Source organism: Psammomys obesus, unplaced genomic scaffold (genome assembly GCF_907164565.1).
Source record: "Psammomys obesus unplaced genomic scaffold, mPsaObe1.curated_primary_1811, whole genome shotgun sequence".
Lineage (NCBI taxonomy): Eukaryota > Metazoa > Chordata > Mammalia > Rodentia > Muridae > Psammomys > Psammomys obesus.
The window spans coordinates 25295399-25357933 of record NW_026593286.1 but is presented as its reverse complement, the minus strand read 5'-3'; the positions used below and the strand labels follow the sequence as shown (position 1 = coordinate 25357933).

The window sequence follows — 62535 nt, the reverse complement described above, 5'->3', positions numbered from 1 at the left end:
CTTCCTTCCTTCCTTCCTTCCTTCCTTCCTTCCTTCCTTCCTTCCTTCCTTCCTTCCTTCCTTTCTTCCTTCCTTCCTTCCTTCCTTCCTTCCTTCCTTCCACTCTCCCTCCTTTCCTTCTTTCTTTCCTTCCTTCCTTCCTTCCTTTCTTCCTTCCTTCCTTTCTTCCTTCCATCCTTCCTTCCTTTATTGTCTCTCTCCCATAGGTAGATATAATGTGTGTGTGTGTGTGTGTGTGTGTGTGTGTGTGTGTGTGTGTGTGTGTTCCTGCTCTATCCCTCTCTGCCTTATTCCTTTGAGGCAGGCTCTCTCCTTGAACCTGAGACAGTCAGGCAGCTAGTGAGTTCGAATGATCTCTTTGTTCTTGCTCTTCTCTTCTTTCAGTGCAGAAATTGCAGACACACATGGGCCATGCCTGGCTTTGTATATAGGTGCTAGGAATTTGAACTCAGGTTCTTATAACTTCACAGCAAGGGCTCTTCCTAACTAAGATATCTTCTGGTACCTTGATTTCCTTTTCTCCTCCTCCTTCTCCTCCTCCTCCTCCTCCTCCTTCTAGTGAGATAATATCTGCCTTAAATAAAAGACTAAATAACAAGGTTGCCTCTGAGACTGTAAAGAGAATACACAATAGCAGCTCTCCTGCATAGTTCCTCTTCCTGCCTTTCTCGTGTTCCTCCTTCTAATCAGGGTCTTTTGTATCACAAGCTGCTCTGCAACTCTGGAACTTGTTATGTAGTTGACAGTAATGGAAGTTCTGAACCCAGTGTTCTGTCTCCCAAGAGTATGGATGCTGCCATGCCCAGTTTATACAGTTCAGAGACAGAGCTCAGTGAACATGTTGGACAAGAACTCTCCCATCTGAGCTACTCCCAGTCCCTGAGCTGTTCTTCCTTCTTGCCCTCACCTCTCCTTAGTATTTTCCTTTGATAGGAGGTGATTTTGTGTGGAAGGCATTGATTCATAGGAATCTACATTTCTCTAGAGAGAAGAAATCTACTGCCCCATGTCAACTGCTCGCATTTCCTTCTGTGCATGTTCTCTCTTTCTTCTTCTGATTGGCATGCTCAGTTATGGCCTTCCTGTATGAAATTCTTCCTAATGGGCTCCCCAGAGTCTGCTGAAGAGTGAATTAGAAAGAGAACTTTGTGATTGGTTAATGTTGATGTGGGTGAAGATGCCTGACTATGGGTGTATGGGACCCAATCCTGGCTTCTAGAAATAGCTGAAAAATACCCTTCTTATTAAACAAAAGCATCTGGGGAAGAATGAATGGAAAAGAGAGGTTTAGGAACATTTATAGCCCTGGGAAGACAATTTGCATGGGCATCATCTTTTTATTATTACATTCTCTCTAGCAAAAAAGATTTTCCTCTTTTTCTACCGTTCTGAAGAGAACTGATTTTGAATTTTAAGCATACAGTCCCTATGGCAAGGCCTTGTGAGAAATGATAACCGTGTAGCTTTAAATCATAACTCTATTTGGGAGCCCAAAGCAGAAACAGTTTTTTTTTTTCAAGTAGAATTACGAACCGCCCATACACATTAGTGCATGTATTACACGCGTGGCTTTTCATCTCCAGAGGTGCTGTCATTCATAGACAATGTAATGAATAATCTTCATTATACATGTGGCAGGATTTAGAATTGCCATGGAAACACACCTTTGGGTTTGTCATGAGAATGTATTCAGAAAGGCTTAACTGGGCAGGGGGAACCTACTCTGATGTGGGCAGCACTGTTTTATGATCTGGGGCCCTGAGCTCAACAGTAAAGAGAAAAGCTGAGAAGCAGTGTTCATCTCTTTCTGCCTCTTGATTATGGACACAGTGGTGACCAGTAGCTTCACGCTCCTGCTGCCACAAATTTCTCCTGTGGTGGAACATTCCTTCAACCCGTGGGCCAAACAATTTCTACTTTAAGGTGGTTGCGTCAAATATTTTGTTACAATAACAAGAAAAGTAACTAATATGATAATGAGAGGGAAAAACCCAGTTTCTTTTTTTTCTTTCTCTCTTTCTCTCTCTCTCTTTCTTCCTCTCTCTCTCTCTCTCTCTTTTTCACAATGAAAGGGTTGCCCTTGATGTTAATCTTTTTTTTTTTAAGGTTTTATTGCTCTTCGTAATTTCACACCCTGCACCCCAATCCCACTCATCTCTTTCTCTCTGTATTCCACCCTTGCAACCTCCCCACAACAGAGAAAAAATAAAAATCTCATTGTGGATGCCGTAGTGTTTCACAGTGTGTCTTTTTGTGTGCACTTCTTGCTTTCAAATGTTCACTGCAATGACTTGTTGGTCTGGTACCAGGGAGGCCTCTGGCTTCAGCTACTCTTATCATTACGGGAGCCTCCCTGGGACTCCTCTCAGATAGCCTGTTCTTGCCCTGTGTCATGGAGATCCTATAGTTTTGTGTCATCACGGATTACAGTAGTTCACCAATAGGGTAAATGTTGGGATGGGCCAAGTTAAAGCCCTGCGTCTGGGTCTGAGAGGACTGGTCCCAGTACCAGCTCTCCCATCCTCATGCCCTTTGGGCCAGCTCTCTACCCTGTCACCCAGGTGATGTGCAGGGTCTGCTTTCCCCAGTGTTGCAGCTGGTGAAGGACGTGGCTGGTTCTCCCACACTTAAGACCCTGCCTGCCATAAGTGGATAGGGATGAGGGAGGGAAGGGGGATTGTCTACCATCACCCAGCAGACAAGAGGCAGGGTTGGTTCTCTCATACTCACAGCCTCAGGGCAGCTTACCCACAACCTTCCCATACAGGGCCAGGTCTACTGCGCTGCCCAGGCAAGGTACAGAGGGCCTGCTTTCCCAAGCGCTGCAGCAGGTGAGGGGCAGGGCCAGCTCTCCTGTTCTGATGACCTTGGGCCAACTCTCCTGCTTGCCATAGTTGGTAAGGGACAAGGGGGGGTGTCATCTCTCACTTGCTTATGTTACTCCTGGGTGGACAAGTGGATGGCCAGTTTACTCTTCCTCTGCCACCAGGGTTAGCTCTACTGTGCTATCCTACTGTGGTACAGGGCTTACTCTCTTGAGTAGGGTAGCTGTCCTGTTCCCATGATCTCAGAGCCAAGTCTCCTGCCTTCTGCAGGTGAAGGGAGGGGGGAATGTCTCTCCCTTGTCCCTGCCACTGCATGGGAGATGAGGGGTAGGGCCAGGTCTCCCACAATCATATCCTCAGTCTGGTTCACCTACAACTCCCACAATGTGCAGGACCTGCTCTCCTGAGTACTGCAGTTGGTGAGGTAAGCTCTCTTGTTTTCACACTCCCCAGAGCCAGCTCTTCCATGATGCCCAGGTGAGGGGTGGGGTCAGTTCTGCAGAGCCTTCAGATATCAACTGCCAGCGTCTGAATCCAGTGGGTTCAGTAACCTTGTATGGAGTTGTGGAGTCCATGGAAAGGAAGACTCTAACCACTTGTTGAAATTTGAGCAGGTGACCCCGAATGGCTTGAGCCATCTTTATTTATACAGAATTTCAGAGCATTCAGGCATAGGCAGCATTAGATTTCCCTTTAATAGTTATCCAAAAATCTCAACAAGTACTTTTAAGTTTCCCCTTCTGGCAGTAATTAACCTTGACCCAATTCTAAGTAGTAGAGTATTACAATCTAAATTATTATGTCATAGCTAAGCATACCCAAATATAGCAAGGCAAATGATTTAACTACTGTATTGCAAGCCAAATGATTATCTCTAGCCAGTTTGATTTCTGTGCAGGCTGGCAGCAGAAATGCAGTTTCAAAGAAAAAAATAACTAGAATCCAAGAATAAACATTTAACAGCAATATAACCTTTGCATCTTATCACAGTCTAATTCATTATGCTCATCATATGTTTTAAGTTGTCTTATCTGCCATTTTTATGTCTAATTTTATAGTATGGTCCTACTCTATACAGCTTTTTCATAGAGCAGAAACTAACAGTTAACATTTTTTTCATGAACCCATACTATTTTTCCCTTCTATATAAGTCCCTGTCCAAAGCAAAGATGAATCTATCCAACTTACATTTCTTTTAAGAGCATAGCAAATTTTATGTACTAGCTTGTCCTAAAAATGAACTAACTTGTCCTGAGAATGGTCTCTTTACTGTTGACATTTAGGGCCTTCCTCTATCTCTTTAGGCCCTATCTTCTCTTAGTTGGTTTTGAACTTTTCCCTCACTCCAATGTATTGGCATACTTAGGTCTTCAGAAGAAGTACTTGACATTTCTAAGCCCTTTCTCTCCTCTCAAATATTTTTTAATCATTTTTTTAAGACTATATACTAAGGAATCTTTTTAAAGGTCTTGGCCAATAATGTCTTCACTAAACCTTTAAATAAGCAGGAACCATGGCCTCGTCTTTTGAAAACTGATGCAGTTGTTCCGGATATCATTCCCACTTGTCCTTGTCAGGTGGGAGAGAAGCTCTAAGGGCTTGCCTCAAGGAGGTCACTCACGGAACAGTCATGTACCTTTCCCAGGAAATGCAACATGGCTCAAACCAATCAACATGTCCCCAGGCAGCAGCCCAGACCAGGGATACCTACCTGCCCTTTGGTGGTAACAGACCCCTGCTGATACAGGTCTATGAACACGGGTGTGGCCCCCTGTAGCAGCAGATGCCTAGACTCCGTGCTCTTAGGTGCCATCACTGGCTACTTATATCAGACTGTTCCTTACTACCCTCAAGTCTCCAGTTCTGCCTCTCTTCACCATGCCCACATCCTTCTGTCTCTCTTTGATTTTTCCACCACTTACTTGCTCCTTTTAGTGGCACCTGGGGTCTCTGGGTGTCTGGGGTCATCCTAGTAGTGGTTTCAGGGGTGCTATGCCCCACTTGCTTATTATGAAGCCAGTCAGGGGGCATCTCAGACATGGTCTTCACTTCCCCAATGCCAGGGCTGTGCTGTGCCCTACCGGTGGTCATCTCAGGCTAGCTTGCTTTTTTTCAGGGAATGTTAGGCTACTAATCATTCAGATGTTCATAGGTCAGGGCACTGAGCACACACACAGCCTCTCTCCTCTCTGCCACCTACTGACAGTCATGTGATACAGCAGCCACACTTGCAATGCCTCTAGGGGCAGGGATGTTCAGATTGGTGAACTAAAGACATCTATTCAACAAATATACGTGGTGAATATGTTGAGTGACCACTGTCATATTGCTGTGAGTTGTTTTGAAGCTACCATAGCTTTCATAGTTTTCTTTTTCGGTGGCTTAAGGGGAAAATGTCATCTTAGTGTTTTAAAGGTTGTGACTTCCCAGTTTCCTGGGTTTTGTTTCTTTGATTTCATTTAAACCCTTTTCTGATTTGGTATGAAAGGCTTGACTCTATTATTTGCTCGTAGGCAAGAAAATAGATTGTTCTGTTATCTCTTGCTTGTTGAATTTCTGTCTTAGATATCTTAGATCTCACAGCCCCAGTAAAATGCCTCATTTTATCCATGCTGTAGACTAACTTAAAACTGGTTTTATCTCTAAATAAAGTTTAAGTAAGTGTTTGTTCTTTTAATTATCTGTATTTCTTAGATATTTTTTCTTTTTACTTTTTGGCTCACATAGGTTTTGAACAAATTCTACAAGGAGTAATTTTCAGAATGGTTTCCTTAAATCTATATAATAGCATACTGAGCAGAATTCAAAGGGAAAATAATCTATTACAATAAATGACATACACATTATATTTTTCTGATGTTGGTCATTTTCTTTAACTGAATCTGTTATACTTTGAGGTTTAGAAATATTACAGTACTTAGATCTTTTAGGCAGGTGAATACACTACAAATTATAGTACAAAAATAGATTTCCCTATGCCTTAGACATGGTACTTAACAAATATTTAAACCAATAATTTTGTGAAAATAAGCAGTTGTCTCCCTGCATTAGATCTAGAAACCACATACCTTGCTTGCCGGATATAGTGTGAAGAAACTGGAGTTCAGTTGTGGATTTCTTTTCTACTAGCTAGCATACATAGCACCAGAGGTCTCTATGTAGGATGCTGGAAGATTGGGCACCAATAGTCTTATCCAGCTGTAAACTCTGAAAACTGAAATGGCAACTTGCTAAGGAAGATGTACCCAACGGTGAAACAGTGACATGACTGCTACAGGGGTAACCAACTCTTCTTGCCTTGGCTTCGAGGCCTGTTAAACAGGAAGAAATAATATTCGCAGCACTATAAACCCAGCCATTAACGATATGAGTTTCATATCTGTGACCCACACAGACAGTTCTGTTTAAAATCCACTGATCACAAAAAAGGCATGAATGTGGAGCAGGATCTGAGGGGAGGAAATAGGAATGATGGTGGCGAGAAGGAAACAGAAGGCATATATATATGCAATTGTCAAAGAACAAATTGAATCAATCAAAAAGAACTAGAATCCAAATATCAAAGTCATCACAAACGAGATCAAAATGATTTGTAGACTTAAACGTAAAAATAGAAGTGTAAAGCCTGTAAGAGAGAACACTTGTGAAGCTTGGTTTGGGCATGAATCTTCAACAGCTGTAGTACCCTCCCCATGCCGAGTAACACTGGAGTTTACACTGCTCAGATCTTCAGATTTGTCCTTACAGAGTGGCTGTCTTTTGCACTATTTAGAGTTCCTGGAAATCCTTCAAAGATGATTTGCAGATGCATGTCCTCTCTTTGCACCACTGCAAGTATACCACACTGCTTAAATTGTTGTTTCAAATACAGGTTTAAAGTATAATTTGATACCACAGGCGTGAAACCTCTGGCTTCATTATTCTTTTCCAATATCTCTTTGGTTATTTGAAATATTCTTGGTTCCATATAAATATTAAGAGTTTTTTCATAATTTCTGGGAGACATATGGGTGAAGTTAGGCTCTACAGATGGCACAAGGTTGTAAACTACGTCCTTTCCCAGAATTCTGGGAGGGGGACAGGTCAATATACTCTTCCTTTGAAGAGGTGAGCCTATGTGTTTAACTTTTCCTGGCTTCTCCGGGGCTCATCTGTGTGCATAAAGACCTCTATGGAAAGTTCCTAATATCTCAGCTACAAAGCTCAGCCAAAGGATCTAAATAATAAACAGGATTTTTTTTTTCATGCAAAGACTGGATGTTTTTTGTTAAGTCTTATTAAATGCTTGCCAGTTTAAAGAAATAAAATTCCTCTTATAACAACTTGTCATGACACAGCCATCCTCAACTATAAAAGGTCAGAGCATGTGACATCACCTACGTTACATAACAGACTTTGAGAAGTTCAAGAAAAAAAAATACGGTTTTAATTTTTATCTTCATTTTGCATTTAATGAAATTGGTAATGATTTGCTTACATCTTAGAATCTGGGAAGAAACCAAATAATTCATTTTGGGAATGACTCACCTTAAAGTAATTAATATCCAGGACATTCAGATCTAAGCCTGGAATAATTAAAGTATTAATGAGAGGCTCATTCACCACAAATAGCTTTCTGGCCAAAGTGGAAGAACGCCTGTGATGGATGAAGACAGAAAAGGAATGACTCAATGGCTCTGAATAACATATGGAAAAAACACAGCATTGAAATTGATAGAAAAGGGTAAAAGGTTATTAAAGCTTTAAAGACATTTTATAGTCTATTCCTACTGAGGTTTCATATTTTATATGGGTTATTGAACATAAAATTATAAAATAATATCAACCAAACATTATCTTATTAATGACAATAAAAATCAAGAGGACATGAAGTTGGGAAGGAGATGGCGTTGGGGAACTAAGAAGAGTTAAAGAGAGGTAGTGGTCGAAGGGTGTGATCAGTATATACTGTAAACATATATAAAACATTCAAAAAAATGAAAGTATTTGTAAAAGATATACCTGGTTCATCTGTGCAAAGCATTTATACAGCAGGATGTAATGAGGAGTTTTGTTGAGGGAGGAAAATATATTCTTGACTCTAAAATTACATCACTTGGTCTGAGGGCACTTTGTCTTCTATATATTTATTAAAATTTCCTTGAAAATATTAAAGAGACAGTATTGGCATTAGTTAATATTGAAAATATATGATAAATACCATAATTAATCTATTACAACTATTTAGGCAAACGGTACATTTAGAGATTTTATTGATAAATCTGTTTTAATTTTCTGTGAAATAAGTTTGCCAAAAGTTTAATGGCGCATTACTAAACAAAGATGAGAAAAAAAATTTTGTGTGCTTATTTAATTTATTATTTTCATTGTTACATACTATTCCATTATAAAAATTTTTCACAGTTTATTTAGTAATTATACTTGTTTTTTTTTCTTTTTTCTTTTTCTTTTAATCACAGGTCATTCACTTTTATCCTAGCCTTAGTTCCCTCTCTCTTTCCCTCCCAATCCCACCCTCCCTCCCTCATCTCCTCCCTGCCCCCTTCCAAGTCCACTGATGAGAAAAATTTTATGTGCATCAAAAACTGATTTTATTCCAACCCTCTATTAGTTTCCAGTACATATATTACTAATCTTTTATCAGCGGCTGACTAGAAGCAGGTGAGAGGTAGATTACTGATATATTTTCCAAGTTTTATAGAAAAATGGCCATACTTTATAATGTGTCATTAGGCAATGTGGTTTGAAAGAATGAAAATGCCACCCCCCAACACCCTTCCCCCAGAATCACATATTTGGATGTTTGGTTTCCCCGTTGTTTTAGGAAGAATTAGAAATGTGGCGGTGTTGGAGGGTGTGTAGGTTTTGAGGTTCCAAAATTCCACAGATGTAGCCCAGGCCAGCTCAGTGGCCAACTGGGTTTTCTAGTAATGGGAACGGGACTGTCTCTGGCTTGAACTCAGTAGCTGGCTCCTTGATCGCCTCCCCCTGAGGGGGAAGCAGCCTTACCAAGCCGCAGAGGAAGACAATGCAGCCAGCCTTGAGGAGACCTGATAGGCTAGGGTCAGATGGAAGGGGAGGAGGACTCCTCCTATCAGTGGACTGGGAGAGGGGCATGGGAGAAGAGGGAGGGAGGGTGGGGTTGGGAGAACAAAAGGGAGGCGGCTACAGCTGGGATACAAAGTGAATAAACTGTGATTAATAAAAAAATAATTAAAAAAACTCCACACCAGTCAAAGTGTCTCTGTCTTCCTAATGCCTGTGGGTCAGGATGCAAAACTCTCCGCTACTGCTCCAGAGCCATGCCTGTCTGCTTCCTGCCCCGATGATAATGGTAACCCTCCAGAAGCTGTAAGCAAGCCCCCAGTTAAATGTTTTAGTTTCACAAGAGTTGCTTTGGTCCTGGTGTCTCTTCACAGCAATAGTAACCAAGACAGATACATCACTATTTCTAAGTTTTTTTTTTTTTTTTTTTTTTTTTTTAATTTAAGAGAGGAAACACAAACAATGTATACTCTTACTGTAGAAATAATCCCAGGCATGACACACATCTTTACAAGGCTATCACTTAAGTGCCTGAGGCAGGAGGATTGGCATCCTGTAAGGCAGCCTGCCTTACAGCTTGAACTCTGTTTCATCAAGAAATGTTGTCTGAAGATTTTTAAATCCCTCTTCCTCAAAAATGCATTCCAAGTGCCTTTTGCAGTCAGCAAGTAAGAGGATTTGAAAGTGAGTCGCAAGATGAATCACTGGAGTCTTTCTAGTGTGACTTGGTTTTTTGCAAGTGTCTTATTAGTTTTTGCTTTTGTTTTTAAGCCAGCAATTTCTGTATTTTTTGTGGATGTATGCATGTGTAGGTGCATATACATGTGAACATAAATGTTTGTGGACATGCACACACAAGTATGCTTAGGACATTAACTTCTCTTAGCTTCAAATGCTTTATCTGAAAAATGAGTATAATATGGGCCACTTTTCAAAGTTGCTGAAGATATTAAGACAAGGCATGTATTGTTCACTGTCTTAAAGCTTGATTATAAGTAGAAAGCCATAACAAGTGTCACAGTGATAGTTTTTACATTACAATAGCTTAACACATACAGTTTGATGAATGTGGTCATATTCACACATAATGGTACAATCAGGACAATGAGATAATTACCACATTCTTCACCTCCAAACATTTACTTATGTTCTTTTGGTATATGTTTTGGCAGAAAATTTCTCAGTTATATGTCTTATAAGCAGATAACATTAAATCTTCTCTGTTTTGAAATTTAGCATAGATTTTTACATTGCTAACCACAGGCACAATACTGTAGTGGCTCTCTAGCCTCTTTATCATGATTAACAAACATTTGCATGCACCGAATAGTAACTCCAATATTCCTTCTCCCCCTGGACCCTCACAGCCACCCTTTCCTTCCCTGCTTTTATGAATTACAGTATTTTGGATACCTCTTGTCAGTGTAATGATGCAGTTTGTCCTGTTATAAGCTTATTTCACTTGGCATAGAGTTGTCCTCATTCATCCATGTTGGAAAATGGCAAGGCACTTGTTGAGCACATTTTCCTTTAAAATGAGTGAGGAAAGGAGACACCCAAGACCAGCAAACACATGTGCTGTTTGAGCTATTATATGTCAAAGGTGAGTCTTGTAGGATGAAATGAATCAATGAAACTGAGCCGCAACTCACACTTCAGATACAAGGTTTGTTGTTCTAAATAAGGGTTTTATGCATGTACGCAGCCAGATTTGAGGAAAAGGAGCCCACTTTCCTGATTGCATAGAAAGGCTACCTACCAAGGAAAGCTGTGGAGTGGTGTGTGATGACTGCCATTTCTGTAGATGACTCAAATTCCTGAGTGAGTGTCTCCAAAGCAGTGGTGTCACAACCCAAGTGTTGCCATTCATGGCTTCCCTGTTCTCAGGTAAATGTACTCTGGAAGGGGTTCCCTCCGTGGAGAGAATAGTCTAAGGGAGAATAGTGATGAACACAGACGAGAATAGAGAAGAGGACATAGGTGCTTCTATTCTTCTCTTCCTACAGCACACCAAAAAGCCTTCTCATCTGTTCTTTAGGTGAATGGTGTTAATGTGTGCCCAAATTGGTTGATGAAACCAAGAGAGGATTGTGAGTAGGTAACCAGAATCCACTCTGTAATATACATACATACATATATATATATATATATATATATATATATATATATATATATATATACTTTCCTAATTAGAAACACTTTCTGAAACAGGAATTTGAGTATTTGCCACACATTCTTCAGTATAACTTTTTTCTTATTTGAATCTTTTTAATTTTTTAAAAAATATTTTGAACAATTTATTCATTTTTTATCCCTCTTGTAGCCCCATCCCACATCTCCTCCAAGTTCCACCCTCTCTCTCTTCCCCTCTAAGCCTTTCCTCCATTCCAGTGAAAGGTAGTCTCTGTTAAGATTGGTGAATCTGCTGCAGCTTGAAGAAACATTTATATTGCATCAACTCTGAATCAGCATTGATAATTAAAATAAAAATAATATAGCTATCAAATAGACTGAAAAGGCAATGATAGTGTTTGGTTTTTGTACAGAAAAATTTTCTCTCCAAGATTATTTTTCTGTCTTTTATAGACATGTCATTTTATGAAAGACAATTTGACACATTAGAAGTGCTTTGACTGACACTTATTTTTCTCTGCTCAGATTGGGAGACAAAATGAACAACACATACCACATAATATTTCAACGACATGTCTTTATACACACTGGGAAGATTGCATTAAAGTGCAAGCACTTCTTCCACTGTTTCCAAACCATGCATTATAGATCACTTGAAAAAAGTTACCCTCTAAGGTACAATCTCCATGTTTATACACCAGTCCCAAAGCTTTGAGGGAAGGAGAGGTAAGTCAAGATCTTTGAGGTGTTTCTAACATTCTATGCTTAACTTCATTAGGTCAGTAAGAACCTTGAGTCTGTCTTTTGGTGTTCTTGCTCCTTTTCTTCTCTTGTATTACATGCTCTAAGGACTCCAGATAAGAGGGTCTCAAATCTCAGCTCAAGGACAGCTGTTATCACTGCACACTTGGTAGAAATGAGATTCCAAGGAGTCATTCCAGCCCCTGAGTTAGGAACTCTGGGGAACCTATGTTTTATTCAGCCACCGAAGAAGGCACTCTGATATAAGCTGAAGTACAATAGTGCTGCGCTGGACACAATTCCAGAGCAGTTATGAAGCAATGCATCAAGGGAGTGCCTGGGACTGGGAGGGCTGATCAGTGCGTAGGAGGACATGCTGTTCTTCCAAAGGACCTGGGCTCAGTTCCCAGCATCCACAACAGGTAGCTCACAGCCATCTGCAACTCCATTTTCATGGTGCCCTCTTCTGGCCTCTGCAGGCACTGAATAGGCCTTCCCACACACCTATAAAATAAATAAAAACTACATATTTCTTCTAGATTGGCCACACAGAGACAAAAAAAAAAAAAAAGCTTCTTTTGTATTACAGAAATTCTCTCTTTTATTAAGATTTTAGCAGCAATATGGAAACATTATTTCTAAGTGTTTCCATATTACTAGGTCAACTTTGTTAATTTCACAACTAACAGAAAATTTATGACACATTGGTTCATTAAGACCGTATTTACTCATCCATAGCCAAACTGTGCAAGGCTAATGATTACATTTGTTTTCCTGTCCCTCCAATGTATTAATTATTCTACCTCTCTCAATTTATGTTGGAAGATTTTGCTGTTGTTTTTTGCTTGTTCTTTTAATTTTAATCAATGATGCCCCGTTGCAATATGGAAGAGAAGTGTCTTCTTGAAGTTGTTCTAGGTCTATTGAGAGATTTCAGATCATGGAAAAAATGAGCCTCTGTACAGTGACTTTACAGCAGTAATAGTCTCCTAAGTCAACTTCTTTTTCCATTTCTGGTTTATCATGGTCATTTGCTTTGCATCTATATTAATTTCTTTTGTTAAAATTAGTCAATTTTGCTTCCTTAATTATTCTTCAGTTGCAAATGTAGCACACATAAATTAATGGCTGTAAATTAATTAATTAATTATGATTAGCATAAAAGTTAATGATATGACATGTTTCTCTCATTTCTAGTATTTTAATATCCTAAACACACTTCACAGTCATTTCATTACTTATAAGAGACAATTGTATATGCTCTCGATAGCCACATTGTTATCCCGGATTTGAAGCAGAGCTCTAATGCCCCTCTAAAATAAGTGCTCAGACATTAAAACTTAGAGAACTCACTGTCTTCTGTAGATATTTTTAGAACATGCTCAGGAATCACAAAGAAATTCTTCCTCCCTTTTCATTAAGTTCATAAACAATATGATGACTTTCCCAGTGTCATAATTTCAAGTCCGACAAGTTAGAAACACTTTAAGGCTAAGATCAACAATTAACAGACCACCCTCCCTTTGTTATGTAATGGATTAACATTGCCTCTAATGTAATTATTTGTACTAATGTAAAGAATGATTTGAAAAGTAGGACTTATATTTATATAAAACATATAGGATTCATATTTCAGCAGGATATAAAAAAAACTGAAGTGACTCATAGTAAGGTTTGAGAGTCAGACAGCTAGGATACATTTTTTTTTTTTTGTATAGACAGTAAGACTCTCTGTACCTTCATTTCATCTATAAAATAGAAATACCATAGCTATTACTTATTTCATAAGGTTGTTATGATAGTGAAATAACATAGGCTATGTCCAGAGCTCTCCACTGACACCCACAAACTGTCAAAAATCCATCAATGGCAGATATTTCATACATCTCTCTGTGTTTGCAAAATAATAAAAGATCTTGCCTTTCATACTTCCCAGAAGGGCCTAGCTTTGTCAGGCTGTGTGTGCATATGCTTACATGCACGTGTGGAACATGTGTTTGTGTTGTGTGTGCCTGCATGTACGCATGTGTATATGCACATGAATGCATGTGTGTGTATATTAATTTGCACATATGTGTGCCTGTGTGTGTATGTGTGTAGGGGTATACAAGAGTGTGAACGAACGTGCAAGAAGCAAAATCAATGGCAATATGACAATAGGAGAGTCTCTGGAGTTGGTGAGGAGAGTTGCATAGCTAGCATGAGAAGGACATTGGACGCTTGAGTTTGTATTGCTGGGCTGTAGCTTCTCCTTCCAGAGATAACAGTGTAGAACTTGAGCTGTGTGAGAATTGGTTATCATGCTACTTTCATTCTTTAGGATGTGTGGCCATTTTCATTCACTAGAGCAATATTTTTTTTTTTTTTAACTGATAGACGACATAGTCTCTGTTTGCTATTATTAAAGACAGAGTTAAATGAGCAGGCCAAATTTCTATCTGAGTTTTACTTACAACATTATGAAAATGATCCTCCCAAAATTAGAGATTTAAAATAAATTCTGCATATCTGCAGCTTAATAAAAGGACCGATGCATGTACATGGTCTAAAAATCAAAGGTCAATGATTGTGCATTATTTATAAATGCTCAAGATCTCAGGACGAGCACAGGGTTTTCAGAACCATTTTTACCTGATTCGATGCATTTTTTTTCCCTACAAAGATACTTCTAGCATAAGTGGTATAAATTTTCAGACCAGTTAGTCAGTCTTCCCTTATGACCCACGCATTGGAAATAGAAACAGAAGTAGGATATTTACGATGTTGGACCTTGTTAGTTTTGTTCTCTTACTATCTGAACTCTTTTGATTATATAGGTACATGTGTGATCAGTTGGTGTAGGGGTAGCGGTTTGGAAACTTTTATTCTTATTTATTTATTACAATTTATTCACTTTGTATCCCAGCTGTAGCCCCCTCCATCTTCTCCCAGTCCCATCCACCCTCCTTCCTATCCTGTTATGTCCCCTTCCCTAGTCCACTGACAGGGAGGACCTCCTCCCCTTCTATCTGACCCTAGCCTATCGGGTCTCATCAAAACACAGCTTATTATTTCAAAAATCAAGACAAATGGGAAGTTGATAAGAATTTTATAATGTTACAGCAGTGGATAGCCGAACCATTGCTTTTGTCCAATTTCATAACATTGAAATACAGCACAATGTGAGCAATATGTCCAGAAGTCAGAAACCTATATCATCAGTATGAAACTGCGTTTTTAAAATTCACTAATAGTTCTAAGAGATGTGCTGATCTCAAAAACGTTCTCTACCAAATCAGCCTGTGGTTTCTTAAGATCCGCAAAGTTACCAGGGTATGTGAGTGAAGCCTGGTTTCCTATTGACTAGCAGTAGCAGACATTAACTACAAAGATGTCAGGTTCTAACCACACAGGTGTCCGGAAATTGTCATATAAACTGACAAAAAGTGAAAGGGAACAAAAGAGACAGAGGGACCTTCAGCTTCCAATATGGATGAGGTTTTTGTATTTGAGGCTATAATTTATACTCTATACCTTAAATTCTAAAATAACCACTGAAGTGGATATTAATTCCATTTTAAATAAAGGCAACTGGGTTCAGAGTATTAGTATGATTGTTCGAAGATCATCCATTTAATAAATTCAGTTCCTGTAAAAGACATTATAAATGGAAGCAACCAGAGTGTACTCTTTTGTGCCTTTTTTTTTCATTCAGCATAATTTTATTCTCGTAATGTCATAGGAAACAAAAGTGATTCCATTTTTATAAAAATCAACGCCAACATTTTAACCTAAACTTGTTACATTTCCAACCTTACACTGTTTTCTTTTACTACAGAGACAGGAAAGTAATGTAAGGCCGATCTTAGCCCCTATAAGAAACACATAATGCAGTCACTCCTGGTGTGATCTGATAGACTAAGAGCAGAAGGAAGGAGAGGAGGACCTCCCCTATCAGTGGACTTGGGGAGGGGCATGCGTGAAGAAGGGGGAGGAAGGGTGGGATCGGGAGGGGAAGAGGGAGGGCTTTATGGGGGGATACAAAGTGAATAAACTGTAATTAATAAAAATAAATAAATTAAAAAAGAAAGAAACAGAAAAAAAAGGGTGCCATAGCATAGCCATGCAAAGAAAATTGCAACCATCTGGTGCAGCTTCTCCAGAAGATATAAGAAAACAGAACAAAAAGAAAAGTCTAAAAGACCCATGTTTCAGCAAGTATACTGACAAAAGAAACTCATATATGATAATGGGAATGTAAATTGATAGAGTATTTTGGAAAGCTATTTTCCCATTATACAGTTCACTGGAATGTTTCCAGAGTCTACAATCCAGCTGTTCCACTGGTAGGTCTATGAGTGTGTGCTGTAGAAACTGCTTACAGACGACTATCAGTGCATACAAAAGAACGCCAGAGACTGTAGTGGGCTGATGAAGGACTCAGTGGGGAGACACTTGCCACCAAACCTAGTGACACGGCTTCAAGTCCCAGGTGGGACTTTTTCTCTGACTTTCATTTGAGTATACCGTGCCACGCATGTATACCGACACATGCAATAAATAAACAAACATGATAAAACTTTTAAACGTATTACATATTATTTGTAATCATTTCAAGCTTAAATTGACCCTCAACTGCCATGGCCCAGATCTGAATTAACTTGTTAAACTCTATAAAGAATATGCATAATGATCACAACAGTGCTGGCTTAGTGAGATCCAAACCAACTTACATGTTTCATTCTTATGTCTGTTGTTACCAAAATGGTATATTATGCTGCTGAGAGAAGTGTTAACATATGGTAAGCTGGAAGAAAAAGCTATAATATCAGTAATCATAAAACCCAGAGAAACATAGGACTAGAGAGAGGGAGAAAGAAACAGTGACTAAAAGATAATTCGGAAACCTCGTCCTAGGTATTTCTAAATTCATGTGCTCTGATTAGCTGTATGTGTGTGTGTGTGTGTGTGTGTGTGTGTGTATGCACATGTACACACATAAACCCTACATGACTGCATACACGCAGGCATGTACACATATACATGCATGCAGTTGTACACACACGCAGATAAACACATGCGTGAAAGAAAGCACATGCAAACACACGTGTGTATAAGCATACACATGTACACAAACATGCATGCACACACACACATATATAAATGCACACATTTCTACCTATAGCATCGCATATTTCATTTAATATGAAAGAAGGGCTGGTAATCAAATCATGAAGGTGTCAGAGTTTTCATCTGGAAACAGTAATAATTTTTTTTTCTCAAAAGAACCCCCATCAACATGAGACAAAATATTTTTGAAGGAACATATGACAAATATCAATAACAGGGGGAAAAACTAAAATCTTCCTGTTTGTTTGAGGTTGGTGGAATAATCGTTTGGAAAGATGAAATATTAGTTACAGATACAGATATAAAAATTCAAATAAAAATTGGCAATTAACTCAAATTGTATATTAGAAACTGATTCATTTTAAACAAATTTAATTGATTTCTTTTAAAATGTATTTTAAACACACCACATTTATTATTATTATTATTATTATTTAGTGTTATTGATATTTTTCATCATTTCTTTTTTTTTAATTTTATTTTTCTTTTTAGTTACATTTTATTAACTCTGTGTCCCAGCTGTATCCCGCTCCCTCATTCCCTCCCCAACCCCACACTCCCTCCCTGGTCTCCTCCCTGCCCCTTTCCAAGTCCCCTGATAGGGGAGGACCTCCTCCCCTTTCATCTGACCCTGTTTTATCAGGTATCTTCAGGGCTGGCTGCAAAGTCCTCCTCTGTGGCCTAACAGACTGCTCCTCCCTTGGGGGGGGGGTCAAACAGCCTGCCCTTGAGATCCTGTTAGAAATAGTCCGTGTTCCCCTTACTTTGGAAAACTACTTGGTTACTGAGCTACCACAGGCCACATCCGAGCAGAAGTTCTAGGTTATATCCATAGATGGTCCTTGGTTGAGTGTCAGTCTCAGAAAAGACCCTGTGCCCAGATATATTTGGTCCTTGTGGAGCTCCTATCCTTTCCATATCATACTAACTTCCCTTCTTTCATATGATTCCCTGCACTCTGCCGAGGGTTTGGTTATGAGTCTTAGTGTCTGCTTTGAAACACTGCTAGGTAGAGTCTTTCAGATGCCTTTTGTGGTAGACTCCTGTCATACGTTCAATGCACATCCCATTTGTCTTTCTAAATGAGGATTAATCACCTTCGCCTGTGTCCACTTTCTTGATTATCTTCTTTAGGTGTGTAGATTTCATTATGTTTATCATATCGTATAGGTCTATATAAGCGAGTATATACCAAGTTTGTCTTTCTCCTTCGGGGATACTTCACTCAGAATGATCTTTTCTAGATCCCACCACTTGCCTGCAAATTTCATGATTTCCTCCTTTTTGATTGCTGAGTAGTATTCCATTGTGTAAAAATACCACACTTTCTGTATCCATTCCTCCGTTGATGGATATCTGGGTTGTTTCCAACTTCTGGCTATTACAAATAAAGCTGCTACGAACATGGTTGAACAAATGTCCTTGTTGTGTACTTGAGCAAATTTTGGGTATATACCTAGGAGTGGTATAGCTGGGTCTTGAGGTAGCACTACTCCTAGTTGTCTGAGAAAGCGCCAGATTGACTTCCAGAGTAAACACCACATTTAAAGTGTAAATTGTATGTTTACATATGAAATAACGCTGCATTAAAATGATTTGACATATGATTCTGAAAGTTGATTTCACTGACATTAGTGCAAGCGGAATGAGATGTGTCCACTCAGCATCATTGATGGCCACTTTGACACACTTGAGTGAGTATTAAGGTTTGTTTTAGGATAAAGGGGTTCATAATACAAAAAATTTCCCTGTTTTTTTCTAGTCAATTTCCAAGGAGAAAACTAAGTTGAAGATGAGAAAATCTATTATTGGATAAGTGAATAAAGTAAAAATGAAAAAGAAAGCCCCAATTAAAACTTTAAGCAAAGAAATGGCTTTCAATATCAAGAAACTTTCTATATCCAAGCTAACACTGGACAATATGAGTAGTTTATCAAATTTGAATGTAAATTATGGATGTTCCATCAGGCTAAATGTGAAAGAGTATAAATCAGTTTTACCAATGATGAAAAAGGAAATCTATTATAATAATGCTTTTTTAGGAAATTAAAATGAAACAGCTTTTAAAATGTCTTTTAGGAGATAAGAGAATGGCTCAATGGATAAATGAATCACTTGCTGTGTAAGCCTGACAATTGGAGTTTGAGTCTCCAGAACCTGTTCTTGGGCAGAGAAGGCAGTCTCTTACGGTCCAGTACTCTGAATGCATAGAATAGGGTTCTCTGGAGCCAGCTAGCTGCTGGAGAAGTGAATTCCTGGCTGTCCTGGGTTGCAAAGTTTGATTCTCTCAAAAAAACAAGAAACAAAAATAAATATATAAATATAATGTATTGAAACATCACATTGTATACATAATTTTGCCAATTATAACATGTAAATTAAAAAAATCAAATGTCAAAATATTGTTTAAGAGACCAAGGAGATAGCTTTCAGTTAAAGGTTCCTGTAGTTAAGCTTGACTACCCAAGTTTGAGTCCCAGGACCCACAGGATGGATGAAGAGAACAAACTCCTTCAAGTTGTCCTCTAACACTCCCTGCTCCCTTCCATCACTGAAGAAGAAGAGTTATTGTTTTTATGACACATATAAAATTATTTAAAAACTAGGAACATTCTTCTTAAAATGTTATATTGGACTAGCATAGCCCATTACCCTCAATTATCTAAAAGACATTCATAAAACTCATAGTAGTCTTTTAGACTCATGGTTTTCAAAACTAATTTCATCAGTTGAAAATTACTTTCCAAGTCAACAGGAACTACTTTCCAAGACACAATAATTATCTGATTGCTTCTGTTTTTAACTGCGCAAGTGTTTATAGTGTCCCAAAACACCCACGACAAATACAGCCATGTTTCCTCACATTATAACTTCATATTGATTGACTACATACATCGTATGTTAAGAATCCACAGTACAGTTTCATAGTCAGAATAGTATGTGAGAGCAAATAAAAACAAGCCAACATTACAAAAGAGCTTACAAATGTACCTTCCTTTACAAAACAGCAAATGAACAGACCAAAGTGTTCTGTTTATCCCAGTTTATTTTTAATGAATCAAAATCCAAATCTTTAGAAATAACATTCTTAAGAACTAGACTTTATCAGTGAAATCAATTCAGTGTATAGATTCAGACACTGAAGACTGTAAATATGTTTCTGAAACAAATTTATATGAAAGCAATAAATTAAAGGCAGTTTAACCAGGAAGAAAATAAAACCAAGTGATTAAAAACTCCAAAGCGCGTGCACACACACACATGCACAAGGTACAGCCATTTGAAGGTGATATGATTGTCCATGTACAGTAGCTAATATGACCTACTAAGAGTAGATCAGAGCTGATAAAATAATTTAGTTACATCACAAGAATAGAGATCAGCAGCAAACAGCAGTAACCTTTTTGTGCTCCATCGGTCTTCTGTTATACTAGGTACTGTGGTAGAGTACCTGTCCACAGTTGGAGCAAATATTTATGCTGCTGGGCAACACTGAACTTTTGAGCAGCACCTTCAAGCATTTTTCCTTAAAAAATATGTCATCTTATGTAAACCTGTGAGTAATCTGATCTTTGCTTATACTGGGACTGGTTATGAAATTCTTTACTTTCAACTTAAAACAACAACAAAACAAAACAAAAAAAAAACACCCCAAAGTTGTGAGGAGGAGAGATACAGAAGGAGAGGGAGGAGGAAACAAATAACACCAGGGATGTTTGATGGTGTCTTGCTGCTTTAAATTTAAATTTTTATTTATTCATTTTACATTCTGGTAGTAGCCTTCCTCCCTCCCCCCCAGTCCTGCCCTCCCTCCCCATTTCTTCTATCCCTCCTCTCCTACTTCTCAGAGAAGGAAAGCCTCCTAGCGTATCAAGTTGTATCAGGACTGAGTGCATCCTGTTCCCCTGGGGCCTGGCAAGCCCATTGGCCAGGGAAAAGTGATCAAAAAGCAGACAGTGGAGTCCATGTCAGACTGAGCCCCCATTCCCCTTACTAGGAAACCCATTTGAGGACCAAGCTGCTCATTGGCTACATCTGTATAGGGAGCCTACCTCCAGTCATTCATGGTCCTTGGTTGGTGCTTCAGTCTCCAAAAGCTCCCCTAGGCCCTGGTAGAAAAATATAATAAGAAAACCAACAAACAAAAAAAGGAAAAAAAATAATACAAACATTATCTAAAAAGAAGTTGTATAGCTGTTTTTTTCCTGGCACATTTTCATCCAGTGCTGCAGAGACAATACCAGTAACATCATGATATTCTGGTAACAATCACGTTTTGATAATTGCTTTTTTTTTTTTTTTTTTTTTTTTTTTTTTTACTTAGGAACTTGTTCTTTGTTGTCTAAACATTTTGCCAAAAATTCTATCTGGTTGTGAATTTTCATCCTTGTTTAAAAATCTGAAAATCAGGGAAATAGAGGAATGGTTCAGCAATTGAGAACATTGGATGCTCTTTGGGAAGATCCGGGTTTGAATTCCACCATCCACATGCTCTAGTTCCATGAACTATGACACCTTCTTTGGCCGTTGTTAGCACTGCACACATGTAGCACACAGGTACATTCATACAGAAAATATACACATAAAAATTAAAAAAAACCTTCCTTTATTGAATATATAAACTCTTTTTTTCATATACTATATCTTGATTACAGATTCTTCTCCATTTGCTTTTTCCAGTTCCACCTCTCCTTACATCCTGATCCATTCCCTTTCTGTTTCTCATTAGAAAAGAATAAGCTTCCAAGAGATAACAACAAAAAATAACAAAATAAAGTATAAAGACAAAAACTATCACAGGAGCCTACCACAGAGGACTTCTGAAAGACTCTACCCAGCAGGGTATTAAGCAGATGCTGAGACTCATAGCCAAAACTTTGGGCAAAGTGCAGAGAATCTTGTGAAAGAAGGGGAGATAGAAAGACCTGGAGGGGACAGGAGCACCACAAGGAGAGCAACAGAACCAAAAATTCTGGGTCCAGGGGTCTTTTCTGAGACCCCTGCATGGAGACAATGCATGGAGATAATCTAGAACCCTTGCACAGATGTAGCCCATGGAAGCTCAGTGTCCAAGTAGGTTCCCTAGTAAGGGGAACGAGGACAGTCTCTGACATGAACTCAGTGGCTGGCTCTTTGATCACCTCTTCCTGAGGGGAGAGCAGCCTTATCAGGCAACAGAGGAAGACAATGCAGCCAGTCCTTATGAGACCTGATAAAATACAGTCAAATGGACAGGGAGGAGGACCTCCCCTGTCAGTGGACTGGGGGAGTGATATGAGAGGAGAAGAGGGAGGGTGGAATTGGGAGGGGATGAGAGAGGGGGCTACAGTTGGAATACAAAGTGAATAAATTGTAATAATTAAAAATAAATTAATTAAAAAAAACCAAAAATCGTAACACTGAAGTTGGACAAGGCAGACCAACAGAAGAAAAGGAGCCAAGGGAAGAAACAAGAATGAGAGACCCTCTCATTTGAACACCCGTGAATCCCACAAGAAAGACTAAACTGAAAGCCATAATAAATATGCTGAGGACCTGGTGCAGACCCAAGCATGTCCTGTGCTTTCTGCTCTAGTCTCTGTGCATTCAAATGAGATTGCTCACTTGATTTAGAGGGTTCAAATACTAGTCTTTAAAAAAGTAGTGATAAAATGACTCCTAATGATAGTCTGCTGTACTAATAGATCAGATGGTCCTTATTCAGCCATCATCAGAGAGGCTTCCTCCTGCAGCAGATGGAAACAAATATCCACAGCCAGACATTTTATACACAAACACACACACATACACACAATCACATACACACACAGGGGAGAGAGAGAGAGAGAGAGAGAGAGAGAGAGAGAGAGAGAGAGAGCAAATAAGTGAAAGAGAGAGTATTCGGGACACTCATCTGTAAATGGGATGTCTCCATCAAATCTTCTCTCTAATATTAAGGGATCACCATAGAAGAGGAGGTGGAAAGAGTCTAAGAGCCAGAGGGGATGAAGCCCACCAGGAAAATCAATCTTTCTGTCAATTCTGTTTAGAGGCACATATCTCACTTCAGGTATATAGATTATTTGACATTTTCTTATTTTCTATTCATTCTTTTCTCATGTTAAGCAATTTATGCTTTTATTAGTACAAATATCTCCGGGTTTTTAAAGTTGCTATATCATTTTCTTATTTTTGCTAGAAAAAAATGGTTTGGTTCTTCTCCACTTCTTCTGATTTTGTGTATCTTATGTTTCTACTCTTGCATTTCAGGGTTTTTCTTGTCCTCATTTAATTTCAGTACATAATGGTTTGATTTCATTGAACATTTTCTAGACATCACCTCATTATTATAATTTTTGTAGTCATACTTATTGACTGTTTTTGTTTAGACTTCATTTTCAAGCATTTGCATTGCTGTACATTCTCTGCTGGCCTCCGTGTAGATAGACCTAGCATCCGTTTTCTGTCTATTTGACTGATGCTTATATTTCAAACCAGTGCAATGTCCACTTCCTTTTGCTATTGTGTTCTTATCTTCGGCATGGCTACTTCAAAATGCTTTCAGTACCAGACTCTCACTTATCCTGAGGCAATAGAATAAATGACAATGTAAAGATCTTAGCGCTCTGTTCTCTGGGGTTTGTAGCAAACCCGAGGAAGGTAATTTTGACTGAGGAAGAATGAGAACGGCAGCCCGGAGTTGATTCACTTCATGCTATAGAATCCAGCATTTGGAGATTACTCCTATCTCAGAATCTACAGTGGGACTGCGCATATTCTAAACCTCCAGCCTCAGGTTTTTAACAGTATAGCTGTAGACTGTCTATATTTCTGTTGTTTACATTGTTCTGTGATCTGAAGCTAAACTTCTAGCCCTTTTCAGCTGCTTTGTAATGCCAGTTGTTTCAGGTGTTCAGATTAAAGCCTAGATAAATTTAGATAAATATTTAAAAATGTTTATAGTTGCCACTTTCAGGCTATTTTACAAAAAGCTGCATTAAAGTTTGCTGCTTTGATGGCGGATTGTAGTTGAAGTCTGTGAACTTTTCTTATAAACAGTCTATCAAACATAGGTAACACACAGCAAAAAAAGTTGGAGAAGTCTGATAGAGTGGGTGACATCCAATCTGTGCTAGTCAAATGGACATTCATGACATTTTTTTCTTTTTAAGGGAAACTTTAGCTTTCTTTCATGAAAGATCATCATCATTATTATCTCAAATAATGAAAAATACATTTCTAATTTGTTGTTGAAAGTTCTAGCGTACTTCCTCCAAGGATCTGGGAACATTATAGAAGAAGCAGGTGGAAAGAATATTGGTGCCAGGGACTGCGGAGGAGTGCTGAGAACATGGTCACACTGAAAAGAGAACTGCAGCCGTCATTATCTGTACCAGATCTGCAAAAGGTTGGATCTGTTACCATTCATTATGTAGAAGAGTGGCTCCTAAGATCCCACCCTTCACTGAGGGATTGGGGGAAATTAATGGGTGCTAGGAGGAAGGAGGTATCGTTGTCTTTAGTGATGCTGCAACTGATGAGTTGCCTATGTTCCAGAAAATTCTCTCTCTCTCTCTCTCTCTCTCTCTCTCACACACACACACACACACACACACACACACACACACACACACACACGCGGGCGCGCGCCCGAAGAGACATTTTGTTTGGAAGCAGAAAAGTTCAACATGAGAGGGAGAGGAATGAGAGAAGCTAATGAGGGATTAAAATTATAAACATTTGTGAATAAGGATGATATTTTCAAAGAAAATACTGATAATGCTGTAGAATTTAGAAATAATGAAACACTTTGTCCTTCCTGGTGAATTAAAAAAAAAAAAAAAAGACCGCATATGATCACTTATGCAACTCATTCCTTTTACTCCTTTAAATCACTTGTCCAGCATAGGCATTCATGTTTATTATTCTTGTGGTATTTTTGCTTAGCAAATAGTATAATTTCCATTAAATTCTCTTTTGAAATTTGTTTTTATTCCAATACTTAGATATTATGTCTACACATTTTAAAAATTATATAGATTTAAAACGTTCAAAATCTGTTTTTCCATATAAATAAAATGATAAATTATGTTGCGATTAATGAAAATATAAATATATATTTATAAATATAAAGATTATGTATAATCTTCTTGCTTTAAATTCATAGTACTTACTCATTAACTCAGAAATTTTAAAGTAAAATCTTTCAATGTTTCTTGCCTCTTTACTACCCCTGTATCAATATTTTCATCTGTTCCTACCTGGTTATATCATCTTCACCTTTAATTATCTATTGGGAAACAATTTCAGTAGCATTCTGTTTTCAGCTCTTATCAGAGCTTATCATTTTTCTCTTTTGTGGCTACCCCTTGAATGACAACTGTCTGTAGCTTGACACAGGCCAGGTGATTCAGGTTCTGTAGTCCTTAAACCTGTGTCCCTCCTTTTTCCTTCTGAGTCTTGAGGTATCCTTAATAAGGACAGTTTGTAACAACACAGACTTATTCTCGAACATTTCACAGCCTAGGGAATGATCTTCTGTATGAAAACCAGTGAGGGCAGAGGTAACATGTAGATGTCATACGGTGCAAAATTCCAACAGTATATAATATATTATACACATTGTTAAATATTTAATATATATATTAGATACTATAATATTATACATAATATATGTTACATATTATAAATGTTTTTGTGATAATTTTTAAAGGTTTTTATTTGCGTTATTATTTCCTTAAATATTTATGTGCTCCCATTTATCATCTTTATGAAGCTCATGATATTTGAAGATGATATTGTCTTTTAATGTAAGGATTGCAGATATGATGGATATTAAAATAATTTTAGAAGGTGCCTATATACTGGGTGAAAGTCATTACATGCATCATTTGTAGTTGCTTCTCTAGCTAGTGTCTATGAAATGACTTGTTTAAAATAAGACAGCTTTTTCTAAAGTTCTAGAATACTGTGGTGTTATTTGTCCTGTAGTGAAAGTCAGTGTTTTGTTCAGAAGAAATGAATGGATGTGACTTAAAGAGAGCTTTGTCATAATAAGGTACTCTTCAACAAGAATCCTTCATCAGGTAATGACTTTCCAAATAAAACTAAGAAATGCTCATATCTTGAGAATCAAATTTGTTCCATAAAAGATATGACTGAACCCTGTGAGGAGTTATGCGTCATTCTTGTTTGCTCTAGCTCTCTGCTTTACCTCTCCAGGAGAAAGGAAATTTTATCTTTTAGAAAGCATGGAAGGAAAAATGAGAGGCAAAGTAACACAAGTGCTCTTAAAGTCTCTATCAACGGTCCATTGTTCATTAAACCGAATGCTGGGAAATCAAAGTTCTTGTAGATTTTAATAATTCTATTTTCCTTCCTTAGGCACAGTTTTCCGGCTTCTCTTAAAATGGTCTTTCTTATAGTAATTTTAGAAATGACTAGAACATCTCTGGGTGAAGTTTATTGAGGTATGGTTACTATCAAAGAAACTTTCCCCTTTAAATACACATTTTAATGATATTTGACAAAATTGTACACTCAGGTAATTACCAGCATAATGAAGATACCAGGTGTTTCCATCACTGAAGAACTCCCTTTGTGTGTCATCCTTGTCAATTATAATCAAGCTGTAATAGATGTTCCTGTACAGATTTTTGTATAAATGTAAGCTGTATCTTAGTAGGACAAAAACCTAGTAATGAGCTTAATAGGTGATATATAAATGCATGATTAAATACATAAGAGCCTACTGAGTCATTCTTTTCTATGACAATTCTATGCAGTTTTGACATTGCCATTATATAATTCATACATATGAATATCTGAATATTAATGTGGGATATATATGAATTCTAGGTATTCTGTTACCAAAAATATTGGTTTGGTGGCATTTCATATAGATAATAACTACAGCAATCGGTGAGAGGGGGAATTATACATAGTTTTAATAACTGCATTTTCCCAATGGCTGAAAATCATGTTGAACATCTCTTCATATGTTTTGTTTAACACCTAAACACCTTTTTGAGTTAATCATGTATTAAATCTGATCTCTATTTTAAGATTTGGCTTTTTTTTCTATTTCTCCTATACTTTTATAAGGCAATGAAAATAGAAAAAAACATAAATAACAAAATATAATAAGTAAGAATATATAAAATATAAAGACAACACCATCTATAAGAATGTCTATCAATGTGAAATGTCCAAGGTTAAAATTTCAGAACATGCACATTTTCAAGTTTAAATCATTACAGAGAAGAATCAGATATTCTAGTCATTTCTAAAATTACGATAAGAAAGACCATTTTAAGAGGAGCTGGAAAACTGTTACTGTATGAATGAAAACGTAATATTTTTATGGGACAACCAACTCATTATTTTTAGACAACATTTGCCCCAATTTATCATCATGTTGATGTAATTTCAAACAGAATCCTAAAAGACTTTTTGTTGAAGTTGCAAAAGTTCATTCTAAGCCTTCTAAGGAAATTCAAAGCTTCGAGACTTGCTAGACACATTTGAGTTCATCAGAAAATAAAATCTATCTGGTCAAATGCACTGTTCTCTTTATATGTTGTTAGATTTTATTTGCTAATAAAAAACAAGCTTGTGCCCATATGTATTTGTTAGTAACCTGTAATAATTTTTCATTGTTCTCATTGCCCAAGTCTTAGTTACTTTTCTATTGATGTGATAAGACACCATGGCCAAAGCAACTTATAGAATGAAAGAGTTTACTTGATGTTTGCAGTTTCAGAAAGCTAAAGTCCATGACCTTCATGGTGGCAGTATGGCATCAGGCAGTCAGGCATGGTGCCAGAGCAGGAGCTGAGAGCTAACATGGGGGGGGGGCAAATCTATGAGTTAGGGAGAGTGAAGGGGAGAGAGAGACAGAGACAGACAGACAGAAACAGAGAGAAAGACACACAGAGACACAGACTGGTAATATTATGGAGGTTTTTTTTTTAACATTAAGACCCACCCCTACTGACATCTTTTAATGCTTCCCAAACAATTCTACGAACTGGGGACAAAGCATTCAAGTTAATGAGCCTATAGGAGCCCTTTTTATTCAAACCACCACAGTCTGGTTTTAAAATGAGAGTAATTCTAGCTTATTGCCATATCCTGGGAAATGTTTCTTTTATATTTGGAGATAATAAGAAGCAAGGAGCTACTGTGTATGAGTTCTGAGACTTATTATAAAAATACAATAGTCAGGACAGTCCACCAGGAGACTAGACCAAAAATCATTGAAATGTATGCGTAGGGCAGAAACAGGTCATTTCTAGGCGTCTCTGCCTGGAGATACTTAAGATTAATCTCAACACAAGGAAACTTTTTAAAACTGTAAATTTGAAATTATAGGTTTTGCTGTGAAAGTGTCTCAAAATGTTTATTCCTGATTAAGTTCTTCACATCTCATGGCCTGCTAGTGGTTAATTGTGAGAACACACAACAGAGCTGACTAAATTTGGGCATATGGGCTTAGATATCCAAAAGGAATCCTGAAAATTCATTTCAGATCATAATCAAATAATATTTTGTGGGCTTCCCCCTCATATCTCAGTTTAAAGATTTTTCTTGTAAGTGTCCATACATCTGCTTATTATATTGTACTGAATGTTTTATTTTCTCCTTACATCACTTTAGACCACGTTCTCCATTTATATGGGTCTAAGGCTCAGACTTTAAATCCTGTTCAGAGCCTGAGTGCTCCCAAGAGGGCAGAACTCTTTTAGTTCCTTCCTGAAAACATTCTTCACAAAGTTTTAATTTTTATTTTTTAGGGCAAAGAGCACATTCTATTTGGTGAAGGCAAATATCATCCAAAAGAGACTAGATGGGCAAGGCACTGTGATAAGGGAGCCTCTGGGGCTACACAGAAATCTCACACGGGGCTCCGGTTACAGAAATGTCCTCAGCTATTCAGCACCATCCGGACAAGCTCTTCATACTTAACCATTGCTGTCCTCGTGCCCCTCCACCAGCATCTCTTCAGTCATTCTTCCTCCTCAGTCATCTTCTCACCCAGTGTGACAAGGACATGATGGATTTCGGCACCCGTGACAGCACCGTTCCCTCCCTTGTCGAAGGTATGGAGGCCTTCCACACAGTACTCTAAGTTCCCAGGTCCTTGTCTTTCGCCACAGTCTGAAACATGGGCAGGAAGTGCTAAAAGTCCAGCGCCTTCAGGTTCATCTCATCACCCTTGGGGTTCCCCAGGACCTTAAGCACCTTGGCGTTGGTGGGGTTCTGGCCCAGGGCCCTCATCACGTCCCCACACTGGCTGTACAGGATTTTGTTCTGTCAAACAGCCGGAAAGCCTCCTTGAATTCTGCGGTCTGGTCCTCGGTGAAGTCAAACATCTCGGCTGCTCAGCTCGGCGAGACCTTTCCCGGGAGTAATGACCAGTATTCATTTTCTTCACTCCAAATTTCACAAAGAGCCAGTGCTGCTGACAAACAAACAAACAAACAAACAAACAAACAAGATACAAATATGCGAGTGGATCAGGTTGTGTCCTCTGATAATCCATTTTACCTCTGGAGAAAATGTTCTGTGACCTTCCTCATGGTTAGTTTACAAGTTTCCCTTGTTAGTTTATAAGTACAAAACACTAGTGATGATTTCATTTAAATAGTGTTTGGTTTGATCATGCCAAATTATGTGTGATTGTTAATGGAATTTTTGTGGTGATTGGCTGCTTTGTGTAATTTTAGCAGATTTTCTATATGTCTTAATTTAATGTAAGCAGCTACAACGGTCCCTCAGTGGTAAGAGTTAGATTTGTTTCCCAGTTCTTAATATTTCATGTGTCAGTCTTCCTGCATCGTGTTTTCTTGGGAATCACTGACATTTATTTTTCATCTATTATTCATAGTATAAATAAACATTTTAAGAACATTTATTTCCCCGAGTCCCTTTTATGACATTGCCATCATGGGCATTACCCTGAAGATACTACAGAATCACTATTTTCGTCAGCTATTTTTACTGCCAAATAACAAAACAAACGAAGTAGTTTGAAAAAAGCATCAGTTATATAATTATCATAAACGTAGAAAATGTATCTGTTCATAAATATTATACAACAATCACATTTTGAGGCTGAATGAAGAAATACAGGATGTAGCAAAGTGTAGCTAATAAAGTCCCCATCACATATGGCTTAAGTGTTTTATTTCTACTTTTAAAGAGTCATATAATTATGCAGTAGTGGGCTAGCCCTTGGCACACAAATCTGATGATCTGAGTTTGGTTCTCAGAACCCATGTGAATAAGTTGGATATTGTTTGCATGCGTCGGTAATCCAGGGGCCTTATATCAAGATGATGTAAAGACAGAACTGCTTGGAAGATCACTGGGCAGCTTAGCTTGGAGTATCAGTATTTAAGGTCTCTCTCTCTCTCTCTCTCTCTCTCTCTCTCTCTCTCCCCCCCCCCCGTGTGTGTTAGAAACAGCATGAGAGATCATTTCTCAACAAAGGTAAAGGAGAGGAACCAGCTTTGGAAAGTTACTTTCTGACCTCCACATACATACCATGCCACGTTCAGTAATCTTACTCTAATGCAGGTTGATGGGAGTGCTATTGCATATATAATTGTAACCTTAGAGATGTGCACAGTTGGGTTATTATAACTTATTATAATGATTATAATTGATTAATAATTACCAGTTATTATGATTTCTTAATAATTATAATCTGTAATAATTTATTATAATAAACGATTCTTTTATTGACTCATCTAAGCCCTTCAGATTCATTTTTTAATTAAATTTTATATTTATATTAATTACGGTTTATTCACTTTGTATCCCAGCTGGAGCGCCCTCCCTCATCCTCTCCCAATCCCGGCCTTCCTCCTCTCCTCCCATGTCTCTCTCCAAGTCCACTGATAGGGGAGGTCCTCTTCCCTTCCATCTGAACCTAGCTTATCAGGTCTCATCAAGACTGGCGGCATTGTCTTCCTCTGTGGACTGGTAAAGCTGCTTCTCCCTCAGGTGGAGGTGATCAAAGAGCCAGCCCATGAGTTTGTGTCAGAGATGGTCTCTGTTCCTATTACTGTGGAACCCATTTGGACACTGAATTGCCATGGGCTACATCTGTGCAGGGGTTCTAGGTTATCTCCATGAACAGCCCTTGGTCGGAGTATCAGTCTCAGAAAAGATCCCTTTGCCCAGATATTTTGGTTCTGTTGCTTTCCTTATGGAACTCCTGTCCCTTCCAGGTCTTTCAATCTCTTCCTTCTTTCATAAGATTCCCTGAACTCTGCCCAAAGTTTGGCTATGAGTTTCAGTATCTGTTTCGATATCCTGCTGGGTAGAGTCTTTGTAGGCACCTGTGGTAGGCTCTGTCCTGTTCCGTTTTCTCCCTCTTTCAATGTGTTTTTTGCCTTTTGGAGTGAGGATTGATTGATCATATTACCCAGGGTCCTCCTTGTTTAGTTTCTTTAGGTACACAGATTTTAGTATGTTTAGCCTATATTATATGTCTAATATCCATTTATAAGTCATTATGTACAGTGTATGTCTTTCTGCTTCTGGGATACCTCATTCAGGATGATCTTTTCCAGATCCCACCATTTGCCTGCAAATTTCATGATTTCCTTGTTTTTAATTGCTGAGTAGTATTCCATTGTGTAAATGTACCACAATTTCTGTGTCCATTCCTCTTCTGTGGGACATCTGAGTTGTTTCCAGGTTCTGGCTATTATGAATAAAGTTACTACAAACATGGTTGAGCAAATGTCCCTGTTGTGTACTTGAGCATCTTTTTGATATATGCCCAGGAGTGGTATAACTGGATCTTGAGGCAGCTCTATTTCTAATTGTGTGAGAAAGCACCAGACTGATTTCCAAAGTGGTTGTACAAGTTTACATTCCCACCAGCAATGGAGGAGGGTTCCCCTTTCTCTACTACCTCTCCAGCATGTGTTGTCACTTAAGTTTTTTATCTTAGCCATTCTGATGGGTGTAAGGTGAAATCTCAGGGTTGTTTTGATTTGCACCTCCCTAATGACTAAGGATGTTGAGCATTTCTTTAAGTGTTTTTCTGCCATTCGATATCCCTCTATTGAGAATTCTCTGTTTAGCTGTGTACCTCATTTTTTAATTGGATTACTTGATTTGTTGCTTTTTAACTTCTTGAGTTCTTTACATATTCTAGACATTAGCCCTCTGTCAGATATAGGGTTGGTAAAGATCCTCTCCCAGTCTGTAGGCTATCATTTTGTTCTGATGACAGTGTCCTTTACTTTACAGAAGATTTTCAGTTTCATGAGGTCCCATTTGTTGATTGTTGATCTTAGAGCCTGTGCTGCTGGTGTTCTATTCAGGAAGTTGTCTCCTGTGCCAATAAAGTCAAGGCTCTTCCTCACTTTTTCTTCTAACAGGTTTAGTGTGTCTGCTTTTATGTGGAGGTCTTTGATCCACCTGGACTTTAGTTTTGTGGAGGGTGATAAATATGGATCTATTTGAATTTTTCTACATGTAGACATCCAGTTAGACCAGCACCATTTGTTGAAGATCCTGTCTTTTTTGCGTGTATGGTTTTGGCTTCTTTTGAAAAATCAAGTATCTGTAGGTATGTAAGTTTATTTCTGGGTCTTCTATTCAATTATCCTGTTTCTATGTCAGTACCATGCAGTTTTTACTACTGTTGCTTTGTAGTACAGCTTGAGATCAGGGATGGAGATACCTCCAGATGATCTGTTGTTGTACAGAATTGTTTTAATAATTCTGGTTTTTTGTTTTGTTTTGTTTTCCATATGAAATTGAGAATTGTTCTTTCAAGTTCTGTAAAGAATTGTGTTGGTATTTTGGTAGGAATTACATTGAATCTGTAGATTGCTTTTGGCAGGATGGCCATTTTCACTATGTTAATCCACTGATCCATAATAGTTATAATTTAAATGGCAACATCTGCTGCCATTTCAAATGAGTTTCTTATAAAATAAAATTATAAAGTTAAAGATGTGATTTTCATAAGATGAAATTTGGGTAATTGGAAATTAAATGTTTGCTAAACCTTGTTTAAATCACTTAAGATTTTATGTTTTCACATGAATTAATCAATAGAAAAATTTCATAATATCAAAATTCACTTTGGAGGCATCTTTGAAAGTTTAGCCACTATTTGGGACACTAATTCCCCAAGTCACAAAGGCAATTAAGTGAATATTAATATCAAAGGGACATCCTTATGAGAATTATCTCTTTAAATTGATGTTCCACTGTGCGGCAAAGCATGTACTATTGGCATTTTTATGTTATCTAGCCCAGTGACTTCATCTTATTAATGTTTAATTAGCGTGGGTCCTGTTTACTTTATTGTAAGCTCCCTTTGATTTTTTTTACAGTTTTTTTATTATTGTTTATTATTATTAGTTACATTTTATTAACTCTGTATCCCAGCTGTATCCTGCTCCCTTATTCCCTCCCAATCCCATCCTCCCTCCCTCAGCTTCTCCCTGCCCCTTTCCAAGTCCAAGGGATTTTTTTCATCATGTTCTCCTACTTCTACCAGCAGTCTTTGCGGTATTCTGTGTTGGGAAAATTGACCCTTTGCTTTGTCAAGGGACACTGAGAAATGTTTGCTCTCAACTCCAATAGTCATAATTGAGCTGGTGACCAACATTACCCAATTAAGAAAACCAGAGTTTCAAATTAAAATGGAGAAAGTAATCATTCAATTACTCAGATATGTGGGGTCATAGCATTGGTGGCCATTTGTAACGTGCTGAATGACAGAAACGGTGACATATATTATCCACATCACTGTTTTTTTTAATTTTTATTTTATTTTATTAATTACACTTTATTCACTTTGTATCCCCTCATAAGCCCCTCCCTCCTCCCCTCCCAGTCCCACCCTCCCTTTCTCTCCTTCACGAATGCCCCTCCCCAAGTCCACTGATAGGGGAGGTCCTCCTCTCTTTCCTTCTGATCTTAGTCTATCAGATCAAATCAGGAGTGGCTGCATTGTCATCTTCTGTGGCCTGGTAAGGCTGCTCCCCCCCTCAGTTTTTGAATACTGATATCACTGACCTGCTCAGGCTAGCATGCTGTTCTTCCTAGACAAAACTGCCTTTTTGTAGATGGAAGCTAGTTTTCTAACTGGCAGTGCTCATGCATTTCAAAGCCTTTAGCAAATATGAGTTTGACTCCTAAACAGAACACTCTTCTACTTAGGCTGTGGTGAAAAAAGCCACACTAATCTTACAAAGTTTCTGACATTTTTATTGTAAGTTTACAAATTAAACAAAGCTGTTTGGTTATAGAAACAACTGTAAAGCAGAGAGAACGGCAGACATTTTGTTTTAGGTTCTTTCAGATAGATAGTGTACTTGTAACATATAGCTCAGCTCATGTTATGATTACGACAACATGGAGTTCTTTAATTTATGCCAGTCTTCCTTCCCCCTTTCATTTCCTTCACTCTATCTGTCCTTGCTTCCTTTTTTGAACCATGTAGTTAATAGACCTTAGCATATTCAAAGTCATGGTTTCCATTTTAATACTTCCAGGGAAAAGGTCTATTTCAAACAAGCTAATGACAGCAATGGCCTCTCACATAGAAGTAAAGCCCACACTATATTTCAGTGGCATGGTCTAAACTATCCTGTTTGGATTTATCTAGGTTTTCATAGTTCAGTTAGAGCTTAAGCTCAAAAAGAAAAACCTTACCTGCATTTGTTAATCACTCTTTACCATTTTCACTGAGAAAATGAATAGCAATGCTTTTTTGTTTTCTTAGACTTCTCATGTGTGGTGGGAGGACAGATTTGAACAGAGCAGGCCTGAGCTATAATGTCAATGACTCTACTCAGTTCTGTGTATCCCTTACAAAACATGACCTTCCAGGTAACCTGATTTGCTTATTTAAAAATAGGCACATCAGTCCATGTTTTGTGGTGTTTTCTTGGGCTAGGCATAAAATATATAAAATGGATAAGCCGAACAGAGGTCAATATATAGAAATCTGAGAAGACATGTAAAAAATTAGCAAAACATATTAATTTTTTTTATATAAAGCACATTTTTTTTCTTGAAATTTCCCCAAAGTGACCATTGCACTTATCATATTATTAAAATTAAAACATGTAAAATATGTAAAAGTGATTTTGGCTTTGTTTTTTGAAATGGCTGCTTCTTTATGGGACCTTAAGAAATAATGCAATTCTTGTGAAACCAAGGAGAGCACCGGGTTTCTTTTACCCATGGAATGAATACTATGAGTTCTGTGAACACAAACGGGAAACAGTCGAAGATAAACACACATAGTGGTGACTCAAAAAGTCATCTTTGGGGTTCAAATGATCAAAGGTATCTTTGAGTGAGGTGAACAATTATCAACTAATTCAGCTGTCATCCTACATTTTTCTCCAGGTAATCAGCCTAAAGAATCACAGCTAAGAGAGGACTCTAAGATGGTATATGAGAACTAGATCAGAGACTGCGGGGCAAGGGTAGAGCCTGGCTACAGGTGCCAAAACACCAACTTCTGAGTTTCCCACCCAAGGGACACACAGTCACTCAGCACCTTCTGCCTACCTGAACACAACTCCTGAGTACCAGGGATGCACAACTCCAGCCTCTGGACATCAGTCTCCTCCCACTCCAGAGGACAGTGCAGCCTCTGTACATCAGGGGCATGGTCCCCAGCCTTCGGTCCATGGTTCTACCCAACTCTCTGTTGGGACCAGCCAGACAACAGGAGCATATAAAGTCTGGTTCCAAGATGGTGGGGCCCAGTGCACATAGAAACTGAGAACCTACCTGGAGAGCAGGAACCGTAAGCCAGCAAGTGGCGACCATTAGTGTTTCCCTGGAGAGAGGGGCCAGACATCCACAGTACCACCCTCAGACCTCCCGGCTAATCCCGCCATGAGAGTGACTCTGGATCCCAGAGATGCACAGATCTAGCTATGATTCACAGCTCTACCAGCTACCTGAGGACCTGCCGGACCTCAGGCTCACATGAGGTAAACACCGCCACCCTATTCCCGTGCCATCCTGGACACAAACAGAAGAGAGAAGCTGTAATCTTCACACAGAGATCCAGCCCCTGGCACACAACCCAGGCCGGGCTTCTCCTGCAAGACTGAAAATCCCAGCTGGCTCTAGGAACAACCAGCCATCACCAGCGACAACCAGATGGCTAAAGGCCAGCATAAGAACACAATCAACAAAACCCAGGGCAATATGGCTCTGCCAGAAACCCCAGCAAGCACTGGATATCTTAACACAGCTGAAACACAGGAAAATGACCTTAAATTGATACTTATGAAGATGTTAGAGACCTTTAAAGAAGAAATGAATAAATCCCCTAAAGAAATACAGGAAAATATCATCAAACAAATAGAGGCCTTTAAAGAGGAAATGAATAAAACCCTCAAAGACATACAGGAAAATACAATCAAACAGGTGAAGGAAATGAATAAAACGGTTCTAGGCCTGAAAATGGAAAGCACAAACTGAAGAAGCCCTGCAGATGAAAAACTTAGAGGAGCTGCAGAGGTAAGCATCACCAACAGAATACAAGAGATGGAGGAGAGGATCTCAAGCATAGAAGATGCAATTGAAGAAATTGATACATCTGTCAAAATATTAAGTCAGAAAAATTCCTGACATAAAACATCCAAGCTCTAGAAAAACTCACCCAAGAGGAGTAGATGACAGGAAATAACCAAACAGAGCTCAGATCAGTAAATTAGAAACAAAAAGAACAATACAAAGAGTCAACAAAACCAAGAGCTGGTTCTTTGAAAAAAAAAAAAAATCAACAAGATAGACAAATCCTTAGACAAACTAACCAAAAGCCAGAGAGAAAGTATTTAAATTAACAAAATCAGAAATGCAAAGGGAGGCATGACAACAGCTACTGAGGAAATCCAAAGAACCATCAGGTCTTTAAAATCCTGAACTCAAAAATTGGAAGATCTAAATGAATTGTACAATTTTCTTGATAAATTCCACTTACCATAGTTAAATCAAGATCTGGTAAAAGTTAAATAGTCTTATAACCCCTAAGGAAATAGAAGCAGTCATTAAAAGTCTTCCCCACAAAAAAAGCCTAGGACCAGATGGTTTTCAGCATAGAATTCTACCAGACTTTCAAAGAAGAGCTAATACTCCTTAAACTATTCTATAAAACAGAAACAAAAGGAACATTGCCAAACTCATTCTATGAGGCCACAGTCACTCTGATACCTAAAACCCACAAAGCCCAACAAAGAAAGCTAATTTCAGACCAATTTCTCTTATGAACATTGATGCAAAAATACTCAATAAAAGACTTGCAAACTGAATCCAAGAACACATCAAAAATATAGCATCCACTATGACCAAGTAGGTTTCATTCCAGGTGTGCAAGGGTGGTTGAATCCATCGGCGAAATCTGCCGTACAAACAAACTGAAAGAAAAGAAATGATCATCTTATTAGATGAATTTGACAAAATCCAATACCCTTTCACGTTAAAAGTCTTAGAAGGATCAGGGATACAAGGCATATACCTAAGCAAATCAAGGGAATACAAACTGGAAAAGAAGTCAAAATAACACTATACACAGATATGATAGAATACATATGTGACTCCAAAAATTCTACCAGAGAACTCCTACAGCCTATAAATAACTTTTTTTTTCATCAAAGTGGCTGGATACCAACTTTTCTCTAAAAAATTGGTAGCTCTCCTGTATGCAAGCAACACATGGACTGAGAAAGAAATTTAGGAAAATAACACCCTTCACAATAGCCACAAATATGAAGTATCTTGGTATAACTCTAACCAACCAAGCGAAAGACCTACATGACAAGAAGTTCAAGTCTCTGAAGAAAGAAATTGAAAAATATATCAGAAGATGGAAAGATCTCCCATACTCATGGATTGGTAGAGTTAACGTAGTAAAAATGGCCATATCTACAGATTTAACGCAGTTCCCATCAAAATTTCAGCCAACACCTGCCTTAACCTGCGATCCAGCCTATGGGAGACAGCCAGCCCCTGACACTGTTCATGATACTCTGCTGCTCTTGCAGATGGGAGCCTAGCATGGCTCTCCTCTGAGTGGCTATACCCAGCAGCTGATGGAAACAGATACAGAGATCTGCAGCCAAACACTGGGTGGAGCAGAGGGAGTCTTGTGGAAGAGGGGGGTGAAGGACAGAAGGACTCAGAGAGAGAGAGAGAGAGGACAGGAGCTGCATAAGGACACCAACAGAGCTAACTAACCAGGGTCCAGAGAGACCGTTGGAGATTGAAACACCAACCAAGGACTGGGCCCAAGCCCCCCCCCCCCCACACAGATGTAGCTGATGGGCAGCTCAGTCCTCATATGGGTTCCAAGTAAGAAGAGTGGTGGCCCACTGTGTCATGGACTCTGTTGCCTGCTCTTCCATCATGTTCCCCTAGTGCAGCCACAGGAGAAGAAGATGTAATCAGTCCTGATGGGACTTGATATGCTGGAGTAGATAGACGGTGTGTGTGGGTGTGCTCCCCTTCTCTGAGGAGTAAGGGTGGCAGAGACGGGGCTAACATGGAGGAGGGTAGGGCTGGGAGGAAAGGAGCAGGGTGGCTATGACCAGGGTGTAAAGTGAATAAAAAAAAAAAAAAAGAGAATCACAACTATACGGCTCACAGGTGAGGCGCCTATTACACAGAAATTTATTAAAATCAAAACAATAAATGTGTTTGAGCAAATAGAAAAGAGTTGGCTTGGTATTTTATGTATTATAATATTTAGAAATTAATTTTAAAATACGTATATTAGTGAAACAACTCGCAATAAGCAAATGTTGATCAAATTTGTATGAGATTTCTAGTGATCTGCCTCTGGCAAGGTGAGAATTCAAAACGTAATGGGATGATCTCCAATTTCCTCATCTTATTGGCCTTTTCAATGCTGCTTATGGTAGCTATGACAATTTGGACGTGCTGCATGACTGCTCCGAGCCCCATATTTACTTGCTAATTTAAAGGTGTTTTTTTTAATATTAAAAACATATGCAAACCTGGGTTTGCACCCTAGAGGCTCCCAATAAATGTGATTCCTTTCAGTGAGCTCCTATTCAGTCTCACAGCTGAACTGAAGAAAACCTACAGGAGACACAGAATGGAGCGGCTAATTTGCAAGGTATTTTAATGTAAATTATAATCCTTTACATCTATAAAGGACTATACTTTACAACAAACTTTCGTCTTATCTCTTATTTCAAATAAATTTCTTGTGAATCCGACAACATTGGTATAATATGTTTAATTAAAACAAATATTTGTCTCATGACTGTACAGATCCCCTACAAACTCCAGCTGCCTTGATGTTCCTGGCGAAGTATACCCTTTCACAGGCAGTACTTCCCCTAAATAGCCCCGACTTTCATCACAATTCTTTATTCTTCTACCCCTCAAAGGTAATGTGTGAGATATATGCCTTAGAATTGAAGCCATACACCTATCTTTTATGATGGAAATGAAACTAAAATACAAAACCAAAAGCTATCTTGAGCCCGTCTTCTCTCTCTTTGGAGGAGAGTTGTGTTGAAATCTATCTAGCTGGATTAAGACTTAATCTCTGGTTTCATTTTTACCCATAGGATAACAGCTAATTCCACATTGTGCCTTAGTCCTATGTTTATCACTCAGTTGGCTTGAAATATTGGCAGAGAAAAATCATATTAATTCTGGTTCCCTAAAAAACTCCAATGCAACTTTAGAAACTGAGCAAAAAAAATAAAATCAAGGGCACAAAAGTCTGCATGACAGGGACACAGTGACTATGTACAGATTCAAGAAACTAGTCCACAGCGTCAGTCAGTCATAGTCTGAGGTTTTTTTTTTTCTGTTCACCACTGCTTATCATTTTTTATTACTTTTTTTGAAATCTAATATTTACTCATAAGCTCTGTGATTTGCAAAAGTTGCTGAAAGTTTTCTGTGCCCATGTGCATTCATGTCTACAATAGAATTGTGTAGACATCAACTCTTGGGTTACTTTGGGAATTAACAGCAACAAATGAACGCAAAGCATACACAAGCTTCAAATCTGCTACCCACTAAGTGTTTTGACATTTTTTAAATTAAAATTTTATTTTTTATATTAATTATAGTTTATTTACTTTGTATCATAGCTGTAGCCGCCTCCCTCATTCCCTCCCAATCCCATCCTCTCTCCCTCATCTCCTCCCTGCCACTCCCCCAGTCCACTGATAGGGGAGGTCCTCCTCCCCTTCGATCTGACCCTAGCCTATCAAGTCTCATCAGGAGTGGCTGCATTATCTTCCTCTGTGGCCTGGTAAGGCTGCTCCCTCCTCAGGGGAAGGTGATTAAAGAACCAGCCTCTGAGTTCATGTCAGAGACAGACCCTGCCCCCTTACAAGGGAACTCACTTGGGGATTGAGCTGCCATAGTCTACTTCTGAGCCTGGGTTCTAGGTTATACCCATGGTCCTTGGTTGGAGTATCAGTCTTAGAAAAGACCCTTGTGTACAGATATATTCCGTCATTGTAAAGGTTGTGTGTGCCAATTACCTTGTTTTGTTTTGTTTTGTTTTGTTTTGTTTTGTTTTGTTTTTCCCAGAGCTGAGGACCAAACTCAGGGCCTTGAGCTTGCTAGGCAAGCGCTCCACCACTGAGCTAAATCCCCAACCCCTTGATTTTTCACTTTTATTATTTTCCTTTTGCCAGGGTTGAAAATTCAAATGGAAATTTTGTATTTTTGTTGTTGTTTTGGGGTTTTGAGGATCTCACACTGTTGACCGTGAATTGTCAATGATCCTCCTATAAAATTTCTGGCGTTGTTGGCCAGGATGCCTGAGTGTTTGAACGTGGCGTTTTGGTTGTTTGTTTGTTTTTATTGATAGAAGTATTTATGAGATAGTTGTTGACTTAACCTACACAAAACTAAAGTCCAAGTGGATCAAAGACCTTAACATAATACCAGACACACTGAACCTGTTAGAAGAAAAAGTGAGGAAGAGCCTTGGCCTTATTGGCACAGGAGACAACTTCCTGAACAGAACACCAATAGCACAGGCTCTAAGATCAACAATCAACAAATGAGACTTCATGAAACTGAAAATCTTCTGTAAAGCAAAGGATACTGTCATCAGAACAAAACAACAGCCTACAGATTGGGAGAGGATCTTCACCATCCCTATATCTAACAGAGGCCTAAGGTCCAGAATATATGAAGAACTTAAGAAGTTAAAAAGGAACAAATCAAGTAATCCAATTTAAAAATGGGGTACAGAGCTAAAGAGAGAATTCTCTGTAGAGGAATATAGAATGGCAGAAAAACAGTTAAAGAAATGCTCAATGTCCTTAGTCATCAAGGAGATGCAAACAAAAACAATCCTGAGATTGTACCCCAGTTTTTAAACTGGGCTGGTTTGCTGATGTCTAACTTCTTGAATTCTTTATGTATTATGGATATCAGCCCTCTGTCAGATGTAGGGTTTCCCATTTTTGTAGGATGTTTTATCCTTTTGACAGTGTCCTTTGTCTTACAGAAGAAGCTTTTCAGTTTCATGTGGTCCCATTTAGTAATTGTTAAACTTAGTGCCTGAGCTGTTGGTGTTCTGTTCAGAAAGGTGTCTCCTATGCTAATTCATTCAAAGCTATTCCTCACTTTTAGTATATCAGGTTTTATGTTAAGGTGTTTGATCCACCTGGACTTCAGTTTTGTACAGGGATATAGGTATGAATCTATTTGCATTCTTCTACGTGCAGACATCCAGTTAGACTAGGACCATTTGTTGAAGATGCATTATTTATTTATTTTTTCCATTGTATGGCTTTGGATTCTTTGTCAAAAATCAATTTGATTCCATCGGTCATTTATTTATTGATTTATCTATCTATCTATTTATTTATTTATTTATCTATCTATCTATCTATCTATCTATCTATTTATTTATTTATTTATTTATTTATTCCATTGATTGTTTTTGTGCCAGTACTATGTGGTTTTTATTATTATGGTTCTGTAGTAGAGCTTGAATTCAGAGATGGTGATATCATCACAAGTTTTTATTGTACTGGATTATTTTAGCTATCCTGTTTTCTTTCTCCATATGAAATTGAGTATTGTTCTTTAAAGTCTTTAAAGAATCGTGCTGGAATTCTGATGACAAATGCATTGAATCTGTAGATTGCTTTTGTTAGTTGGCCGTTTTTAGTATGTTGATATGGATGCATGAGCATAGGAGATCTTTCTATTTTTTGATACATTCTTCAATTTCTTTACTAAAAGACTCGAAGTTCTTGTCATGCAGATTTTTCACTTGCTGTTGTATAATTTTCTTCTATTGTATCTTTTACACCTGAGCTTCTCTTTTCAATTGCTTGTATTCTGTTGGTGATGCTTGCATCTGAAGTTCCTGTTCTTTTACCTAGGTTTTCCATCTCTAGAATTCCCTCAGTTTGTGTTTTCTTTTTTTTTTTTTTAATAATTTATTTAATTTTATTTTATGTGCATTAGTGTGAAGGTGTCAGGTCCCTCAGAACTGGAGTTACAGACAGTTGTGAGCTGCCATGTGGGTGCTGGAAATCGAACCCAGGTCCTTTGAAAGAGCAGACAGTGCTCTTTACCACTGAGCCATCTCTCCAGCCCAGCTTGTGTTTTCTTTGCTGCTTCCTTTTCCACTTTCAGGTCTTGAACTGTTTTATTCACTTTCTTTACTCATTTGATTGTATTTTTCTCGTTTCTTTAAGGAATTTATTCATTTCCTCTTTAAAGGCCTCTATCATCTTTATAAGGTTTGATTTAAGTTTTTTTTTTTTTCCTTCAGCTGTGTTAGGATAGCCAGGGCTTGCTGTAGAAGGATAGCTGGGCTGTATTGGTGCCATATTGCCCTGGCTCTTGTGGATTGTGTTCTTTTTTTAATTTTTATTTTTTTAATATTAGTTACAGTTTGTTAACTTTTATCCCTGTTGTATCCCACTCCCTCTTTCCCTCCCAATCCTACCCTCATCTCCTCCCTGCCCCTTTCCAAGTCCACTGATAAGGGAGAACCTCCTCCCCTTACATCTGATACTGGTTTATCAGGTGTCTTCAGGACTGGGTGCAAAGTCCTCCTCTGTGGCCTAGGAAGGCTGCTCCTCCCTGTGGGGCGGGGGAGAAGGTCAAAGAGCCAGCCATCGAGTTCATGTCAGAAACAGTCCCTGTTCCCCTTATTAGGGTACCCACTTGGATCCTGAGCTACCAAGGGCTACATCTGAGCAGGGGCTCTAGATTGCATCCATACATGGTCCTTGTTTGAAGAAACAGTCTCATAAAAGACCCCTGTGTCCAGATATATTTGGTCCTTGTGGTACTCCTGTCCTCTCCAGGTCGTATTAACTCCCCCTCCTCTTTTTTGATTCCCTGCATTCTGTTGGAGGTTTGGTTATGAGTCTCAGCATCTGCTTTGATACACTGCCAGGTAGAGTCTTTCAGAGGCCCTCTGTGGTAGGCTCCTGTCCTGCTACTTGTTTGCTCCTACATCCAATGTCCATCCCATTTGTCTTTCTAAGTGAGGATTGATCATCGTACCCTGGGTCCTCTTTCTTGTTTATCTTCTTTCTTTAGGTGGATAGATCTCAGCATATTTATTCTATCTTATAGGTCTATATAAGTGAGTATATACCATGTGTGTCTTTCTGCTTTGGGATACCTCACTCAGGATGATTGTTTCTAGGTCCCACCATTTACCTGCAGATTTTATGATTTCCTTGTTTTTAATTGCTGAGTAGTATTCCATTGTGTAAAAGTACCACAATTTCTATACCCACTCCTCAACTGAGGGACATCTGGGTTGTTTAGTGACAACACATGCTGGAGAGGTTGTGGAGAAAGGGAACCCTCCTCCACTGCTGGTGGGAATGCAAACTTGTACAACCACTTTGGAAATCAATCTGGCACTTTCTCAGACAATTAGGAATAGTGCTTCTTCAAGATCTAGCTATACCACTTGTAGGCATATATCCAAAAGAGGCTCAAGTACACAACAGCGACATTTGCTCAACCATGTTTGTAGCAGCTTTATTCGTAATAGCCAGAACCTGGAAACAACCCAGATGTCCCTCATTTGTTTGTGTTCTTATGATGGCCTTTAGCCATCTGGTTGTGCTAGTGAGGCGGGTCTGGGAGTGCAGGTAGAGTTGTATAGGCTAGAAAATGGAGTTCAGGGGAGCAAGTTTAGCTTATTGTTGTTTGGTATAATTCAGGGAGACCTTCTTGTCTCTGGTGCCATCAGGCCTCCAAGAATGCAGGCAGAGTTGTGGGGAAGAATTTGGAGTGCAGTATACTGATCTTTAAAAAGTAGTATTGTTTCCACTAGTTAAGTCCCCATAGGGTTATACTTCTTAAACTATCTTTTTTCCCTGTTTAGGGATTATTTATACACTGGAGAACATCTATGCCGTTTTCCTTGTTAGTGCTGCCAGTTAATGCCTTCTTCTTTCATGACTAATAGTTACAGCGGAAGAAGCCTTACGGACTGCCAATATTGTAGCAGAAGCTTAGTTATTAAGCCTTTTTGTTTCTGAGCTATTGACACATTGGAATATCTATTTCAGCATCTTAGATATCAATTGTGAAGTTTTACATGCCCTTGCTTTTTGTTTTAAGGTGGAATAACATGCTTTGTGATAATAGCATCAGTGGCTAGTATCTCCTGTCGTTTTAGATCCAGTATACTGTTGAACTGTTATTACCCTGACATAAGTCACCTTTGCATTTTTAAAGATTGGTTCAGTTGTGACGACTTTTCACATTTATGGGGACATTTATGCCTGAAGAATATTCCAAGCCAATCTCTTTGAAACCAATACCTTTAGTTAGTATTAAGTCCTGTCTTTTTGTACCTTCCTCATCCCGTGAATACTCCAAGATTTTTCCATAAGTGTAAACTAGGGCCTCTAGATGTCACTATTTCTTTGGTAAAGCATTTCTATAAATAGGCACTCCAAATCTTTGATTCCCATCCAAATCCATGTGAACATTTAGTCACTTCATGTGCTAACAAGTGTAGAGCGCTTGATGATTTCCTGCGTGTGCCTGTGCTATTTTTAAAGATGGTTATTTCTTCCTTAGCAGCTCTTCAGACATTCCTATGCCAGACATGCATTCACTTTCCTAGAGTAATCAAGCAGTTTACTAATCAAGCATTGGGCCAGAGTTGATCATTTCATGCAGCAAGGCTTATTTAGTGTTTGAAATATATCTATTTTATTCCTCAGATTCTAAATGGATATTACAACATTTCCTAAGATGTCATGCCTATAATAGATAGATCTTAGTTTTTATCACAGTGATCCTGATATAGGAACATACATAAGACATAATTATTAGGCTCTTAATTGTCTTCCTATTTATCCAATGATACTGATATTACATTAAATGCTATGATGTTAATTATTAGCCAAGTCTGAATGGGAATATTCTGAAGTCATCTTAAATGCTCCCCTTTAAAGGGAGATTCCTTACTAAGAAAGAGGAATGGAGCTGGGTGCCATAGAATATTCCTATAATCCCAGCACTCTGAAGCATGAGGCAGGAAGAATGCTGGGAGTATGAGGCAATTTTAGACTATAAAAGGAGTAATATGATATCTAGAGTTGCATAGTGACACTGAGTCTAAAGAGGAGAGAAAGAGAGAGACAGACAGACAGACAGAGAGAGAAGAAAGAGAAGGAAAACATAAAAGGAGCAACATTCAATATAGATAAGCACATAGCAAGTGAGATTTGAGTCTTCTCTACTGCTGTGAGCAAACTGTATTAATTCGGGTATTGTTTTTTGACAAATAGATTATTGTTTGTAACTACATTTTCATGAAGGTCTTCTTGGGCTCTACTTTCTCTCCAATCATGTTACAACTATTTAACCAGTAGGCCATTTCCATCCCTGGGAAATGTAATTTTATCTTAAGTAATAAAGAAGTTAAATATACTGTGAAATGAGTCTTAAAACGAGACTGTAAGATTGAAATAGAATGATTAACAAATAAAAGAATTATTTTAAATTGTGACACTTCTGAGGGCCTAGGGTTGGGGAGACAATTTAGTGGGTAACATGCTTGATGCCCAAAAATGAAGACCAGAATTTGGACTTACAGCATCCACTTAAAAGCTAGGCCTATTTGCTCTTCTGAGTGAAGTTTCAGCCTCTTCCCTAGGGTTCTCCTTGTTGTTTAACTTCTTTAGAGCTATAGATTTTAGTATGTTTATCCTATACTATATATACATATATAGTATATGGCTAATATCCACTTATAAGTGAGTATATACCATATGTGTCTTTCTGCTTCTGGGATAGCTCACTCAGGATGATCTTTTCTAGTTCCCACCATTTGCCCGCAAATTTCATGATTTCCTTTGTTTTTAATTGTTGAGTAGTATTCCATTGTGTAAAAGTACCCCAATTTCTGTATCCATTCCTCTGTTGAGGGACATCTAGGTTGTTTCCAGATCTGGCTATTACAAATAAAGTTGCTATGGACATGGTTGAACAAATGTTCTTATTGAATGGTAGAACAATTTTTGGATTTATGCCTACGAGTGGTATAGCTGTATCTTAAGATAGCATTATTCCTAATTTTCTGAGAAAGTGTCAGAGTGATTTCCTAAGTGTTTATACAAGTTTGCATTCCCACCAGCAATGGAAGAGGGTTCCCTTTCTCCACAACCTCTCCAGCATGCATCATCCCTTGAGTTTTTAATCTTAGCCATTCTAATGGGTGTGAGGTGGAGTCTCAGGGTCATTTTGATTTGCATAACTAAGGATGTTGAGCATTTCTTTAAGTGTTCCTCTGCCTTTTGTCAGAAGTAGAAGACAAGGAACAGGATTGGGGCCATCCACAGGGGACCTTTGAAAGACTCTACCCTCCAGGGTATTGAAGGAGATACTGAGATTCATAGCCAAACTTTAAGCAGAAATCTTACAGAAGAGGGATATAGAAAGATGTGGAGGGGACAGGAACTCCACAAGAAGACCAACAGGGCCAAAAACCCTGGGCCTACGAGGTCCTGCAGAGAACAATACTCTAACCAAGGACCATGCATGGAGAGAACCTAGACCCCCTCAGAAGAAGCCCATAGGTTGCTCAGTTTCCAAATGGGTTCCATAGTAAGGGGATCAAGGGCTATATCTGACATGAACTCAGTGGCTGGCTCTTTGTTTACCTTCCCCTGGGGGTTCTGACTTGCCAGGCCACCGAGGAAGGTGATGCATCCAGCCTTGATGAGACCTGATAGGCTAGGGTCAGATAGAAGGGGAGGAGGACCTTCCCTATCACAGAGCTAGGGAAAGGGCAAATGGGGAGAAGAGGGAGGGTTGGTGGGAATAAAAGGAGATGAGGGAGGGACCTATAGTGAGGATACAAGGTGAATAAATTGTAATAAGTAAGTAATAAGTTAATTAAATAATTAAATAATTAATTAATTAATTAATTAAAAGCCAAGCCTAGTGGCAAGCATTTATAATCCAGTGAACAGCAGGAAACAGGGAATCCCTGGGGCTTGCTAGTCAGTGAGTTTAGCTGAAATGGTAGGTTACAGATTCAATTTGCTACCCAACTGAAAATAAGTTGAGGTGGGTGGAAAAAGATAGCTAATATTAACCTCAGGCATCTATGCACACAGACATGTGAACACATCCATGTACAAGTGCACTGCTGCCCAACATCCATGTACATGTATACAAATGTTGCATGCACAAATGATAGAGGCTTTTGTAGTGAGTTTCAAAATGACATATTAGTTTAATTAATTTTTGTAATCAACAAAACAAGGTTAGATCATAAATAAGACCATTCATGTATAAGACGAATTATCTATACTATTTTTAAGAGTTATAAAGGTTTGAGTTTAGCTATACTTAGTACCAAAGACTATTCCTATAAAGTAGGCATTTAAGACTGACAATGTTCAATAATTCAAAAAGTAAGGCTTAGTCCTTGAGTTCCATACAACAGTAACAAGCGTCATTGAAGTGATCTGTCATTTCTGCAAGCTTCAAAAATCATGAGGTGATCTCCTTCAATTGTCTTATTGCTCTAGTAAGGACTTCCAGAACTATGTTGAAGAGGTATGGAGAGAGTGGGCAGCCTTGCCTTGTCCCTGATTTCAGTGGGATTGATTTAAGTTTCTCTACGCTTAGTTTGATGTTGGCTATAGGCTTGCTGTATATCGCCTTTACTATGTTTAGATATGTGCCTTGTGTCCCCGATCTCTCCAATACTTTAAACATGAATGGATATTGGATTTTGTCAAATGCTTTTTCAGCATCTAAGGAGATTATCATGTGTTTTTTTTTCTTTCAGTTTGTTAATATGGTGGATCACATTGATGGATTTCCATATATTGAACCACCTCTGTATATCTGGGAATATAAACTTGTACAACCACTCTGGAATGATTTCCAGATCATTTTCTGGTGCTTTTTTAAACAACTAGGAATAGTGCTTCCTCAAGATACAGCCATACCTCTCCAAGGCATATATCCAAAAGAGGCTCAAGTACACAATAAGGACATTTGCTCAACCATGTTTGTAGCAGCTTTATTTGTAATAGCCAGAAGCTGGAAACAACCCAGATGCCCCTCAACTGAAGAATAAATACAGAAATTGTGGTACATCTACACAACAGAATATTACTCAGCAATAAAAAAACAAGGAAATCATGAAATTTGCAGGTAAATGGCGGGAACTAGAAAGGATCATCTTGAGTGAGCTATCCCAGAAGCAGAAAGACACACATGGTATATACTCACTCATATAGACATATAATATAGGATAAATATGTACTTAAATCTGTACACCTAAAGAAACTAGTCAAGAGGGAGGACTCTGGCTATAATGCTCAATCCCTATCCCGAAAGACAAAGAGGATAGACATCAGAAGAAGAAGAAAACAGGAAACAAGTTAGCCTACCACAGAGGGCTTCTGAAAGGCTCTGCCCTGCAGACTATCAAAGCAGATGCTGAGACTTATGGCCAACTGTTGGGCAGAGTGCATGAAATCTTATGAAAGAAGTGGAAAATAGTAAGATCTGGAGAGAACAGAAACTCCACAAAAAGAACAACAGAACCAAAACATCTGAGCACAGGGTCTTTCCTGAGACTCATACTCCAACCAAGTACCATGCATGGAGATAACCTAGAACCCCTGCACAGATGTAGCCCATGGCAGTTCAGTGTTCAGGTGGGTTCCAGAGTAATGGGAACAAAGACTGCCTCTGACATGAACTGATTGGCCTGCTCTGTGATCACCTCCCCCTGAGGGGGGAGCAGCCTTACCAGGCCACAGAGGAAGACAAGGCAGCCAGTCCTGATGAGATCTGATAGGCTAGGTCATAAGGAAGGAGAGGAAGACCTCCCCTATCAGTGGACTTGGGGAGGGGCATGCGTGGAGAAAGGGGAGGAGGGAGGGATTTATGGTGGGATACAAAGTGAATAAAGTATAATAATTAATAAAAATTAAAAACATCATGAGCTGAGTTAACAGATCAAAATTGACATTTAGAGTTGAGACGTGAACCGCATTGCTTCAGCACTTGCTTCTCCATTCTGGTAGAAGATGCTCCCTTAGAACCTTTTTAGCTATCTGTCTTAGTTAGGCTTTCTATTGCTTTGAACAAACAAACAAACAAACAAACAAAAAACTGATGTGGCAGCCATGGAGGGGTGCTGCTTACTGGCTTGCTTCCATCCCTTGCTCAGCCTGCTTTCTTGTAGAACCCTGGGCCACCAGCCCAGGTATGGCGTCACCCACAACTGGCAGTGCCCTTCCCCATCAATCACTAATTAAGAAAATGCCTCACAGGCAGATCTTATGGAGACATTTTCTCAATCGAGTCTGTCTTCTCTGATGACTCTAGCTTGTGTCACGCTGACAACAAACTAGCTAGGACGCTCTCCATAGTCAAGCCAATTATCTTTGGCTTGTAAGCTTGTCTTTACCAAGTCTTTTCACATTTTGTTCTACCATATGTTGGACTCATTTAGTAAATATTCTTCCCTTCTGTATTTTAAGAAAAAAAAATTCTGACAGATCATGTTAGACTAACGTTTCTTTAAAGATTTGAAATAATTCCTGTGAATGTGAAATTCACGTGCTATGAAGATTCTTCACAGAAAAGTTTCAAATTTGTTCACGTAATTCTAATGTTCGTATGAACTCACAGAGACTGTGCCAGCACACACAGGACCTGCACAGGTTCAAGCTGGCGCTGAGAAGAGGAGGTAGACAGAACGTCCCACACCTAACCAAGAAGCTATTTGATGCCTTCTGGGGTAGGGAAAGTCGTTTCTCAGGTGGAGCGTCATTGGGTGTATTAGCTACATTCCCAGGGCAGGCTCCACGCCCAGAAGTAGCTGACCTAAGGCATACACTCCAATTTTGTTACTTTTGTTGGTCTTGATATGTTCTTTTCTTTCTATTATGGCTTTTAAATTATTTGAAAAAATTCATACAAATACATAGTGAATTTTGAGATCACCCCAGGCTCTGCTCCCCTCCTCTATCAGACCCTGCTTTCCCTACAGTTTCACTGACTTCTGTGCCACAACTACACGCGATTTTATGTTTCTCTGTAAAATCTATGAACAAATCACAGAGAAATATAGTATTTGTCTTTCTGAGACTGGCTCGATCCACTTAGTGTGAATATATTCAACTGCGAGGTAAGTTTTTTAAAAAAAATTAAATCTAATTATATACAAGGTTTTCCTAACACACCTGGTATCTTCACATAGAAGTTTCGTTTTACCTCTTACGGTTACATAATGACAGCCTTGCTGTATTTATGACATCGATAAATTGTGTTTTTTTTTTTTCCTCAATTTTCTTTAGAGCCAAAGTTAAACTTATTTCACTTTCCTATGTGCTTTATATGTCACTAATCTCTTCTCATTTAATGTTTTTCTCCTCTGATAGTCTTCAGAATTTAATTTAATAATCTTTCTATAGACTTTGAGATACAGACTGACTTAATGATTTTTAAAAATTTTTTCTAACATGTTCATTAAAAATTAAAATAAAAATATTTGTGCATTGTTTAGTAGAATGATAATTTTATACCACAGTTTTGTTTCTATTAGTTTAAACTTTGTTCTAAATTGTATCATAATTGATTCTGTGATCCAATAATTATATAAAAGTGTGAAGCTTAATTCAGTTCTTCAGAAAAATTTTAACATCCCAATTGTTTAATTAAAAAGTATTCATTTGTTCTTTAAATTCCAAAACCATTTTCTATCTATCAGAAAACATTTCCTACTCTTAATGATTGTGGTGATGATTCCTAATTTGCTAATTTATGAACAGGTTTCAGTGACACTTACCATCAGCACTCTCTGAGAGATGTCTCACAGGTGGCTCATTGAGCTTGTAGACTTCAGGCCACAGTTGTTAGGATCTATCTTTCACTGCCTTCCTTGAGTCAGTAAGGAATAGAAGGCATTAACATTAAGAAACTAAATTTCTACAGTGATAACAAGTATCTTTCATTACAAAAAATGGCCAAATATCAGAACCAACTTTCTATTTCCATAAGCCTGTAACAATGGTGAAAGCTTGATTGGACTTTTGTTACTTGTTCTGTTAATTTTCCTACTTCAAATAAAAGTTTTCAGGGCATCACTGAGCAAAGTGATTTCTTCTGTTTATTTTTTATTAGCAATTCCATTAACAAAATCATAGAAAACAGAAGAGAGTTCAGAATGCTGGGCTTTAAGTGAGTGTATGTTTTTGGTTAAGACTCTGAAAACTTTGGGTAACCCAGAGCCAAGGCAATACCAGTCTGCTTGTCTTTCTCTGCCCCGGCTACATTCTACCTTTGTAACCTGGAAATACTATTTATGTTTAGAAATAAGAGTTAGGTGCAAGACTGACATCTTATACCATGCACTTACACCTAAATAGGATTTGTTTGTTGTTTCTAAACTCAGGGCATCAGATCTTCTGATCTTCATCAGATCTTCTTAGTACTCAGAGAACAATAGGAAAATGTTTACATTGAATTGCTAATAGAACCTATCTGACATTTTAAATTTTTCATAACATAGAATTAAAATGAAAACAGAGACAAAAGAAAGAGAGAGAGATAAACAATGAGAGAGAGAAAAGAAGAGGCGAGGAAAATGGAGAGTTTGTGTGGGTGTTATAGGTTGTCTTTTTTTTTTTAAAAGGGGGTTGCAAAAGAAATTTTGTAATGTTCAATACATGTTGAAATTTTATAAGTGAACAGATATGTGTACTTTCTGAATATTGATATTCGTTACAGAACATAAAGCTTATGAGATGATATTCCATTTTATATTAATTACAGTTTATTCACTTTGTATCCCAGCTGTAGCCCTCTCTCTTATTCCTTCACAATCCCAACCTCCCTCCATCATCTCCTCCCATGCCCCTCTTCAAGTCCACTGGTAGAGGAGGTCCTCCTCCCCTTCCATCTGACCCTAGACTATTAGGTCTCATCAGGACTGGCTGCATTGTCTTCCTCTGTGGTCTGGCAAGCCTGCTCCCCCCTTCAGGGGGAGGTGAACAAAGAGCAAGCCACTGAGTTCATGTCAGAGACAGTCCTTCTTCCTCTTACTAGGAAACCCACTTGGATACAGAACTGACATGGATTACAACTGTGCAGGGGTTCTAGCTTATCTCCATGCATGGTCCTTGGCTGGAGTACCAGTCTCAGAAAAGACCTAGGTGTCCAGAGTTTTTGGTTGTGTTGCTCTCCTTGTGGAGTTACTGTTCCTTCCAGGTCTTACTATCTCCCCCTTCTTTCATAAGATTCCCTGCACTCTGTCCAAAGTTTGGCTATGAGTCTCAGCATTTGCTTTGATGTCTTGCTGGGTAAAGTCTTTCAAAGGCCCTCTGTTGTAGGTGCCTGTCCTGCTCCCTGTTTTCTCCCTCTTCCAATTGTCCATCCCATTTGTCTTTCTGAGTGAGGATTTATCATCTTACCCAGGATCCTCTTTCTTGCTTAGCTTCTTTAGGTGTTCAGATTTTAGTATGTTTATCCTATAATCTAGGTCTAGTATCGACTTATGAGTGAGTATATACTGTGTGTGTCTTTCTGCTTCTGGGATACCTCACTCAGGATGATCTTTTCCAGATCCCACCATTTGCCTGCAAGTTTCATGATTTCCTTGTTTTTAATTGCTGAGTAGTATTCCATTGTATAAATGTACCACAACACCAACAACACAGGCTCTAAGATCAACAATCAATAAATGGGGCTCATGAAACCGTCACCAGAACAAAACGACAGCCTACAGATTGGGAAAGGATCTTTACCAACCCTATATCTGACAGGCTGCTAAAATCCAGAATATATAAAGAACTCAAGAAACTAAAAAGCAACAAATGAAGTAATTCAATTAAAAAGTGGGTTACAGAGCTAAACAGAATTCTCTGTAGAGGTATGCAGAATGGCAGTGAAACATAAGAAATGCTCAATGTCCTTAGTCATCAGGGAAATGCAAATCAAAACAACCCTGAGATTTCACCTTACACCCATCAGAATGGGTAAGATCAAAAACTCAAGTGACAATACATGCTGGAGAGGATGTAGAGAAAAGGGAACCCTCCTCCATTGCTGGTGGGAATGTAAACTTGTACAACCACTTTGGAAATCAATCTGGCACTTTCTCAGACAATTAGAAATAGTGGTACCTCAAGATCCAGCTATACCACTCCTAAGCATATATCCAAAATATGCTCAAGTACACAACAGGGACATTTGCTCAACCATGTTCATAGCAGCATTATTCATAATAGCTAGAACCTGAAAACAAACCAGATGTCCCTCAACTGAGGAATGGATACAGAAATTGTAGGTTGGTTCTTTAGTCTTGAAAACTCAAGGGAATATAACTGCTATAAAATGAGGTCATTGAGAGAGGTCAATATGATCTCCTTGAACATATCTAATCTAACCAATGAAAAAGTTAAAGATTGATGATACGAATCAATGACACAAACTATTAGGATTACAATAGTTATCCAAAATTTATTTTGTTATTTTGTTTATATATAGAAATATCAATTGATTATGTTTTTAACCTTAACATTTTATATAACATATTTTATGCTATCGTTGGTTATCTTTGTAACACAGCCCACACATTCTACATGATTAGTGTAAAGTTATGATTTAACCAGAGGAAGAATTAAAATTGTTCAGAATTAGACCCATGTTGAGAATTTGGGAGATAGGAAGAAATTTTTCATTTGTGTGTGAGTTGGTTATAAATTGCCTGGTGGAAATAAACTGTGGTAATTGTTATTGTGTTGTAGCCTTTTTGCAGATATGAACATGTACACGATGTTGGTAGGTAGGGTTCTTTGTAAGATTTACAGCAATCAAGTTAAATATAGATTTAGGAAAGAAAGTAAGATATAGAAAGGAAGCGATGGTTTTTCAGAGGCCCCTTGTGGAAGGCTCCTGTCCTGTTCCATGCCTTCTCCTACTTTCTTTTTTATTATAGTTTTTTATTTTTTTAATATTAGTTATAGTTTATTCACTTTGTTTCCCAGCTGTAGCCCTCTCTCTCATTCCTTCACAATCCCATCCTCCCTCCCTCATCTCCTCTCTGCCCCTTTCCAAGTCCACTGATAGGGGAGGACCTCCTCTCCTTTCATCTGATCTTAGCTTATCAGGTATCTTCAGGACTGGGTGCAAAGTCCTCCTCTGTGGCCTAGCAGGGTTGCTCCTCCCTCGGGGTGGGGGGAGGGAGGTCAAAGATCCAGCCATTGAGTTTATGTCAATGTCTATCCTGTTTCAGGGTATTGAAACAGATGCTGAGAATCATAACCAAACTTTGGGCAGAGTGTGGGGATCTATGGAAGAAGGGGAAGATAGAAAGACTTGGAGGAGACAGAAGCTTCACAAGATCAATAGAGCCAAAAATTTGTGGCCAGGCGGTCCTGCAGAGACTGATGAATCAACCAAGGACCATGCATGGAGAAGATCTAGACTCCCTGCTCAGATGTACCCCATGGACAGCTCAGTTTCCATGTGTTTCCTTATAAAGGGAGCAGGGGCTGCCTCTGTCATGGACTCAGTGATCAGCTCTGTGATCACCCCTCCCTGGAGAGGTAGCCTAAGGAGGCCACAGAAAAAGAGGATCCAGACAGTCCTGATGAGACCTGATAGTCTAAGATCAGATAGTAGGGAAGGAGATCCTCCCCTGTCAGTGGACTAGGAGAGGGACATAGGGGGAGAAAATGGAGGGAGGGTTGGTTGGACCAGGAGGAGATGAGGAAGGGGGCTACAGCTGGGATACAAAGTGAATACATCATAATGAATAATAATAATAAAGAAAAATAGAAAAAGAAAGGAAGCTACGGTTATTATCTTGTAACTTCTATTACTAAACATCATTATCTGGTTCTTCTTTAGTGTTTTTCTTGGTGATACATCTTCACCGAACACCAGTAGTTTCATTGTGGCTGAGATCTGTGGAAGACTTTTGAAAATAATATCAACAAACAAAATTTAAACTTTGTTACCGCAGTCCTTTCGGTAATTCCAAATGCCAGTCAGTTGATCAAAATCCATTAGTTCTGATTAATTTACCACAGATAGTTTAGTTTCTCAGAAACTAATTTTTGATCAATAGAGTTATGACATTTTTAAATTCATCATTGAATATTACTTTCAAATATATGCAAGAATTATCTGAAAGTCTCATTTTGCTTTCATTCTTCATGTATAAAATGATGGATTGAATAATAGCATATTTAATGTAAGAAAGAAGGGAGTGAATAAACCTGAGTCTTTACTCAGGAAATTATCCATTGTGAATTAAGAAAAAAATCTGAACAATGAAGGACAATTACAAGAATTCTTCACCATCAGTACTGTGTTGGTTATTTGAATATATGTAAAAATGTAAAAGTTCAATATTTAAAAATTGATTATTTAAATAAAACAGCATCATTGCTGATGTAATTGTTATTACAAGTAATACTGAGAAGTATGGGGAGTGGCATGCCTTTTATGTTTTACAAAATGTAATGCTCTATTTATTCTAACTGGACAATGAAAGAGAATGCATGTCTCTCTTTCAATATTCGTATGAATGTGCATGCAGCAATCAAAATACACAGAGAAGTAATTTTTGAATAAGAAAATAGGAAAATTTAAACAAGTTAGATTGTTTAAATAATCTAAATAAAAACAGAAGGCAAATACAAGAAAAAGAAGCAATTGCAAATGTATCCAACAATGTTTGCTAGTGTCTAAGACAGAGGTTTTTATGTAGAAATTAAATGGATAAATACTTAGTAGTTATGAAAAATGTATGAAGTTTAAATTTATGAAAAATTTAAAACTGTGCAATATTGGTACAGCAACATGATGAAAAAATATTAATTACGTTTGAACATATGACATACATTAGCAAGCATTTTAATTAAATAAGAAATTTTAGGACAGAACATTCAATTTTCTTTCCAAGTATACAGACTACATTCATCAAAGAAGACTACATGCTGGGCCATAAAATGTATTTTAAGGAACTTGAAAAGATCAAAACCATATGCTGAATATTCCCTGATCTCACAGAACTGAGATTAATCTATTTCATTAAGAAACTCAGTAACAGCCTGGAGAGATGGCACAGTGGTTACGAGTATGGACTGCTATTGCAGTGGACCTGAGTTCAGTACCCAGCTACTGAATGTCTGTCACTCCAGCTCTGGGGTGGGGCTCCATCACACTCTTCTGTGCTCCAAAGGCATAGTCAATCACACATGTACACGCCAACACAGAGGCACGTTTAAGTATGTGGAGGTCACGGGACAATTTGCCTGTCATCCCCTGCCTGAGAGGCTGAAACAGGAGTCTGGCTATAAAAGAAAATAAAAAGCAGAGGTGCTATCTGCAACTCTCTCTGTGGTCTGAGTGCTGATTTTGTAGTCTCTTCGTTCCGATTAAGTCAGTATTGCTTTGCATATGCTCTGGCCTGCTTGGATGAGTAAACTAATAATGTAACTTTGCAGCTGAACATTTGAAGTCTCTCGTGTCTGGGAATAGATAATAGCAAAGTGACGAAGATGACTGCAGATGGAATTCTGGAGAATGTCCATAGGGATGACAACGGAGAAAGCCGTGGGTCCAGGTGGCTTTTGATTGACACACAGAATCCTCTCATCTTTCTCATCTCCAAACGATAATTATGCAGTACCACAAATAATGTAGGCAAAAATTAGTGTATGCTCAATCACAGGACCATGTTACAGTAGCCACGGCTAGACACTGTATTAACAGCTCAGCAATTTAAAGCTCAGTGGTTAAAACTCATCAGTGGTTCAGTAAAGGGCCACTAAATGCTCTATCACAACATTCATGTTTCTAAGCAACGATTTGTATAGCAGTGTGCCGCTAACCTGTGATTAAATAAATTACACATGGGGTTCAGACATAGCTTTGTGGAAGATTTGAAATTCATGTCAAATTCTGCACATCAATTTTTATTTTAGTATTTCATTAGTTTTGTTCAACTTCCATTGAAGACATTAAAATTCCAGGTGTGTTACACAGAAAGAGAAAATAGGCATTTCAATGAAAACAATAATGGAAGGGTCGGAAATGAGATGAGATGACTGGGTGTATACAGATAAGATGATGGTTTAATTCCACCTGCAGATGACAGCACCCATCCAGGGAGGAAGCAGGGTGTTAACCAGATACTCTTCAGAGGTGGAGGCAAGGTTACAGAGATCATTTGCCTCGCTCGTCATTCTCTGGAAGGTTGGGAAGAGAATGCTCGTTAGCTTACTCAACTAATAATTGTATTGGTGTGAGTGATAAAAAGGGAATAAAAGATGAAGGAACAAGACATGATTAACATAAGATAAACTGGAAGTTCTGTGTTTTTGTAAGAGAACTCAGTTTTATTTTTCTTTTTTCCCTCTTAACTTGATGGTTATATTTCTGGGCCTGTGTGTGAATGCCATGCTGCATACATGGAGTTCAGAGGACAACTGTGGACATTAGTCAATGCTTTTCATTGTATTTGAAACAGGGCACCTTGCTTATCATTGCATATACAAGCTAGTTGGCCCTCAAGCTTGTGGAAATTGTCCTGTCTCTGCTTTTTATCTCAACCTGGGTTACAGATGTGTCTGCAACAGATGTGTGCCAGTGTGGCTTTACATGTGCTCTGTGGATGCAAATGCTAGATCCTAACTCAGGTCCCCATGAACACTTTATCCACCGTGTCATCTTCCCAGTCCAACTTGTCAGTTTTAAAATGGAGTTTGTGAGACAGTAAGATAGGATTGAACTACAAATCAGTATCAGGAATACTGTTTTTTAAATTAAAATGACAATAGGAGGGTCAAAGAGAAGCTCAGTAGAAGACTGGATATCAATTTCTGGATCCATGTAGTAGAAGGTGAGAGCTAATCCTAGTAAGATATTCTCTGACCTCCACACACACCCCATGAAACAGACAGCAAATATGGTCTCTCCCCAGTAAATACTTGGAGTTTAACATGTTTTATTTTGTTGTTTGTTTTTAAGGAAGGGATGCTAGAAAGGCAAACGTCCAGATGGCAAAATGACTTTTACTGAGCCTTTTACTGTTGTCTTTCTTGTGACAGTGTCATTCCATGAATGACTAAGGTAGACATTGGAGAATTCTCAGGGATCCCTATACACTGTTGCAGTCAGGGTTAAAAACTACCCCATTCTTAACAGTGTAGCCAAGAACTCCAGCGACTGGAATTCAGTAGTAGGTTAATAACATGATCAATGTGTCAAGCTACATTTTCTTAATAAGGTCAGCTTATAGATGAGAATAAAGATGTCACTTTGAAGCAACAACCAGAAGAACAAATTTCCTTGCCACTGTATTTTCTTGTAGTTAGAATGAAGTACCTAATAAAAATCAGATTCCTGGGTAATATTAAGCCATCCCTGAATATAATTTGGTAATGCATTTTTTAAAAGGCCATGTCTGGGGAGGAAGGAAATGTATAGATCATGTTTTCCATACAACACATACAATAAACATTGGCAGTTTGTTTCTGTATGAAATGCCACATGACGTCAGCAGAGGTAGCTGTTCTAGCAATTTTGGCTCACTGAAACTCTATCATGATTGGAAATCATCTCTGGGAATGTATTGTATTGAGAAATCAAAGTATCAGTCATACAACTTTGAGGCATTTAGTACTTATGGATTTATTTATGCAGTTGGGCATTGTTCACTTCTTCCTGTGTGCTCTATTCTGTGAACACACTGAGTCTGATTCCCTGGCTAGGAAGATAAAGCAAGTTCATGTTGTCCTGGGTTGTTTTACACATTGACCCAAGATATTGAGAGAGTTGGATGTTGTGTCTTCCTCACCTAGGCTGTGGTTTCTATGCTATCTTCCCAGTTATAGTACTGGAGAAGAGCAAGTGAGACTATGTCTCCAGAAGTACAGAAAGAAAACTTGGAAACTTCCTCAGGCAGCAAATGCAACTTCCCCTTCCCATGCATAGATGTAATGTTTCCCTTCCTGGTATCAGGCTGCATGCAAAAAAACTCCTCTATTACTACTCAGATCTTTCCTGAAGCTCGAGTACAGATACCTCCTGTACTTTTGAATCTTCTGTGTACACTTTATACACATATAGATCACTTCTTAAATGGTTAACTAGGAGTATGAAACACACAAGATAGCTTTAACTAAGATAGCCAGCCCTATTTTCACCTACTGAGCTCTTGACTATTTTTGTTTGAGATTGAATGAAAAAACGTTTTCTATTTTTCTTCTTTTCCCTCTCACCTCCTCACCCTCTTCTTCCTCTTTCCTCTCCTTCTTGTCTCCTCTTTCTCCCGTCTTATTCCTCTTGATATTCCTCTCATTGAGTTATTAATTTTTCTTTGTCTCCTAAGTATTGTTGTTTCTACTTCACTTTCGAGTTATTGAGCAGATTGTTCTCAAGCAGAAAAGGAGCAGTAACCCAACCATTGCCTAACACCTTGTAGAAGTAAGAAAAAAAAGCCACTGAAAGATTTTTTTTAAAGTGTAGAAAGTTGTACAGGAGAGAAAATTCGATAGGTTATGGAGAAAGTTATAGGCAAGTCAACGAAGAAAAATATAGATGGAAGGATAGAATGGAGAGCTGAACTGTTAGCCTTAGCAAGTGTTTCCCACTCTATCCACACATCTGGCTAGATTAATATGGACTGAGTAGCTTAAATGGATTATTTCAGTCACGGCTTGGCTCTTGTTGACATAGCATCTCACATTAAAACACAAAAACAAAAATCTTGGGTGTCGGATCTGAACTCAGGTCCTTCCTTCAGTTTGCATAGACAGCACTTCAACCCCTGAGTCATCTCTCTAGCCAGCGCTTGTTCTTATAGACAGCTGGCTGTTGAATTATAGTGTCATTAAAAGTGATCAATTTTAATGAACCTCCATAGCATCACTTTTATTTAAATATGATTTGATTTTGTGTAGTGGTCCAAATTCTAAATTAACTAACATGAGATTTGAACAGAAGAGAAAGAGATGCGTTACAGAGGGAAGGGATGCAGTTCAGTGTTCTTTGAGAGAGCTGGCATAGCTGCTCAGGAACATAGTCCCATAGACAGTGAAATACAACTCTCAATACCTTTGTTCCTTTAAAGTTCTTCGAACTTTCCACTGTCAGTGAATCATAAAAATTTAGTAGTTTATAGGCAAGTACAGTATTAAAAATAAAGGAAATAATTTTTTAAAACCCTCATATCTTTACTATTATTGCTGACTTTATTTCAAACTCAAAACAAAAGTATCTCCAAACTCAAAGAGCTGTTTAAATGGGCCCTCTTTCATGGCAGTTAAATACCAATAAAAAAAACAAGGTAAATCTTTCATTTTCAGGTTGAATGGAGTAGTTGGAACTAGTTCTCATTGTGACATTATTTAAAAAAAAAGTCTGACTGTCCCAGTATTGTAGGGCGTGGAAAGGCAGAAGGAATCATGAGGGTTAGGTTAAGGGCTGCTTGTCCCTGCTAAAAGCACAGCAGAGTGTCTGGGGTGGGGCCATCTTCAAGAACACCAGCCATGGAAGACTGGTACAGCTGTAGGTTTGGAGAAGTAAATAAGCCTGACTCAATCTTCACAAACCACAGTTAGAGAATTGCTCTGATAATAGCTCTTCCTTAATTGCATCATTTTTATTATGTGAGTGAAGATCAGTGAAAGAAATGACAAAGATCAAAGTGATTTCCTTGTTAATTATTAACATATTCATATAATGTAACTGGGCTGATTTATTGGTGAAGACGTTACCTTACATTTTCTGATCAATGATACACGCTGAAGAACTAAAGTCCAACACCACCAAACTTTGATTTCTTTTTTTTAATTTTAATTTTTTATATTAATTACAGCTTATTCTCTTTGTATCCTAGCTGTATCCCCCTCTGTCCTCCCCTCCCAATCGCACACTTCCTCCCTTATCTTCTCCTATGCCCCTTTCCAAGTCCACTGATAGAGGAGGTCCTCCTCCCCTTCCATCGGACCCTAGGTTATCTGGTCTCATCCGAACTGGCTGCATTGTCCTCCTCTGTGGCCTGACAAGGCTGCTCCCCCATCTAGGGGACGTGGTCAAAGAGCTAGACACTGAATTCATATCAGAGACAGACCATTGTTCCCATTACTATGGAACCCACTTGGATACTGAGCTGCCATGGGTTACATCTGTGCAGGGGTTCTAGGTTATATCCATGAATGGTCCTTGGTTGAAGTATCAGTCTCAGAAAAGACTCCTGGACCCAGATATTTTGGTTCTGTTGCTCTCCTTGTGGAGCTCCTGTCCTCTCTAGGTCTTACTCTTTCCTAAGAGTCCCTACACTCTCCCCAACGTTTGTTTATGAGTCTCATTATCTGCTTTTATACTATGCTGGTTAGAGTCTTTCAGAATAAGGATGCGAAAACTCTGTGAATTGTTGAAGTTCAATCCTGTAACCCTGCAGAAGTCTCTTACTTTTGTGTTTGTTTTTCCATAAGGACTGCTCTGCTCCACACTGAGGAAACCATACTCTAACATTCTAGTCTATTTGAATGTCTGCACCATGCTCATCCTAGAAATAATGTAAATCCCAGAACCTTTAATATCCAAGGTGAGGAAAGAAATAAACTGTCAATGATTTTGGTTTAGAATAGAAAGAGAATTGCAGAAGACTGAATAAACCAAAAACCAGTGGCCAACACTTAGTGTGATACTTAATTCTATTTCCTCTGCTTCCTGCTAACCCTGACAGCAATGAGCAGTGAAGTAAGTGGTGATTCACTGGATGTTGTGATTCACCTGAAGGAGGCAGTCCCATTGGAATATCTTTTTGCTTAGAAATCTAACCCTTTTCAGACATTCTTTCACTTGAGATGACATCTCATGCCTTTAAAATACCATAAGTCATCGTCTCCACAAAAAGCATCTACATAATTCTAACTTTGATGAAACCTTACTTTAATATGAGTCAGCAGCCTTGTAAAATGATGTGAGCCACAGGAAGTTCAAGGTCAGCACAATCATGCTACTGTCACGCACAATAAACAAATGTAAATCATATGCCTTAGTATGCTAATCCACCAAGAAATAGAATCAGGACTTTAGTTTTGGAGGGAAACATCCCACAATTATCACATTCCTATATAGTAACATTTGAGTGGAATCACTCAGGAGTTGAATATTTATGCTAATCACAAAATATGTC

At 38.4% G+C, this 62535-nt stretch overlaps 1 non-coding gene and 1 pseudogene across 1 annotated transcript; both read right to left on the bottom strand.

Moving 5' to 3' along the window:
* Positions 1-4943: 4943 nt before the first annotated feature.
* On the bottom strand, positions 4944-5075 carry LOC129684088 (small nucleolar RNA SNORA17). Its single transcript, XR_008721276.1, has one exon. It is a non-coding gene; the product is annotated as a small nucleolar RNA SNORA17 (small nucleolar RNA).
* A 23683-nt stretch (positions 5076-28758) lies between these two features.
* Positions 28759-29225, bottom strand: LOC129683678 (myosin light polypeptide 6-like; annotated as a pseudogene).
* Between the last annotated feature and the right edge of the window lie 33310 nt (positions 29226-62535).